This window comes from Juglans microcarpa x Juglans regia, chromosome 4D (assembly GCF_004785595.1).
Source record: "Juglans microcarpa x Juglans regia isolate MS1-56 chromosome 4D, Jm3101_v1.0, whole genome shotgun sequence".
Taxonomy (NCBI): Eukaryota; Viridiplantae; Streptophyta; class Magnoliopsida; order Fagales; family Juglandaceae; genus Juglans; species Juglans microcarpa x Juglans regia.
Window position 1 is genome coordinate 11,522,412 of NC_054600.1, and position 67,087 is coordinate 11,589,498.

Genomic DNA, 67,087 nt, shown 5'->3' on the forward strand with positions numbered 1-67,087 from the left:
CGTCACTCTCTTTATTTACATTTTATATGCTTTATTTATTATTTATTTTATAGATGAGTATTCGAGCACCGTGTCAACGCCAAACCATCACCATGAGTCATTCGACCATATTGTAGGGTCCTGCCATGCTAGAAAATTACATTAGCTGTTCTAGTAGCATCAACAGTTTTGACCTTCATCATCTTTTGCCATAGCTATGGTCTCGCCCAATAAATACAGATTCAGTTTTTCTCCTTAAACACACTGTACAATATTTGTCTATCAATCAATAACCGATTTTCTTATAGACTTTTAATAGAAATTAAGTTGAAATAGTTAATTCAAAATTATTGCATATTACCAGTGATACAATTAGAGAAAATTAGAATACTAAGGAGTAAGTGTATTGCCCCTTATTTAATTGATCATGAATCTCTGAATCACTAACCATGATTAATCATGTATATATTCTAGATCCCTTTTTTTTTTTTTGGAAAAGAACTTTGTATTAATTATGTAGAGACCAAATGGCCAATACAACTAGGAATGTCCTCTAGTTCTATGATTACATCATCAAGAACTTGAGCATGTTTAGCTAGTGCATGAGCAATCTCATTGGATATCTTCTTACATGTTGGATGGACCCAAATTCAAAACTATTCAGAAGGATCCTAGTATCCATGGAGATTAGACTTGCTGGAGACCAGTTGGTAGTGTTGTCTTTGAGTTCTTCCACCACCTACTTGCATGCACCTTCGAGAAGGATGTTTCTGAGGCCAATGTTTGTTGCTAATAGGACAGCCTACTGAGCAGCATAGGCTTCAACAAGGAGGGGCTTGGGGTATAAGGATTTCTTCATCCTCATAGTTGCTATGAAATTCCTTTCCCAGTCTCTGATAGCCACTCCTGTGCAACTGGTGCAAGTGAGTTTTTGGAGGCTTGCTGCCTAGTTCACCTTGTAGTAGCTTGAGGAGGACCTTCCCATTGTGACACTGGATTCCCTGTCTTCCCTGTCAATGGGACAGGATTTGGAGAATGATTGGCCAGAAGATGCAATTCTTCTATCTTTTGTTTTGCTTGGATGGATACAGTAGATGGGTTTGTGAAGTTCTGTTTGAATATTAGCTCGTTCCTTCTCTTCCAAATCTTCCATATGACTACTGCAAACTCGACTAAAAGTACTTCCTCCAATTCAGCTAGCATATCAAGCACCATTGCTTTGAATGAGGTATAGGAGGTTATCTTCTTCTGAAATTGCTTAGAGCAGTAGCTCCATACATCGTTGGCTGAGGGGCATTCCCAAAGAGCATGCTCAATTGTTTCCTCTACTTGGCTACAGATGGGGCAGTGTGGGTCATCTATTATTCTCCTTCTTCTCAGGTTGGCTTTTGTGGGTAGAACATTGTGACAGGCCTTCCAAAGGAAGAGCTTTTCTGCACTGGTGATGGGGAGCTTCCATATTCTTCCCAATTTTTCTGTAACTCGATTGGGGTGGGAGGATTGGCCTTGTGATAATTGGTGGAGAGATACTTGCAGATTGTATGCACTTCTAATTGTAAATACCCCATTTTTGGTCCCATACCAAATTAACTTATCTGAGTTGTTACAGATACTGATTGGGATCATCTGAATTGCTTTGGCTTCAGTTTCTGAGAACTGTGACTTCAAGGTTTCTGTTTTCCATGTCAGTGTTGTTTGATGAATCAGAGATGCTACCATGGCCTCAGGGTCTGAATCTTTGAGTTGGCTTTGGATCATAAATGATGTGGGGGCATGGAAGCCATTTGTTCTATATTCTGGTTCTTCTTCCATTTCCAATGTGCCACATTAAGCCTGTTTCCAGTAGAGCCTCTGCATAATGGATGCTTCTCCAAATGTAAGAGGCAATCCTTTTGATTGTTGCTTGAAGGAAGTTCCCATTGGGGTAGTATTTGGTAGAAATAATCTTGGCTGCTAGTGATCCAGAATTTTGGACCAATCTCCATCCCTGTTTTGCTAACATAGCCATGTTGAAGAATTCCAAGTCCCTAGATCCTAGGCCACCAATAATTTTTGAGCTTTTCATTTGGTTCCAAGGACACCAATTGATCCTGCCTTTGTTCTCTTGCTGAACCCACCAATATTGTCTGGTTAGTTTGTTCAGCTCCTCATCTATGGCTTTAGGTAGTTTAAAGACTCCCATGCTATAGGTTGGGATGGATTGGAGAACTGCTTTGATGAGGATCTCTTTGCTAGCTTGACTCTGATGTTTCATTCTCCAGTTACTGATTCTGCCTTTTACTCGATCTATGATGCTTTGGAAGCCTTTTAGTTTGTTTCTATTTAAATGAATTGGTAATCCTAGGTACTTGTCATAAGTTTGAGAGGATTGGATGCCTGCAACTGCTATGATCAACTCTTTTGCTTCCTTTCTTGTGTTTCTGCTGAAAAGGATAGAAGTTTTATTCTTGTTGAGCCTTGGGCTTGACCCTTGTTCATATTTCTCTAATAGGAAGATTAATCTGCACCATTCTAGAGGGTTTGCCTTGCAAAACAAGAGGCAATCATCCACGAAGAATAGGTGGCTTACATGCATACCAGATCTGCCAATGGGGACCCCTGTGATTGCTCCATTGATTTCAGCTTTTTAGATTATCTTGCTGAGAACTTCGGCACATAGGATGAACAGGTATGGGGAGAGTGGATCCCCTTGTCTAATGCCTCTAGATGGTGAGAAAGGGAGTTGAGGAATTCCATTGAGGAGGATAGAGTAGGAAACAGAAGTTACACATTTCATGATGGTATCAATCCATCTCGTGGCAAATCCCATTTTTGCCATTACAGCAGCTAAGAAAGGCCACTCAAGCCTGTCATAGGCTTTACTCATGTCTAGCTTGAGTGCCATGTGACCATCTTTGCCCTTCAGCAGGTTACTCATGGTGTGCAATGTTTCAAAGGCTATGATGGCATTATCTGTTATCAACCTGTCTGGGACAAAGGCACTCTGAGATGGAGATATGAGCTGGGACAGCAATGGTTTCAGCCTATTAGCGAGGACTTTTGCCAATATCTTGTAGATGACATTGCAAAGAGAGATGGGCCTATATTCTGAAACTTTTTATGGGGTTATTGTTCTTTGGAATTAATGCAATGTGAGTAGCATTGTATTCCCTAGGCCAACAACTAGAGTTGAAGGCTTCCTACACAGCTAAAAAAACTCCTTGACCTACTACATCCCAATGTTTTTGATAGAAGATGGCTGGAAAACCATCGGGACCTGGGGACGCTAGACCATTCATGCTGAATAGATCTTGTTTAACTTCTTTCATTGATATATGTTCGGTAGTGGGAGGCATTCATCTCATCTGTTACTAATTTCTCCATGTCTTCTATGCACTCCTCAATGAGTTTGGACTGAGCGGTGGTGAAGAGATCTTTAAAGAAAGTGTTAAACATGTCACTTACTTCCTTTGGCTTGGTGGCAGTAGAACCTGTTTCATTGGTGATTTTGGTTATGGTATTACGCTTCTTTCTTTGATTTGCACACATGTGGTAGAACTTAGTGTTCCTATCTCCATCCTTGAGCCAAGTTTCCTTGGCTCTTTGTTTCCATTTTGTATCTTTTTCTTCAAGTAGCTTGTCCACTTCAGTTTTGAATTTGTTAATCTCCTCATTGCAGTTTCCTTTGTTGGACACTCGGAGCTGTTTGATTTGAGTGAACTTAGAGTTGATGAGTTGTTTCAGGTTCTTGGATAGGTTCTTACTCCATTTCTACAGATATTCCTTGCATCTATGAAGGCTGTCTATGAATTCCAGCAGTTTTGAGTTCTAGGGAGGTAACTGATTCCAGGCCTTTTTTAATCAAGTCAGCACATTCAGCTCGAGAGTTCCAATTGGCTTTGAACTTGAATGGCATGTCATGTTTAACATCAAAACTCGAGCCTGGTTTAGAGGTTAATAAGATGGGGCTATGATCTGAACACTGTGCAGTTAAAGCTGTGACACTGCAGTTTGAAAAAAGGTTAAACCATGGCATGTTCCCTAAGGCCCTATCCAACTTTTCTTTGGTGAAGTTTGCTCCATCTCTTCTATTGCTCCAAGTGAAGTAATCCCCCTCAAAGGATACTTCATTCGGGCCACAGTCCTCAACTACCTCTCTGAATTTTTCCATCAACCTGTAGATCCTCTTTGCTCCATCCATTTTCTCATGTTGGGTTTGTGACTTGCTCGATCGAAGTGTTGAGCGGTACTCGAGCGAACTCTCGGACGGTATGTCGAGCGACGTCGAGCGAACTTGGCTTGAGACAACTTTCAGCAAACACCTTTTCAGCTCTAAAACCAGTCTCCAAAATCGATCTTGGCAACCTTAGCCAACTTTCCTAGACTTTCATGAGGAACGACAAAGCTGACTCCCTTTGGTTTCCTTACATGTTTCGCGCGATCAAGCCTGCCTTTTTGCACTTTTGTATTTCCCTACACATCACTAGACTCTGATGTTAAATACAAAGAGTTAGATCTCTTACCATGCACTAGGACCAACGCACCCTTAGTGATCTTCCAAGCTCTTCCAAAGAACGTTACTGAAAAATTGCTGTCATCAAGCTATCCATAGAGATCAGGTTTTTATTCAGATTTTGAATATGTCTGACTTGTTGTAAAGTCCACACTCTCCTATTTGGAAGTGTGATGTGTACATCACCCACTCCCACTACATCCAATGCCTCTCCATCAGCCGTATGCATTTTTCCAAAATCACCAGCAACATAATTCTGCATGATTTCTCGATGTGAGGTGCTATGGAACGAAGACCCTGAATCCAACACCCAATCATCAATCGGATTGTGCACTGCAAGAAGTAAGGTGTCATGAAATTCTTCTGCCACTACATTTACAGCATCATCATCATCAGAACTTTCTTGATTCCTGTAATTTCTCTTGATGTGGCCCGGCTTGCCACAACTCCAGTATGTGATCTGCTACCCAGATCTCATCTTGGTATTTCCCCTGCTCTTGGAGCTTGACCTGCCATGTCTTCTGCCCCTATTGTCAACATTCAGGGCAGATCCTGAACCCGATGACTCATCTGAGTCTCTCCTACGTACCACTTCAGTAAGCACCATATCACGTATGTCATCATAGTTCAGTTTTGCCTTGCTGGCTGAACTACTCACAGCCATCCTCTTGGCCTCCCAACTATTTGGCAACGATGCCAACAGAATCAATGCTCTGATCTCATCATCAAACTCAATCACTACAGAAGACAGTTGATTTGTGATCGTATTGAATTCATTCAAGTGTTGGGCTACAGACATACCTTTAGACATCTTCAGATTGAACAATGTCTTCATCAAGTGCGCCTTATTGTTTGCCGACGACTTTTCATACATACCTGAAAAAGTCGCCATGAGATCCATTGTGGTTCTCTCCTTACTGACATTGTGTGCCACCGTTCTAGACAAGGTCAGCCGAACAAGCCCTAGATACTATCGATCTAACAAGGTTCACTCAGCATCAGCCATGCTCTCCGGCTTCTTTCCCAACAGTGGAAGGTGGAGCCTCTTCCCATAGAGATAATCCTCAATTTGCATCTTCCAATACCCAAAATCAGTACCGTCGAACTTCTCGATCCCGGGTGCGTACACTTTATCTCTAGTCATCATTCTCCTTAGGATCCGACCTTGGCCCTTGATACCGGTTGTTGTGAAATGTTATGCAAAACACACACACAAATGATGACAAACAAATGATGACAAATAAAGTAAAAGTAACACAATCAAGAACACGACACACAATATACATGGTTCAGCAAATTGCCTATGTCCAAAGAGTTGCAAAACTCTTATTAACCAGAGGAGATTATAATCACTCAATCTCAACCCACTCTCTAGGGCTTTTTGCTCTCTCACACGATATGCACTCACAAGACAGCTGTTCTCTCTCAAAATATGTATGAGGCCGTCCAACACAAGTCTAATATGATATATTTATAGTGAGTGGCGCTGGAAACCTAATCTGGCAAAAACTGCGTACTTCGTTGAGCGGAGTGTTGAGCGCGACTCGAGCGAACAACCAAATGAACATTGGTTCGAGTGAAGTGTCAAGCGAACACTAGGGTTTATGTCTTGCTCGAGCGGAGTGTCAAGTGGGACTCGAGCAAACTTTCGTACTTGATATTAGCTCGAGCGGTATGTCGAGCGACATCGAGCCAACTTGGCTTGAGCCAACTTTCAGCAAACACTTTTTCAGCTCCAAAATCAGTCTCCACATATACCCCAACAAAAGCAGAATTCAAGGGGGTTGGGATCCATCTCATCCACCAAGATTGGAGTGTTTGACCTTAGCTTGGGGCCCCCTCCAGAGTAGACAATATTGGGGAGACAATATTGGACAGAGAATAGTTTGGGACAATTGGTAGTGCTGTCTTGTTTCCAGGAAAAGCAACTGATTTCTCATTAACCAATGTTCCTGGTTGGGTGTAAAGATTAGGCTGCTGGTCTTGTGAGGAGACAGAGGTTGGGATAGGAGAATAAATTTTGGAGTTTGAGTCCTTTTGTTGACTGAATGTTTCCTTCTCTGTTGATGGATTCTCGTTTTGAAAGGGACATGGATAGAGAGTTATGTGGATCGTTGTTGGTTGGTGTCTCTGGGAGGACGTCCTCCTTGCCTGAGAACTGTCTTGGACTATTGTGATCAACCTTCTCCGTCGTTGACTGGTGGCCTGATACTTCTCCTGGCCGTGCATTATCATATTGGACCTCGTATCTCTTTGATTCCTTGATACAGGATTTGGGTGCTACTGCCCTCAGCCAAGAGCCATACTATAATGGCTCATTATCATTGCGTGTGTATTGAGAACATCCCCTCCCTTTATGTTTAATCACCACGCCTTTGAAACAAAAATTATAGAGGTGTTCATACTTAAAGGCTATCCAAGATTTTTGGTCCGGGCCTTGGATCCATCTCCCAAGAGCTAGGGGTTTGGTGATATCCACAAGCACTCTTACCCTTAAGAAATGACCCTATCCCTGATCATTTTCGTCAACTTCCACTTCCAGTACCTTCCCTATGCCAGATGCTAATAATTTACCATAGTGCTTGTTCATCCTAGCCAGAGGAATGTTGTGTAATTGCACCCATAATGGTTCGAGAGTAAATGTTATGGCGTTAATGGGGATGCTGCCATCGACTTCTCGGATGGCTATAAGAAATCTGTCGAAAGTCCATGGTCTGAGACAAGTTGGAACTCCACGAGGAACCTATTCTCTCCTGCATTAGTGAAGTTGACACATCCCTCTGACTTCCAGACTTGGGGCATTGTTGAGCGAAAAGCTTCCTTATTGAAGTTCTTCTTAGTAGTGACTAAGACTAAGAGGCAGTTTTTGCCTTTCAAAGCTGCAGCCTACAATGATGTGTTGGATAATACGATAGTTGTGTCTTCATCTTCTGATAGTTTCAGACCTTTCCACAAGTTTGAGAGATCGATTTCGGCCATGCATGCAAAGGCTCCACCAATGCCATGGGAAGACAAAACTGTAACGCCCCGACCCTGAGGGCCCGAAGAGTTAACTCACATAATCTGAATATCAACTCTAACAATATCAATATATTTCCTAAACCAAGAATATTTCCTTCCAAATCTTCAAAATATCGTAAACACTTCAATTTAATAAACCATTCATATTCACATATCGAATCCTCAATATCACAACCCAAATAAAAATATCAATCTTTCTTCATGTCTCAAATAACCTACTAGAATAAAATAACAATTGACATAAGTTCCAATAAACTATCTAAAACCATTAAAAATCAACAATAAACAAATAATATCCAACATCTGCACTAATATTGCGAGATACCCAAGCTATTCACAACTAATCTTGCCCACAAACTCTAATACTGATCCCCAGCTAAACCATCAATGTCATATGAAAATATTATGAAAAGTAAGGGGTGAGTTATCAACAACTCAGCAAGCAGAGAGCATATACTAGCATGTAAACATGAGCATTTATAACGTTGATAAACTAAACCAAAACATTTTCTTTCAGATTGTAGAAATAACCGATTTTACTTTCAAAATGCATAAACCAAAACTAGGTGCAAAACATCAGAGCGAAATTTCTAGAAAGACAAACTTATTCCCCAAAAAGAAAATCCATTAGCATATCCAAACTAAAACATTATATTTATATCATCTCATAGCATCACATCGGGACTAATACCATGTTTAACCCCCGTGGTAGGGTTATAAACCACCATTATACCCGTGGCTGAGCCATATACCATGTTTCACCCTCGTGGTAGGGTTATAAACCACCATTATACCCGTGGCTGGTCCATATGCTATGTTTCACCCCCGTGGTAGGGTTATAAATCACCATTATACCCGTGGCGGGGCTGTATTCCATGTTTCACCCCCGTGGTAAGGTTATAAACCACCATTATACCCGTGGCTGGGCCTTAACAGAAACAGAACGGAATATCATCGGAACCAGATCACATTTAGATACAGAATTAGAACTTCATGCCAAGGTTTTCAGATGACACATCATATCAAAACAAAATATTGAATAGCTTCAGATCATTTCACATGTTCGAAATAAACAGAATCAAAACATCTTCATTTATTCATAGCAAAAACTTTTAGATTTTCATATTCGCTCTTTTTGCATAGTTCAGAAACAGAATGCACAAAATTAGCTCATGTCTACACCAGTCATGACAGAAAATACTTTCTCTTATATAGAATTCATGCATATGCAGAACTAACATCTGAGGTCGTTTTCAAAACAAACATACTTATTTTCAAAATCAACCTCATTTCATTTCTTTTATGCAAAACTAGTATATGAACCCCGCTTACCTGACTTCCGTGTATTATCTACACCTTGAGTCGGAACTCTAGTAGTAATACTACCTATACAAAACATATACCCAACATTTAATAAACCAATCCAGTCAGCTACTATTTATTGAGTAATAATCCAAAACAGTCCACTCTTAACTCAACAATTAACATAAATTTAACCCGAACAATGCCCTCCTCAAACCCTTAGCATTCAATCACCGTCACAGTCACTAAAAATTTCCATTTCCATGCAGTAGCCAAATATAACTCATAAAGATTACTTCTTACCAACAAGTATTTAAATTAAAGACAAACAACCCCAAAACACCATTCTACCTTTAATCACTGTTAATCCTCACCAACATGTAATTAGAATTCACACCACCACCATATCAACTTCACTTTATTTACATTCCAAATTCCAACCATGTAACACCCAGGAATATTACCAAAATCTTCGGAAGAGACTTACCTAAAAGAATCACAAAAGCTTTGCACCTTCCTGAATCGAAGCAACCCACTGTAAATTAAGCCCAAAGTTTACAGGAAAAACCCGAGTGTAAAAAGAATAAAAAGACGATGGTCTGCGCAAGAAGAGATGAAAGGTCTGAGTGTGTGTGCGCGGCAACCAAAACAGAGTGAGTGTATGTGTGAAAACAAAACAAATCAAAACCAAGTAAAAGGGAGGGTCTGTGCGAGTGAAACCTGAAGGAGAAGAGGAAGAATAAGAAAAGAAAAAAGAGAAAGAAATTGACTGGGAGATGCCGAAATGAGAGAAGGAAGTTACCGATGAGAAGGTTGAAAGTTGAAGCTCTCGCAATCCGGGGTTGAATGCATGGTGAAGGGAGAGAAAAGTTGAGAGAAACCGAGTGACAAAGTCTGCTCAAAGGTGGGGGGTTTAATTCTTGAACATGAGACGAGGGAGGAAAAAAAAGGAAAAAGAAAAAAAAAAACCTGCAGAGGTTAAGGGTTTGGTGCATACGGGTTGAGTAAACTACGGAATAGCAGTGCAGTGGGGAGATTTCGTGGGGAAGAAAAACAATGCAGCAGAAAGGGGAAAATAAAAACTCACCAAACCACACCGTTCGAGACTCCCTTCAAATGATCACCAAGGGCCGGGCTTCATGCAATCGGGCTGGCCTCAACAGAAATTGGGCTTAGAGCCCGAATGTTACAAAAACTCTCTGTAAGTAACAAAGAGAAAACCTTACTCTTAGAGAGAAGGACCTGATCAAAAGAGATATAGTTGATAATGTATATATTCTAGATGGTTGTTAACAAAAAATTCAGTTGCTTCATAAATGTAAGTTTCATATCGTAGAGAATATTACCAAAAGATCGAAAAAAAAAATGATATCAAAATGCATAGATTTTTACCATAAGTATGATCCCCAATATCACATAAATAAAACATAATTTTAGCCGTTCCCAGTCCTTGGAACAGGGGAAGATGACGTAACAAAGATAAATTTTTGAGTACTTTTTGCCGGACAAGGACAGTGTAGATCATATGGGATAATTATCAGGTGACAACAGTGATCAGTCTAGTATACAAGGAAATAACCAATGTATCCTGACAAAATAGTGATGCCGTAAGCATGGCCTACAAGGAAGAGACAAGCTATTCCAGTAGCCACAGAAGCAAGCATCGGGTATTCATGAGCCACGACTGCATATAAGCTTGAACCATAAGCTACCACCATTCCATAAATAGCGAATGGAATTAATATCTGGGAAAAATATATCATTCCTCCGAATACAACCGGAACTTTTTTCCTTCTAAAAGCCTCCAAGTGGATAATCATTGAGGTGGCTGAGAAAACAAATGCCAAGGAATTAGACGTTACAAATATGCGGAAAGCCAGCTTCTGAATTGATGTTGTGCCAGCTTTCTTGTAAGGTACGGTGAAAATAGCTGCAAAGGTGACAGTGGCAACGAAAGTGGCTACCACTAAGCCAACTCTAGCGTTATCCTTGGCATAAGAATAAAGTGACTTTAGTCTTGTTTCCCCGTTCGTAGATAAACCGTTTCCTTCTTGTTTTGCTATTTGATCATTACTCTGCGTTCGTGGTTCTCCAGTCCCAAGGGTCTGCACTTCCGTAGTTCTTCCAGCCACTACTCCTCGCAAACTTGGTAGAAAGCCTCTAGCCTCCAATTTCCGGATGACCGTCATCTGTGAGTAGTTGAAACAGTCAATACTGATTAGAAAGGCTGTGTTTCATGAAGACATGATTACGAGGAGATGATGAAGTGCATTGGTTTGGACCATATGATCAGGGAGTTTCGAACTAATCAACCATTCAGTACATACTTCTTTTAGGGTACTTCCATTTCCTATGAGACAAGAATGATTTCCTATCTCTAATTTGATTTTGGTTTTGAAGATGGAGAAAAAAATCAAAACCATTTTACCAAAAATAGAAAACTCAAAGATTCGTACACAAATGCCATCCAAAACATATATTTAAGTTTTCATCATGATTTAAATTGTAATTCATGTATATTATATATGTATGTATGCATAGAAAAATGAGTGTAATATACAGCGTAATTTTATGTAGGATTGAAAGGATACTGTTATTTTTATTCTTCTAAGTTCTGACGTACATATGGTTCTAATTTTATATTAAATGTTTGAATTTGTTAAATTTCTCATGATGTAATATATATGTACTCACTCGGAGCAAAAGTAAAGAAAGACAGAATAGGAAAAAAATTTAAATGGAATAGATCTAAATATATTAGAGAGTGGATATCTATGCGGTGTCTTTTAATAATTAAAGTGGGATGGACTAGCCTTGCTTATGGAATTGTGCGTATGCGGGATGGACTGGCCTTGCTTCAAAGGGCATCAGGGGGCATTATTGTGACGTGGGACAAGAGAGTTGTTGATTTGGTGGAGGAGTTTATTGGTGAGTTTGTGGTTGCATGTTCTTTCATTACTTTGGAGTATGGGTTTGGGTGGGGTTTTGCAGGCGTTTATGGACCTAATAGTGACAATATCAGGTAGCTTCTTTGGGATGAGATTGTTAGTTTGTGAGCTGGTGGGAGGACCCATGGTGCATTGGAGGTGATTTCAACATCACTCACTTCTCGAGTGAGAGGTCAGGGTTTCTATCTCAAGGTCAGCCATGTCTGAGTTTTCAACCTTATTTCTCGAGCTGGACTTGATTGACCTCCCACTAGCGGAGGGTGACACACTTGGTCTAATAGGAGGGCATGGTCTCGGTTGGACAGATTTATTGTCTCTCCTTCTTGGGAGGCACATTTCCCCACGCTGTTAGGAACGCCCCCTAGCCTTTGTTCTGATCACTTCCCACTTTTGCCGGACTGTGGGGGTATTCACGAGGGGTAGAGATATTTCAAATTTGAGAATATGTGGCTGAAGGTGGAGGGGTTCATGGACAAAATCAGATCATGGTGGTCCTCCTATCAGATCTCGGGCACTCCCAGTTTTGTCTTAGCCGGGAAACTTAAAGCCTTGAAAAATAACCTGAGGACATGGAACTTGGAAGTCTTTGGGAATTTAAATGACCAAAGCCATATATTCTTCCAGGAATTGCAGCGATTCAAGGAAAAAGAGGTGACTGGGGCCCTCATGGCCAATGAGAAGGGAAGGAAATTGGTTATTGTAGCTGAACTGGAGAAAATCACGCTTTTGGAGGAGATTATCTTGGAGACAAAAATCTCGGGCTCTTTGGTTGAATGAAGGGGATAAGAGCACTAAATTCTTCCATCGTGTTGCTAACTCTCATAAAAAAACCAACGCCATTGAGGTTCTACATTCCGAAAGGAGGATCATATCAGAAAGGGTAGCCATTAAGGAACACATAGTCCACTTCTATGACCAACTCCTCAAGGAGCAACATCCCTGGCGGCCCAAGGTAGATGGGCTGACTTTTGATTTTATCGATTCATCAAGTGCAGTGTGGTTGGAAAGGTCGTTTGAAGAGGAGGAGGTATTTCTTGTGTTAAAAGGGATGGATAAAGACAAGGCCCTAGGCCCGGATGGTTTCACAATGGCTTTATTTCAGGCTAGCTGGGACATTGTTAAGGAGGATATCATGAAGGTATTTCTAAAATTTCACTCCTTCTTGAAATTTTAGAGAAGTCTCAATGCTTCTTTTATCACCCTTATTCTAAAAAGGGCAAGGTTGATAGAGGTACAAGATTTTCACCCCATTAGCTTGGTGAGTGGGGTCTATAAAATCATCTCCAAAGTGCTAGCCAAGCGGATGAGCGCAGTGATGGGGACGATCATATCAAAGTCCCAAAACGCCTTTGTAAAAGGGAGGCAAATGCTTGACTCGGTCCTCATTGCTAATGAACGTTTGGAAAGTCGAATTAAAGCCAGCATCCAAGGTATCTTATGCAAATTGGATATGGAGAAAGCTTTTGATCATGTAAATTGGGATTTCTTGGTGTACATTTTTGGTAGGTAAGCTTTGGGGAAAGATGGTGCCAATGGATGAAGCTTTGTATCACTACAGTCAGTTTTTTTGTTTTGGTGAATGGCACTCCTGAAGGCTTCTTTAATAGTTCTTAGGGATTGAGGCAAGGGGACCCTTTATCACCTCTCCTCTTCATCTTAGTAATGGATGTCTTAAGTAGAATGTTGAATGGAATGGTGGAGGGGGGTTTCATCTCGGGCTTCTCAGTAGGTGGCTCCACTCATGGTAATCTCTCAATTTCTCATCCTCTCTTTGTAAACGACACACTAATTTTTTGTAAGCCAGATCCTGATCAAATTCGCTCCCTAAGAGCTCTCTTGCTCTATTTTGAAGCTGGTCTCTGGTCTCAAGGTCAATCTTGCAAAATCTGAAATTGTACAAGTCGGTGCGATTGAAAACCTAAGCATATTGGCTGATCTACTGGGCTGCAAGGCGTCATCCTAGCCCATGAAGTATCTTGGACTTCGTCTAGGAGCCCCTCATAAATCCAAGACAATGTGGGATGGGATTATCGAGAAAACTGAATGCAAACTAGCGGGTTGGAGGCGTCTTTATTTGTCCAAAGGTGGTAGAGTCACCCTCATTAAGAGCACACTATCGTATCTAGCCACATATTTTCTCTCCTTATTCCCCTTGCCCGCAGGTGTGGTGCATAGACTGGAGAAGATCTTCCGTGATTTCTTATGAGGCAATTCGGAGACATGAAAAATTCCATTTGATTAAATGGGATAAGGTATGTACACCTTTGCCTAATGGTGGCTTGGGGCTTTGTAATTTGATAACTTTCAACAAGGCTCTACTAGGTAAATGGCTATGGTGGTATCACAGGAAAAGAAATGCTCTTTGGAGGGAGATTATTAATGTTAAATATGGGTGCATGCGGGGAGGTTGGTGTTCCAATGAAGTAAGAGGGATCTATGACTAGCATCCCACGGGAGTATTCTGACTATAGATAAACTGAGAAGGTGTGACCTCTACCTAACAGACTGGTGTTTTATGTGTAAACACGATAGTGAGTCAGCGGATCATCTACTCTTTCATTGCGAAGTAGTTAAGGTTCTATGGGATGACATCTTCACAAGGCTAGGTATGGCATGGGTAATGACTAGAAGTGTGAAAGAGCTTTTGGCAAGCTGGAGAGGACTCTGGGGTACGGGACAGATCGTGGTCATTTGGAAAATGGTGCCTCTTTGTCTAATGTGGTGCACTTGGAACGAAAGGAATAGTCGCTGTTTTAAGGAGAAGGAGCGTGCACCATCAGGGTTTAGGGACATTTTTTTATCATACTTTATTACTTTGGTCATCTTCTATTGTACTAAATGGCACTTCTTTCCACGATCTTTATGCTGCTTTTCGTAGTCCTTAACTTGTACCTAGGCACTTCTATATACCCCTGTGTACTCGGGCCTTGCCCTTTTCCTGATCTAATATATTTATTCTTACTTATAAAAAAATAATAATTAAAGTGAATAACCTAAATAGAACAAGTGCATGGGGTAAGCTAAAATTTGGCAAAGATTTAGAAAAGTAGATGCTGAGGGCATATTTGGATAATGGAAGCTAGATGTTTATAAGAAAACTAGATGCTAATTAAATGTAGCATATTAAAGGGAATGTATAGCAATCAAACAAAGCATGTGGTGAGAAAAAAGAAATTCATTTTCATTTGATAAAAACAAGGAAACCAAGACTTTTTTTTTTCCAAAACAAAAACATAAGAACATCATGTTTCATTAATCATAAATGCTCAGCCGTTATAATTGACTAAATATAAATAGGTTGTTCCTAATATTACTTGCCTATACTATCATCAGAATTGCTCAAGGCATTCTTAGCAATATCATGATCAGTTAATCCATTAGCCCCTGGTGTGAATGAGTGTGAAGACTTGGAGGGAAGAAGGAACAAGAAGTAGTTAACATTTAGAAGTGGAGAAGATATGCTCTCTACTCTTGAGACCTATGGAAAAAAGCTCTTGCAATGGGATAGGTGTAGTTTTGGGAATGTACATAGAGTTCTAAAACTAAAACAAAAGGAATTTGCTCATTTACAGAATACTCATCAAACCAAAGACAGTTGTAAAAAGTCAAATCAGCTTAGGCATGAGATTAACAAGTTGTTGGAACAGGAAGAAATCATTTGGAGGCAGAAGTCAAGAGTTTCATGGTTAGTGATCAAGGGGTCCAGAACAACAGATTTTTTCAACATAAAGCTTCACAAAGAAAGCAAAGAAATTTCATTAATGGACTCAAGAACATAGATGGGAGGTGGTGTGAGGTAAACAACATGGCAACAGAGATCCATTCCTATTATCTTAAGCTGAGAGAGAGGTTCTGATCAAGGTAGTAATGCAAGCTATCCCGACTGCACAATGAGTTGCTTCAAACAACTAGATACTCTTTGTACATAATTTGAAAAGGGAGAGTAGGTGTAGGTGTTATACTTCGTGATGAAAAGGGAGAGGTGATGATGGCAATGAGCCAAAGGGAGGAAGTAGTGGAGCGTGCAGATATTGTTGAAGCCCTAAGATCACTTGAGGGTCACAAATTGGTGAGGAATATAGGCATTTGTGAGGTGATATTGGAAGGAAAGTCCTTAACTATTATTGAAGCTATAAAGGAAACCTTGCCTAACTTGTTGAGAATAAGGCCTATAATTGACCACATGTTTGGCAACACAAAATTTTTAAAATTAACAAAATTTCTAAAATTTCTCATAACTTCATTCTCAAACATTAATACTCAAACGTAAAAAACTTTTGCATAACTTTTCATCTAATCAATACCTAAACATTACTCAAACACAACAATCAATACAACTTTTACAAACTTCAAAATAAAAATTATTTTGAAAAGCTATATTTAAATAACTTTTTAATTTTATCTATTAACTTTCACAAACTCTAATACAACACTTAATTTAAAAATATTTTTATTCAACATTTTCTCTCTCCTTTCCCAAAACCTAATATCAAACATATTCTTACAATTCTCAAATATTTCAAACATTTTTGGCATCCAAACATCCAACATCATGAAGAGCATGCTTCATGTGGGTAGGAAAGCAATGCGACAATGTATCTACTTGCTCGTCAAGCTAGAGGTGTACATGGAAAACATTGTTGTTTGGTAGAGTACTAGTACTACTTCTGATTTTATTTTGCAAAGGGTTCTTATAGATTCTCATTTGTAACGGATTCTAATATTTGCTTAGTAATGAAATAAATGGATTTCACTAAATAAAAAATTCCCAGGTATGAAATAAAGACAGTTTTCTTGATATCTTTTGTTAGGTTCCCTGCTTTGCTCCATTGTTCAACTTTAATTCTTTGTCTATGGCCTCCAATGCTTGTAGTTCATCCATAGCTAGAATAACAGTGTCTACGGAATCGAAGCAATTAAAAGCAACTAATAAGGCTGCCAGTGTTTCAGCAGTAGTTGCATCTAGAACCAGATCGCTAACAGCTCTTTTTTTTCATGGAGATCAATCCCATAAAGCACACCCTATAGTTTCTAGCAGTGTTAAGTAGATGGAAAAAGTGGGACTATTATTGATTTTCATTTTAAACAGATTCACCTTTGTTGAGACAAGCTTGCAGGAGGAGTACTTTTGCTGTATTTGGCATTTTTAGTCCCTGTTTGGAACTTGGATTGATCTTAATTTAGTCTAATTTTAAGCTGAGTCTAACATTTAAACACCCAGCTCTCAAATCACTAAACTCATCTTAATTCAAAACCTCTTTACACGTGAGATTCATAACTTTTTTCAATTCAAAATCTCTTTAAATGCCAGACTCACAATCTTTTTCAACTTCCCATAAATACATCTAAACTTATCTTAACATCCAAACACATCTAAATTCATCTTAGGTAGGCTCCACAAAACTCACTCAATCATCTCAACTTACTACTATTCATAAAAAACTCAACTCAATTCAACATCCAAACGAGGCTATAATCTCTAGATATCAGACCAGACTTCTATTTTCATGCCACTGAGGATTCTCCTGAACTCGAGCATTTGACTCTGCAAATGATATGCACTCGCAACCAAGAAACTTCCATTCCCTATATATACACCTTAATATCAATTTATCTACGTACACTATCACATAGGCTTATTAGAGATATAAGAGCAAAGGCACCAGCTGTAGACAATAGACATAGCAAAGACATTTATTGGAAAGTTAAGCATCAAGTCCATGTTTTAGCCCAAGAGGTCTTTCCTAGTTGGAAACACAAGACAAGATCACTTCTAGCAAAGACATTTAGGATGAGAACAGAAACATCCAAGCAGTCAGCTTAAAAATGGGTGCAATAAGAATTTCGGTTGAAAATGGGGTAAATCTTGAAGCATTTCCAAAAAGGGCTCACAAAATTCTCCAAAAATCGGAAAATAGTCGAGAAGAACAAGCAAAATTGGCTCACAAAGTTTTATTAAAATAATCCAAAATCGTCTGATAAGAATGCATAATAATGATGATTGACAACCCCATCATTTAACTTGATGTGTTATTGTATAGTAATGCTTTCTTATATTGTCATGAGAATAAATTTTTCACATTGAAAGAATTTTGTACCTTTTTTAGCAAATCACTAGTAGGATGCACATGTATATAATTATATTTATAGAGATGTTCTTTATCTATAAATGGATCTCATAAAAGTAAAATCATAAACTGATATAACTTGATGTGATATATAATATTGTAAAGTTCTTTTAACAGTAAGATATATGTAACATATCACATCAAGTTAAGTTAGTTTATGAGTCTATTTTTGTGAGCTTCTTTATGGATCTAGCACTTCTTTTATACATGCATATACATATATACATATACATATACATATATACATATGTCATGGGAAGGTTAGGTCATGTGGATCCGTACGATATGAGGCATATGTCTCATAACAGGACATGTATGGGATAGGATACTTGTCTCCAATGCAACAGATCTAATTTATAAAAAGAATTTAATCTAAGCCAAATCCATCGATCATACCTTTTCAAACCATTTAAGCTTTATTCTTGATCTAATAATGTCGATGGGCGTTAGGCCTTCCTTGTTGATAGCCCCTCTGTCCACTCTTTTATCACGTGCCAGCTCTAGTGCCATTTGAGGTGATACATGGATGGTGGCCAGATGCATAGGTGTGTTGCCACTGCTGTCTCGCTTATTTATGAGATCTACAGGTAGTGAGCGAAGCATAAATTTCACAGCCTTGATGCTTTTTCCATTTTCCACAGCAAGATGAAGAGGGGTGCGGCCTTTATTGTCCAACAATTCGCATGTACTTGGCAATTCTGAAATTAGTTTTTTGGTTACATTGAAGTGGCCTTGCTCCGCCGAAATGTGTAGAGCAGACATCCCTTCCTTGTCCTTTTTGTATGCCGCGGAACGATCAGCTTTCAATAACAATTCAACGGCTCCCACATTGTCAATGTATGAAGCATAGTGAAGAGGAGTCCACCCAAGGTCATCAGCTTCAGAGGCCAAACATGGCCATTTTTCAATCGCCTTCTGCAGAAATTCTACGGGAGAGATATCGATAGAAATTAGCCATATATCACAACGGTTTGATTTAGCTTGACAAAATTCAAGATTAATGTAACAAAATATGCTTTAAGGATTTCTTCCTTTTAATTTATTCTTATTTTATGAGTTCAAATATATATATATATCATTGATTGAGGGATCCATTATAGTTATAAAACAATCAAAATGCGAGTCCTATTTTAGGTCGGATGCGTGCATGAATAAGTAGTGTATTAGGTTAGCTAAGAAGTGAGCATGTAAAAAATAAAAATTGTTCTATTTTTATTGTTTAGTTGTATCATTTCGAAATGAGCAATGATATCCACACAACGCATTTCATAACATATTTCACAACACATGTTTTAAAGATAGAATATTTTTGTAAAATGATGTTATTTTTATAAAATATTTTACTAAATTAACCTTCATTTTAAAACATGATTGTGTAATGTGTTGTAAAAAGTTATATGTGTTTATCATTTTTCTTTCGGAATTGTGTTACTATTTATTCTTACTTTCAATTTCATAAGAGCAGAATATTTCCCATAAATTACTTAGTTAATTTACTATATTATTTCCGGAGGGACAAAAAGATAAAAAAGGGATAATCGAACTAATAGTTAGAAATATATTCAATTCAGAAAGCAAATTCTAAATGTACTCAACTTATTACTATTTATTCCCATATATAGTCGGCCACGACGATATTATATATATTGGTAGCCTTAATCTTGGCCTTCAATTCTAAAAAAAATAATGAATAACTCAAAGAATATGCCAAAAATCAAGAAAATCTAATCTAAAATGGACTCATTTGTTATGCAATTTAACCTGATACAATCTATTTTTGACGATCGGAAAATAATGATAATAATAACAGTGACAAAATAATAATAATAAAATAACTGAAATAAGTAAATAAAAGTAAATCATATATATATCTGACGGTGGATTTGAGATGTTTAAAGAGTATTGAAAAGTTAGGTTTGATTATTAAGTTAAAAGAAAATAAAGCAAAGCTGTAGGAGCTCAAATAGAACGACATGGACGAATTTATTATGTTTCCAACGTAGCGATCAGTACCAAAGCTTTATTTTTTTGAATTTTTTGTGGACTGACTCAATGACGTGTAAGATTTTAGTAGTTTAAACGATGTACATGATGAAGGTATTGTAATGTGAACTCCCGTGATTTTCGGAATTATTACGATCGATAGGGCTAAAAATGTAAGGAAGTTAGGGTTTTGGTATTGCATGAGTGGGTATGTGACCAGTAAATGCGGCTGTTTAATTACAAGGACACCATAAACTGGATTAAATGGAAAATCTTTGGGGATATTACATGATGCTCAGATAAGCTGTTCAAATATTAGTTTTTAAAGCTAGCGTTATTAAAAAATATCGAATGTCTTGTTTTACTACTAACGACATGGGAGTTTGGAGCTGGTAGCCCAATTTTGATCGGTTTGAAGTCATTTTGGATTATAATGAGTTAGATACTATTTTTAGAAGTAATAAAGGTCAGAATGTGATTTCTACATGAAGAAGTACTTGACTTTTGTGTAGGTTGACCTATCATTAAACCTTATTAGTTTAAATTAGTGGCATGTACATTACTCTATTTGAAGTCAACTGAACTCCCAAAAAGAAATTATGAGATGAGTAAATAAAGTAGGGGGACACTTTTATCCCCATCACTTGGGCCTGCCATGGTTGGTTAAAGCCCACTAACATGGTCCATTGAAGATCCGTGACCTTGGGAGATCAATTAGTCTAGGTCACGATGAGATTTTATGAGTAATCTACTACATTAGTTAGATTATAGTACTCCTACCATTTGCCCTCTTGTTAAGTTACATGCTTCATTTTCTATATGAATGAATAATTGGTTGAGAAATCAAAAAGAGGAGACAGTTTGGCACCCATTATTTACAAGTGTGAGACGCTGGTAAATGGGTAGCTCATGACCCATATTGTGTCCATATGGGTTAAAGTCATAGGTGGATTTAGCATCAGTAAAATTCCCCACTGGATATTTAACTAAGGGTGAAAGCCGGCTGGTCTGGACCGGAAAATCAACCGGACCAGACCGAAGCTTGGATCGATCGGTCTCGATCCAAGTATTTCTCAACTTTCTGTCCTTGGTCCGATCTCGGGGTGGGGTTTTCTTGGACCGGACCAAACCAGACCAATCGAATTGGGAAAATATATATTTTTAATTTTTAAATATATTTTTAATATAATAATTATGTAATTAATTATATAATTTTCATCTAATTTAGTATTATTGAACATATAAAATATTTTTTAATGATTTAGTTATATAATCCACATTAATAATTCACTTAATTTTAATTTAGTAATTTAAATAATTTTTTATTAATTTATTTGAAAAACAATGAAGAAAAAAAAAATAAGGCCAGACAGAACGGATCGACCGTTGTACACCTCTATATTTAACTACACATCGGTTAATTAACTAATGGGTTAATTAACTCTCCACCTTGTGATGACTAAGCTGGTTGTGTTTGGATATTGAGTTGAGCTCAGCTGATCTCAGTTCTTTATAAATAATAGTGAGTTGAGTAGTGGAGGAAGTTATATGAGACACATCTAAACTGAGTTTAAAGTGTGTTTGGATATTAATATTAGTTTATTACTTTTTATGGAAAGCTGGAAAAGATTGTGGATCCTACGTATAAAGATGTGTTAAGTTGAAAAAAAAGTTGTGAGTCCCACGTAGAATGAGGTTTTGAGTTAAGATGAAATAATTTAAGAGTTGGGTATTTAGATGTTAAACTTAACTTAAAATTAGATTGAGCTCAACTGACTTTTGCAACCAAACGCAACCTAATTAAATTCTAGGAAAGTTACAAAAAATATCCATCACCAGGTGGGTCCTGCACACCACACGACTCAACAAATCATCACCTCACGAGGTGGGCCACCCCCAAATTCCTCTATAGCTAATTGTTTTTTTGAAAAAAATTTCCAAATTTTAAAACCAATTTATTTGTTTTAGTTTTTTGAAAAGAATTTGCTGATGCATGACATAGGGGACATGTATCAGCGTTTGAATTAGTGGAATTTAAAGCAGATGGACGGAAGTGGCTAGCTGCGAAATTCTAAAATCTCATGTATAAATGCCGTGAGTTGAAAAAACTGAGATACTTTTTGCAAACCCACTTATATCTTTGGCCTGGTTTGGATAGCAACAGCTTCTTATCTTATCTCATTTTATCTTATTTCATCCATCTTATTTAATATCTAAACACCACGTCTCTTATGCATGAGTTAATTAGTAGTGAATCAGTAAATTAACTTACTTGTCGCCATGCGAATGGTGGCTACATGCAACACATTCATGCCGTCCCTTCCTCCATAGGGGAATTCCGGAGCATTTTGCAGGATGTAGTCAGCAATATCGTAATGTTTTCTGTCTACAGCCAGATAAAGTGGGGATTCTCCGGCTTCATTCATCATCATAGCCAGCCCTGGTTTTTGGCTAAGCAGTAACTCCACAACCGACTGGTGACCATTTCTCACAGCATCATGCAATGTTGTATCCTTGTACATGTTCACCATCTCGAGAATACTAGATTTTGAATGATCTATTAGGAGTTTCGTGATGCCTGAACACCCTACCCTTGCTGCAATATGTAACGGAGTGTCCTCCTCCTTATTTTTGAGATCAACAAGCGATTTGTTCATGTCAATGAGCATTTCAGCAAATTTCTCTTGTTTGAATTTTGTTGCAACATGAAGAATGGAGTCGATCTCATCTGTTATCAGTTTGAGGATATCCCAAGGCTCCTCTAGGCTGGAGTCTTTAGTACTTATTTTCGGGTAAAAGACTGCCATGTCCCCTTTAGCTGCAGCTTTATAGAGTTCCGTTGGATATCACAATGAATCAAATCAAACTCTTTATTAGAAATATTCTGTGATATAGGGAAAGAAAACTTCTTTTATTTTGCTAGTGGACAGATTTCATAGACATTTGTACAATCGAATGCTATTGAATTTTCTATTCGTCTAAGAAAAGGTATTCTAGAATTCGAGACATGACCTAGTCTGTAGTGCCCAAGGCTTGACTAGTTTTGAGTAGCAGCTGATGCAAAGATTGGTGTCGAATTAAACTGATATTGCTGACAAGAATTAGCTTTTGAGGAAGCTTGAGATAGGTTATAAAGTCTTTGTTTCTCAAAGGCAATCCTAAATCTTCATCATTGATTGGTCTTGTAAAAGGCAATAAGAACCAAAGAATGATAGACAAAGATTAACTTTTTCGGTTAGTTTAGAAACAGATAATAGATTGAATGAAAAGCTAGGAACACATAAGACATTATTTAAATGTAATGTGCTAGAAAGTCTTACAGTTCTAGTATATAATGTTGGAACAGTTTGTCCATTAGGAAGATTAATGGAATTTGTAATTGGTTTAGGATTAGAAGAATATAATAAAGGTGAACAGATCATATGATCTATTGCACCAGTATCTAAGATCCAAGAAAATTCAGAATTTAACTTGGTAGAGGCAGAATTACATTGATTAAAAGGGTTACTAGAAAACTGAGGGGTAGTGGCTAGATTCACTGCTGTTGTGGATGCATTAATGTTCTGAGTAGATGAATTTGAATTGGCAAGTGCTAGGAGCTTATTAAGTTCTTCAGCAGTTAAACTAAACCTTTGGTTCTCATCACTATTTTGAATGTAGAACTCTTTAGTTGGAATGGCTGCATGTGCAAAGGGAGGATTTCTTTTTCCCTTAGGTCCAGTCTATCCAAGGGGATAACCATGCAATTGAAAACCCTTGTCAATTGTATGACCATTGTAGCCACAGTGAGTACAATGTAGTGAGGATTTCTTCAACTTGTCTTTGGAGAACTTGGACTGAGCAATCTGATTAGGCTGAGTATACTGCTTTGCTAACAAAGCATGTATTTCAGTACTTGTAAAATTAGTCAACTGTCTCTGACTTTCTTCTTGAAGCAGCAAAGAAAACACTTTAGCCATGCTAGGCAATGGAACAACAAGTAACAATTGACTTCTTACTGAAGCATAAGAATCATTCAGGCCTACAAGAAACTTTAACACGTAACTTGACTACTGTGGAAGTAGCAAGAAATTGAACAAATCACAGGTGCAAGAAGCCATCTTGCCACATGTATAGGTTGGGAAGGGTCTATAACTGACATAGTCATCCCAAAGAGTCTTAAAAGCACTGAAATACTCTATAATTGAAGATGAACCCTGGTTTATACAACTTAGAGATTTTTCAAGATGAAAAACCCTTGGACCATCACTTCTCAAATATCTTGCTTTTAGCTCATTCAGAGATCTACAATAGATGCGACATAAAGCACGCTATTTCTAATATCTTTAGAAATAGAATTCATGAGCTAAGAAAGTATCAAATTATTGGCACGAAGCCAAGCAGTATGATTAACACTCTGACTGGTAGGAGGAGCAGTAATTGAATCATCAGTGAAAGATACCTTATTCTTGACAATCAGAGCAATAGTGATCGATCAACTTCAAGCGATGTAGTTGTCTCCTACAAAGACTTCTGAGACCAAGAGAGAACCTGGATTATCACTAGGATGAAGATAATATGGGCTAGAAGAATCATCTGAATGATTAGAGGGACGAAAAGATTCTGAAGAATTGAGAGGGTTTGCTTCTGTCATTTTACCAAGAAAATGCAAGAATCGAAGGATTCTTGAGAAAATTCCCAAGCAGAATTTGCAATGTAGATTGCAAGATCAGGAAAAAGGAAATATGTAGAACCAAGTATGGTTTTCAATCTGATACCATGTTGACAACTCGTTGAATAAAGAGGAAAACTGGAAAATAGAGAAGGAAGTTGGAAGAACTTGAGAGTTTGTGTAATCTGAATTGAACAAAATGAAAATACTTCATAATGTAATACAGGAAGGTCTTTACTATTTATACTACATAGAAATAATAATTGTTATAACAGAAATAACAGTCTCTAAGTCTTCTCTGCCTTTAGCTTTTCTTCCTTAGACTTTAATACCATGCTGTCGATATGAGAGGCTATACTCCAACAGTTGCTATCTTGCTTCATCTTTCGAGTCGGATTTGTAGCACGAACCACCATGGCAATGCATCTCCCCTTCATGCCAGCTATGGTTGCTTGCCATAGAAGCTTTGCCCACCGTCGTTGCTTGCCACCACTTCTCTCCACTTTTTTATAGGTTGAGCCACTACCATCTTGACAAGCTGCGTGCACCACTACCTCTTGAATGGACCAATCCACTTCTAGCCATGCAGTGTACTCCAACTATCGATGTTGCCCAGATGACTAACCCAAAAGGGGGTTGAATTGAGTGTTTTTTTTTTAAATTAACAATTACAAATCAACTACAAAATGTAAGATGTGAATAAAATACTAAGCAATAATAAATAAAAAGAGTAAGGGTAAGAGAGATGCAAATTCAGTATTTTAATTAGGAAGTTCTGCCCCACTACCTATGTCCTCACCTCAAGTTACCCCTTGAGGATTTCCAAATTCACTATTTAACCTCCTTCAGGTGGAGATAGAAACCTATTACACTTTGAAGCAATACCACTTCAAAGAATCCATGTAGAGCACCTTATACACTTACAATCACATTACGAGTGGTGATTCAACTATTCTCCATCTAGAATACCTACTACACTCACAAGGATTACACACACATTTTTACTATTTATAGAAGAGCAGATAATGTGTAGGTTATCAGAGTACACTCCTTAATATGAAATAAAACAGTACACTACAAACTATATTTCTCTCAAAATGAACAAGTGTTAAGGCTCAATGCTTCGAAAAGAGAAATTGAAAGCTTTTGATGAACGAATGTTGTAAAACTTGTAGTTGAAGTGTATTTTTTTAAGATTTCAAATGACCTATTTATAGATATGATATTTTATTTTCAAGTTTAAAAAGGTTCAAATGTAAAAAAGAAGCATTACTCATTTTTCAAACATTTCAAATAAAAGTTTCTCCTTTTTGCACATGTCATAGAAAACATTATTCAGTTTTTAAATCTTCAAACTAAATCTTCTACCTTTTGCATATGTTAAAAACAACATAAATCATTATTCAAAATTTCAAACAAAAGCATCTACCTTTTGCATATGTAAAAAAAAACATCAATCACTTTTCAAAATTTCCAAACAAAATTTGTACTTTTTGCAAATATAAAAAAATAGCATTAATCATTTTTCAAAACCTTCAAACAAAAGTAGCTACCTTTTACTTAAGTCAAAAAAAGCATCAATCACTTTTTAAATTTTCAACAAATCATGCATATGTGAAAGATGACAATCAATCATCATTCAAATTTTTAAACTTTCATTTTTTAAATATATCATGTACATGTGAAAAATACAAATTAATGTTTTAAGAGAAAACGTTCTTTCTGAGCCTTAATCTTTTTTCGAGTTTTGAAAGCTTGTTGCCTGTAAGACCCAGGCAGATGCCCAGGCCCTGGCCTAGACCCAGTTCCCTCCTAAGGAGCCAAATGATGTCGTTTTGGCAGGTAAGGTCTTTTTTTTTTCTTCTTCTTCTTTCTTCCTTCTCGACTGGTCCCGTCGGTTTCTCTCTTATTATTTTGCATTTTGATTCTTTCTCACTTTCTACCTCACTCACAACCGTTCCCTCTCACGTCTTCTCTCAATCTCCTACGATTTTCAGAGTGTTTTGGTGCTGCATTTTTGGGTGCTGCATTCTCTCTCAATCTTCTCGTTACGGTAAGCATCTCAAGTCCGATCTCTACAAATTTTCAGATTCCTCTCTCACACTTATTATCTATTTTTCTTTTCTTTTTTTCCTTCTTCTTCAGTTGGGTTTATTGCGATTTTTGTGGGTGACGTAGCAAATTCATTTCAACAGCCACAACAACAATTTCTCTTTTCCTTCTGGGTGAGTTCTACCACACGGCTTGAGTTACCTTGTCATTCATCGAACCTAGTTGTAAATTTTTTGATTAACGCCACTACGTTGTATCACAAGGCATTGAGATAAAACTAGTTCTCTAGTCATCAATTTTCGTTGGTTTCCAATGCGCAAAAACTCATAAGGGTAATAAGAGCATTAGTAATAGTTTTATATTATTATTTACAGGATTTGTATATTGGTACCTTTGGAATATTTTTCTGATGTTGTAGAGCCAGGTAATTGCTGGATGACTTAGCAGTGGCTATTTGGGTTGTTAGTGACATGTAGGGAGGGATTGTTGTAGTACTATGTATTGGTTTTTTTTTTTTTTTGAGTAACTCATTTCCATTCAATCAAACCAAAGGGATACAAAGGAGGGAGATCCTCCAACGTTACAATGTGATCATAATTGGAAAGAGCATCTTTTGCTAACAAGTGAGCTATAGAGTTGCCATTTCTCCTTACATGAGAAACCTCCCACTTAGCAAAGTTTTCTAAGAGCTGTTTTGCTTCACATACAAACATAGTTGCACTATTACAGCCTTCTTTGTCCCTTCTAAGACTATTGATGACTTGTAGGGAATCCCCTTCAATAATTACTTTTGTTAGTCCAAGCTTCAGTCCAAACTGTACTATTTTAAGAGCTCCAAAAGACTCAGCTAGCAAAGGATCAGGGAAGAGATGTTTTTTAGTCCTCATGGTTGCAATGATTTTGCCTGTACTGTCCCTAACTACCACTCCCACTCCGATGATACCTCTAGCCTTATCAATTGCACTGTCCCAGTTCGTCTTGAGCCAATTTGATGGTGGAGCCTGCCAAACCTTAGCTGAAGTACAGACCTTACTGGAACTACAACCCAGTTCCTCGTTCAGCACATCCAAGATGCTTCTAGCCTTTTGCACAATTACCTTCGGGTGAGCAAAAACACATTTAAAAACTAAGTTGTTCCTTCTCCACCATATCTTACTGGCCACCATAGCAAACTCTTGAATGATCTTGCTTTCCATGGTCTAAAATAAGGCTTCAAGAAGTTGTAGCATAGACATGTATGGTAGATGGCATTTCTGTAACCTTTTAGAACATTGACTCCACACATCCTTGGCTGACTTACACCCTCAAATAGCATGAATTGAGTCTTCTTCCTCCAAATTGCATATAGGGCAGAGGGGGTGTTCTACTACTTTCTTCTTGAAGAGATTAGATTGGGTTGGAAGTGCCTCTTGACAGGATCTCCAGAGGAAAAATTTAACTCTAGGCTACACTTGTAACTGCCATAACTGCTGCCAAAAACCTTTGAGGGAAGAGCTACTTGATGCTTGACTAGAAACAGGAAGGCTTCTCTCGATTTCCTTATGATAGACACTTCTAACTGAAAATTCACCATCTTTTGTGTCTTGCCAAACAAGTCTATCTCTGCTATTGAGCAGCTTATGGGAGTTTTGATTATGGACTCAGCTTCTCTGTGATTGAATATCTGATGCACTAGTGCATATTTCCCCTGCTTAGTGATAAGATCAATTAGAGTTGAGACTGTTGCATTATTCTCCATCACACTAACAGTGCTTTGGACCTTGCTAGGATTAGGAGAGGATATCCATTTATCATTCCAAACCTGAACATGATGACCATTTCCTATCCTCCAATAGGATCCTACCTCTACTAATGGCCTAGCTGCTAAGAAGCTTCTCCAGATATAAGAGGGTTTCGAGCCTAATTTTGCCTCTTGAAAGGTGGAGCTTGGGTAATACTTGGCCTTAATCACTTGAGCATCAAGGGAATCAAAGTGTTGGATCAGTCTCTAACATTGTTTGGCCAACATTGCTTTATTGAAAGCTTCAAAGTCCCTCAAGCCCATACCCCTTCAGATTTAGCCTTTCCCTATTTTTCCATGAAATCCAATGGATCCTGTGTTCACTGCCTTGTTGTCCCCACCAGAAGTTGTTGATGACCCTGTTGATGTCTTTGAGCAAGGAATTAGGGAGTTTAAAAACATACATTGTGTAGGTAGGAAGAGCTTGGATAACAGCTTTGATAAAGATCTCCTTCCCTACTTGAGACAGCATTTTGACTCTATGATTACTGACTTTTGATCTAATGTTATCCAATATTCCTTTAAAATTCTTGGCTTTATTCTTTCCCACCACTAAGGGCAGACCCAAGTATTTCTCATATGACATGCCATTCCTTACCCCAGTAATAGATAGGATGTACTGTTGTGTGGCCCTTGCTGAATATGATAGAAGTTTTCTCCAAATTAAGCCTTTGACTTGAGGCTGATTCATAGGCTCTTAATAACCCAAAAAGTCTGCCCCATTCAATGGCATTAGCTTTGCAAAAAAACAGGCAATCGTAAGCAAAAAAGAGATGTGAAATTCTGAGCCTATCTTTTGCAATAGGGACCCCATGGATCAGTCCCTCCCCTTCAGCTTTACTGATTAGACTACTAAGTGCCTCAGCACATATGATGAAAATATAAGGTGAAAGGGGGTCTCCTTGTCTAATCCCTTTAGTTGGGTGGAAGGATTCTTGAGGGGTTCCATTAACAAGGATAGCATATGATACTGTCTCAATGCATTTCATCACCAACTCTATCCATTGATTGCAAAAACCCATTTTGATTAACACAGCTCTGATGAAGCTCCACCCTAGTCTATCATAAGCTTTGCTCATGTCTAATTTAAGAGCTGTGTAACCCTCCATTCCTATCATTTTAGCCTTCATAGTATGCAAAGCTTCAAAGGCCACTATCACATTACCATAAATGAGTCAATTAGGAACAAATGCAGACTGTGAGTTAGAAATGATAAGAGGCAATACATTCTTAAGTCTATTAGCCACTACTTTAGAAATGAGCTTATACTTGACATTGCACAGAGATATGGGTCTGAATTCTGTGACTTTAGTGGGGTTCTTTTCTTGGGGATTAAGGAAATGGAAGTGTCATTAACAGCAGTGAGACTGCCATTAGAATTTAGTACCTGTAATATGGCTTCACTGACTTGTTTACCAATGAGGGACCAATGATTCTGGTAAAAGGCTGTTGGGAAGCCATCCGGGCCAGGAGAGCTGAGGCCCTCCATTTGAAAAAAGAGCCTCTTCAATCTCTTGTTGGGTGTAAGGTTTTGTGAGAGTAGCATTCTGTGCTTTTGTTACTCGAGACTCCATTGCAGCCAAGCATCCAGAGATGTTATCTGGAGATGAGGTGGTGAAGAGTTCTTTGTAGTAGCTTTGAAAGAGGGGGATAATACCCTCTTTGGACTGTATCTCCTGCCCATCTTCATCCACCAACATCTTTATCAAATTATTTTTCCTTCTGAGAGAAGCACATTGGTGGAAAAATTTAGTGTTTGTCACCCTCTCTCAGCCACCTCTACTTAGCTCTCTGCTGCCATCTACGGTTATCTTCCTCTAGTATTCTGTTGATAGCCTTCTGAACGTGCTTGATTTGTTCATTCAGGTGACCTTTGTTGTCTTTTTGCAATTCATTCAAGAGGGCAAGTTGCTCAGCCACCTATTGTTTAGAGTTGCCTCTTACTCCTTTATTTCACTGCATGAGTTTCTGTTTGCACAGCTTAAGGCCCTCATTAATAGCATGCAGTTTGTTCTCAGATTCCATGGGATTAAGCCAGGCTTCCTCCACCAATTTAAGATAGTCCTCCCTTAGAGACCAGCTTGTTTCCAGTCTAAAAGGTTTGTTCTTCCTGATTCCATAAGGCTGTCTCTCCTCCATAGTAACCAACAAGGGGCAGTGGTCTGAGCTCAAAGTAGGAAGAGTGTAAACCCTCAAATTTGGAAAGGACTCAGCCCAACATGAGGTGCATAAGGCTCTGTCAAGCCTTTCTTTGGTAAAGGCACCTCCATGTCTCCCATTAGTCCAAGTGAATTTATTACCTATGGAACCCATGTCACAAAGTTCACATGCCTCCATAGCAGTTCTAAATGCCTCAATCTGAGCACTTGATCTCAAAGCTCCCCCCCATTTCTCTCCATAATTAAGTATCTCATTAAAATTCCCAACACACATCCATTCTTTTGAACTCTCTGGTTTAATAGCTTGAAGTAGTTGCCAACTTTCATTCCTCTTAGTGGTGATGGGGTGTCCATAGAATCCAGTCAACAACCACTCCTTCCCCTCCTCAACCCCCTTCACCAACAGAGAAATATGGTGTTTAGTAAATGTGTGCACTATTGCCTCATTGTCCTCTTTCCAAAGAAAAGCAAGTCCTCCACTCATTCCTTTACAGTCAATGACAAAGCTGTCATCAAAACCCAAGCATTTTTTGAAGGATGAGAGCTTTTTAAGCACCATTTGGTGCAGATCATGAACTGTCTGGGGGTTCTCAAGCCCCCGACAGTTCCAACTGAGACAACTCATTGGTTTTGGTGGAGCTGTTCAACAGCCACCACCATATCAGATTGAGAAGAACCAGTGTTTCCATCTTCCTCAGTTTTGATTTTCTTACTAGTGATCAGCCCCTCATTAGCCAAAGTATGGTTTCTTTCTCTCTTGTTACTAGTAGGTATGCCTGAACTACCTCCTAGTCCCAAAGAAAAATTCTCAAAACAGATGTCTCGAGCCCTCCTCTTCCAGCTGGCAGTTCTCTTGGCTTGTTCAAGAACTTTAACTTGGTTGGAGATAAACTGGTCAAAGGAATGGATCTGGTTATGTAGATCAGTTGAGGTCTCAGTCCCCTTTGGAAGTTTGTTGTTTAGTCTAGGGTCAAAACTGTCCTCTATAGCAACAGTGTTTCCATTACTTAGTACTGAGCCCCCCACTCCATGCATGTCACATGTCTCCTCAACAGGAACTAAAAGTGCAATAGCTGTCTTATTCAGGTTTTCCATGCCTACCGTTTCTAACTTTGGTTTTGACTTTGTCACATCCCCTAGTACCTGCCCCTTTCCCATTCCAGCAGCTTTTTCTTAGAAATGTCAATATCCTTGGCAGGCATCTGACACCCCTCCCTGAAATCTGCTTTGCCAACAAAAGTATCTTTACTGTCCCCTCCTCTCTTCCTCCATGGACGAGGTTCAGTCTGAGCATCTTGGTTATAACCTTCACCACATCTTTTATGCTACAATTCACTCTCCCTTACGATAAGAGCTCTTAACCAGGATCCATATTGGTCCAGCCCCTCCCCACTCCTACCATTAGAACACAAGGAATAAGAGTGTTTGATGATCCCACACTTAAAGCAAAGGTAGGGCAACCTCTCATACTTAAAATACACCCATGATTTCTTCCCCTCCACTGTGATGAACATGCCACTTGGAAGGGCTTTAGTAATGTCAAGCTCAACCCTTATTCTAAGAAACATTCCCCACCCAAAACCTATATCATCTACGTGGACTTTAATAAATCTTTCCAGACTACTTCCAATCTGATAACCCACTTCTTTGATCATGTAGTCAAAAGGCAGGTTGTAAGCTTGAATCCAAAATTCCTCTTTGGTGAACTACACTTCATTAATGGACATAGAACCACTAAAGGTCTGAAAACATAGTAGCCATCTATCAAAAGACCACGGCCTACCATTGATCACCCTCTCCAGATCCTTCTTGCTATGAAACTCAATGAGGAATATATTAGTTCAACTTCTGAGAATTGTAGCCAGCTCTCGCATTTCTAGAATTTTGGCAGGGTACTCTTGAATGCTTCCCTGTTAACCGTTTTTTCCGCCACAATCATAACAAGTAAACAAAGGTGTTTCGGTTTCACAGAGGACCCTGGTGTTTGATGTTGTAGATCCAAACCCTCCTTCTCCCTTTCTGTAAGACTTAGTCTCTCCCATTGCTTTGACAACTCCTCTTCCATGATCACCTCTCTCAGACCAGCACAAGCTAACCTGAAAGACTCACTCTACTCTAGAGAGAAAAACTCACTTGCAAGCAAGCGAGACCCGTACGATGTATTGGTTTTGAAGTGCTTGATAAGTCAATTTTGTGATATGTTAAATGAACTGATACGTTAGGAGTAAGGGTGAACTATGTTGAATGTTGGATATGATAAGTGTTGGACTGAACGAGTATAAGTGTCAAAAGTTGTGTAAAAGTTTTGGAGTTGAATTAAGTGGTTGTACAGTCGCTTTATGACTGATTTGGGGCTGGCTTTGTTGGGCAGGTTATAAACTTAACTGTTGAGAGGCTTATCTTCTTTTATTTCTTAAAGATTATGAGTTTCGGTTAATTAAGTTTATGTAGGAGCTTAGTAGTTAACTTGTGCAAAAATATTATAATTTAGGTTATCATGAAAAGGATAGAGTACAGTTCCATAATTTAGAGAATACAGTGCAAGAGTCAGGTAAGCGGGGTTCCTATTTTAGATTTGCATAAAAAGAAAATGAACTGAGGTTGGTTTGTAAAATTGTGCATGTTATGTTTTGAAAAGAAAATGTGAAAACAACCTCAGTTATGTATTCTGCATTCACTCATGAAATCTATATGAAAGAGAAAAATTACTTTTTGATATGAATAGTGTAGACATGAGCAATATTTGACATGTTTCTAAAATGTTCAAAAGAGCGAATATGAGATTTTTATACATGTGATATGAAATGTTTTGGATCTGTTATTGATCATCTGAAAATGATATGAATGTGTTCTGCACGTGGTTTGATATGATATGGATATGAAAAACCTTTGGCATACTTATATGTTTTGATTTTTATTCTGAATATGGTTCTAATATGATGATACTGGTTCACGTGATATGGTTGGTACCAACATAATATGATATGATATGAGTGCACCCACTTTGGAAACAAAGTGATCTTTTATGTGTTCTTTCATGTGTGCACACTATGAGCTCCGAGATTGAAAAATAGAAAGTTTCACAATATGATACAGTCTGGTTTGGCCAGTAGGGATGGCACAACCCTACTATGGGGATTAAACATAGTATATGATACAATATGATACGATACGATATGATATGATATGATAAGATGAAGATGTTCAGTTATGTTATGCCAAAGTGTTTTCTTAATATGAACAATTTATTCTTTTTTAAATATGAAAAAGATTGAAATGTTGCTCTGATATGTTGTTTATATGTTTTCAGATATGCATATGAAAATGAAATGCTTTTATGTTCAGCATTTTGAACTCTCTGAAAAGGCTCATGTTTTACACACTAGTATATGTGCTTTGCTTACTGAGTTGTTGATAACTCACCCTCTTATCTTCAAAATATTTTTCAGATGATGTGGACGGTCCATCTAAGAACCAGGAATAGGAAATATGATCATGGCTAAACTGCAGAGAAGGTGTCGAGTACCTTAGGGTACTACTATTAAAATAATGAATTCTGATGTGATTTAGATATTTATGTATTTGGTTTAGTAGGATTTGGAGATTTATCAGGTTTTTTATGATGAGACTACTGGGAGATTGTGGATCCCCATTGGTTTATGTTATTTTGTAATGATGACTTTATGGAGTTTATATTGTGTCTATTTGAAAAATATGAGAATGTGTACTGAATATGAAAATCTTTGGAGATTTTAGATGCTTTGGGAGATAGGTTTATAAGTGACATGTAATAATTTTCTGACCCATCTGGGTACGGGGCGTTACAGGATGCCACCTCGTCGTCAGCAACAAAGTATGTTGGATTTGAATGCTACTGATAATGAAATGGAAGCAACTCTGAGTGCTTCCGAAGTACTTCAAGCTCCAGTGCATCAATTAATAGATCATCTCGCGCAAAATCCCCAGGGTTGCCAACACAACAATAATGAATAAGGTTGTATCGTGGAACAATTCAACCGGATGCACCCCCCTCATTTGATGGGAGAGGTGAGCCGACCCTGGCAGAGGATTGGGTTTAGGATATTGAGGAGATACTGCGGGTCCTAACCTGCACAGTAGAATAGAAGGTGGCGTACGCCACATTCAAGCTGATCGGGGAGGCAAAATAGTTAGTTGGCTGCATTTCAAGCAAATTTTTCTGGAGCACTTCTTCCCAAGCTCAATCAAAGACGACATGGCAATAGAATTCTCCACTTTGGTGCAGGAAGCTATGACAGAATACCAGTATGCAACCAGATTTACCAAGTTGTCACGTTTTGCTACGTACCCAATCCCTGATGAGGAGAAGAAGGCGGGTAAGTTCGAACAGGGACTAAATGAAAAACTTTATGAACGAGTGGTGGGCTTCCAGATTCAGAACTTTTCAGAGATGGTGAATAAGGCCACAGTTTTTAAACGAAGCCTTCAAAGAACCATTGCACTGCATGATCAGAGAAATATGACTACTCCATTTGGGTATCATTCTGGCATGGAACAGGGATCGTGGAAAAAGAGGAATGAAGGTAGTAGCTCGGGTAAGAGGCTGGTCACTATCTCAGAGACTGCCTGTTGCAGTTGGACAACAACAAGGCCGCCATGCTGCTACCACCCAGGATAGAAGGGACATCACGAGGAAGCAACCAACGTCCTACTGTGCCTGCATAGGTTTTTGCATTGACACCTGGAGAGGCTGAGAATAGGAATGATGTGATCACTGGTATGACTTCTTTTTTTTTGCTTTAAGATATTAGTTTGTTGGTTGTTGTTAAGACTTTCGATATTTTAGTTCATGGATAATGCTGAACGTGATCACAAGTACCCTTTCTTTGTTTTCTAATAACGCTATCGTGTTATTTGACTCGGGAGCGACACATTCATTTGTTTCCATGGCTTATTCTAGATTTTTGCACTCTAAAAATTGAAAAGTTGAAGCACAAGTTAGTGGTCTTGACCCCAACAGGAAATTCGGTAGTCTGTGATGAGATTATACTAGGGTGTCCTTTATCTATTGAGGGAAGACTAATGCCAGCTGATTTAATAGTGTTTCACGTGATCGGGTTTGATGTGATTTTGGGTATGGACTGGTTGGCTTCCTCCCATGTCAGTATTGATTATTTTAAGAAAGAAGTGGTATTTAGACCCCTAAAAGAAAGTGAATTTCAGTTTGCGGGGTCGAAAGTGAGGTTGCATCCTCCCATCATATCTGCCATTCAGGTTGGAAAACTGTTACATGATGGTTGTCAAGGGTTCTTAGCCTGCATGGTAGGAGCACCAAAAAAGGAGTTGAAGTTGGAGCAAATACCTGTTGTGAGTGATTATCCAGAAGTTTTCCCAGAAGATTTATCTGGACTACTGCCTAAGTCGGAGGTAGAGTTTGCTATTGAATTAGTCTCAGGCACGACACCCCTTTCGAAAGCACCTTACCAGATGGCGCCGTCTGAATTAGTGGAACTCAAGGAGCAGTTGCAAGATTTGTTGGACAAGGGTTTTATCGGGCCTAGTGTATCACCTTGGGGAGCTCCAGTTCTTTTTGTGAAAAGAATGATGGATGGATGAGAATGTGTATTGATTACAGGGAACTTAATCAGGTGACCATGAAGAATAAGGACATGTTACCCCGTATAGAAGATTTGTTTGATCAGCTCCAGGGTGTTCAGGTATTTTCTAAGATTAATCTTCGATCTAGGTACCATCAATTGAAGATCAGGACAGAAGACGTGAATAAGACGACTTTCAGGACTCATTATGGCTATTATGAGTTTTTGGTCATGCCTTTTCGCCTGACAAACGCCCCATTAGTATTCATAGATTTGATGAACAGGGTGTTCCATGAATTTTTTGATAAGTTTGTGGTTGTTTTTATTAATGACATATTGATATACTCCGAAAGTAAGATTGAGCATGAAGAACATTTGAAACTGATACTTGGGACACTTAGAGATAAAAAGTTGTTTGCTAAATTGAAGAAGTGTGAATTTTGGCTAGATTCAATCACTTTTTTGGGGCATGTAGTTTCAAAGTTTGGCATTTCAGTGGACCCGAAGAGAGTGGAAGCAGTAGTTAATTGGTCAACATCAAAGAATATTCATGAGGTTAAAGTCTTTTAGGATTGGCAGGTTACTACCGCCAATTCATTGATGGTTTATCCAGGATAACAGTTCCTCTCACTGCACCCACCAAAAAGAATAATAAGTTTGAATTGATAACAAAGTGTGAAGAGAGTTTCTAAGAGTTGAAATACAGATTAGTGACAGCTCCGGTGTTAACAGTTCCCAATGCTAAAGGAGGATTTGTAGTTTACAGCAATGCATCAAGACTTAGTTTGGGGTGCATATTGATGCAACATGGGAAGAATATAGCATATGCCTCATGCCAACTGAAAGTATATAAGCAAAATTATCCCACGCATGATCTGAAACTCGCGGGAGTCATTTTTGTACTTAAGATTTGTAGACACTATTTGTATGGAGAAAAGTGCAAAATTTACATGGATCACAAAAGTTTAGAATATTTCTCAATATTTTGAATACCGTACAAATAGTGTCTCCAAAATACAGTACAAATAGTTTAGACATTGGAACGAAATATTTAGGTATCGGTATCATTTCGTATACCGTTTCAAGATAATCGATATATGAATAAACTATATATATAAATTATATTCCAAAATAATAGTCTATATATGAATAAATTATATATAAATACATATATATAAATTATAAATAGCCTAGTCTGAACTGAGGGTAAAAAAATAAGCTCGTAGTTTGAAAAAATGAAAAAAAAATTAAAGGCCGAAATATAGGCCGGTACGACCGGTATTTGGACTGGTACGAAATATATATGATACCTATACCGGCCCAATGGCCAGTACGGCAAATAGCAGCCGGTACGGTACGAGATTAAAAAAATTGATATTTCTTCACCCAGAAGGAATTAAATATGAGGCAGAGGAGATGGCTTGAGTTGATCAAAAATTATGATTGCACCATCAATTATCACCGAGACAAAGCTAATGTTGTCGCCGGCGCCTTAAGTAGGAAGTTAATGGGACCAGCAGTTGCAACCCTTACTACTCAACACAGGTTGTTAATGGACTTAGAAAGAGCTGGTATTGAGGTCATCACTAGTGATACAAGTACTTTCATGGCCAGTGTGATAGTTCAACCAGCCTTTGATAGATAGAATCAAAGCTACTCAGAAAGTGGATTCAGGGTTGGTGAAACTAGTAGAAGAAGTTGGGAACATGGACAAATCCGACTTTAACGTTTTCTAGGATGGAGTTTTGAGGTTTAGAGGTAGATTGTGCGTGCCAGCTAATGACGAACTGAAAAGGGTAATTCTTGAAGAAGCACATCATTCTTTGTACACAGTTCACTCGAGGATTACTAAGATGTATCGGGACTTGAGATAGTCTTTTTGGTGGAATGGTATGAAAAGAGAAATTGCTAAATTTGTGAAACAGTGCCTAACTTGCCAACAAGTGAAGGTGGAGCATAAGAGACCAGCAGGATTGTTACAGTAACTTTAGATTCTAGAGTGGAAGTGGGAGCATATTTCCATGGACTTTGTGACAGGCCTACCAAGGACATTGAGTGGACAAGATGCAATATGGATGATTGTGGATCGCTTGACGAAGATAGCTCACTTTGTACCCATTAAAATTTCTTATAGGCTGGAGAAATTAGCTGAACTGTACGTGCAAGAAATGGTAAGATTGCATGGGATATCGGTATCCATTGTGTCGGATAGAGATCCTCATTTCATTTCAAAGTTTTGGCGAAGCTTACAGGAGGTCATGGGTACTAAGTTAAATTTAGTACTGCTTTTCACCCTCAGACAGACGGACAGTCAGAAATGACTAGTCAGAAATGACTATTCAGATCTTAGAAGACATGCTAAGGGCATGTGTGATGGACTTTAAGGGGTCTTGGATGCGACATCTACCGTTAGTCGAGTTTGCTTATAATAATAGTTGTCAGGCTAGTATTGGAATGGCACCCTACGAAGCATTGTACGACAAAAGGTGCAGATCTTCATTGTATTGGGATGAAGTGGGTGAAAGGAAACTTTTGGGACTAGAGATTATTCAGAAGACCACAGAGAAGGTAGATACCATTCGGGTTAGAATGAAAGCAGCTCAAAGCCGACAAAAGAGTTATGCTGATAATCGTCGCCGCCAATTAGAGTTTGAGGTTGGAAATAAAGTATTTTTGAGAATTGCACAAATGAAATGAGTTATGAGATTTGGAAAGAAGGGCAAACTGAGCCCTAGATATATCGGGCCCTTTGAGGTTCTTGACCGGATTGGACCATTTGCATATAGAGTAGCACTTCCACTGGCACTTGCGGGAGTACATAACGTATTTCATGTTTCCATGGTGAGGAAGTACATACCCGACCTCACTCATATTGTTGACTATGAGCCACTTCAGATTTAGGAAGATATGACTTATGCGGAAGAACTAGTACGAATTTTAGAATGGAAAGAACAGGTGTTACGGACTCAAACTATTCCTCTGGTCAAAGTGTTGTGGACGAATCACGCTACTAATGAAGCTTCTTGGGAATTGGAAGAAGAGATGTGAGAAAAGCACCCATGACTTTTCGAAGGGAGTTTTGACAACTTACAACAAATTCTGAGGATGGAATTTTTGTAAGGATTAAGACCCAGTCCGATGCCCAGGCCCTGGCCCAAACCTAGTTCCCTCCTAAGGAGCCAAACGATGTCGTTTTGGCAGGTAAGGTCTATTTTTTTTCTTCTTTCTTCCATCCCGACGGTTTCTTCTTCATTCCTTTTCTTCAATTTTTTTCAATTTTCCCCCATCTGAATACCCAGTTGTGTAAAAGTTTTGGAGTTGAATTAAGTGGTTTTATGAGCCGCTTTATGACTGATTTGGGGTTGGTTTTGTTGTGCTGGTTATAAACTTAACTATTGAGAGGCTTATCTTATTTTATTTCTTAATGATTATGAGTTTTGGTTAATTAAGTTTATGTACGAGCTTGGTCGTTAACTTGTGCACAAATATTATAATTTAGGTTATTGCAACACAGATAGAGTACACTTCCAGAATTTAGAGAATACACTGCAAGAATCAGGTAACTAAGGTTCCTATGCTAGATTTGCATAAAAAGAAAATAAACTGAAGTTGGTTTGTAAAAATGTGCATGTTATGTTTTGAAAAGAAAATATGAAAACAACCTCAGTTATGTATGCTGCATTCACTCATGAAATCTATATGAAACTGAAAAATTACTTTTTGACATGAATAGTGTAGACATGAACAATATTTGACATGTTTCTGAAATGTGCAAAAGAGTGAATATGAAAATTGAGATTTTTATACATGTGCTATGAAATGTTTTGGATCTATTATTGATCATCTGAAAATGATATGAATGTGTTCTGTACGTGGTTTGATATGATATGGATATGAAAAGCCTTTGGCATACTTATTTGTTTTTATTCTGATTTTGAATATGGTACTGATATGATTATACTGGTTCACATGATATGGTTGATACCAACATGATATGATATGATATGAGTGCACCCACTTTGAAAACAAAGTGGTCTCTTATGTGTTCTTTCCTGTATGCACACTTGACGCTCCGAGATTGAAAGAGGGGAAGTTTCACAATATGATACTGCTTGATTTGGCTACCAGGGATAGCACAACCCTATCACGGGGGTTAAACATGATATATGATACATTATAATACGATACGATACGATATGATATGATGAAGATGTTCAATTATGTTATGCCAAAACGTTTTCTTAATATGAACAGTTGTTTTTATTTTTATTTTTTTGAAATATGAAAAAGATTGAAATGTCGCTCTAATATGTTGTTTATATTTTTTGAGATCTACATATGTAAATAAAATGTTTTTGTGTTCTGCATTCTGAACTCTCTGAAAAGGTTCATGTTTTACACACTAGTATATGTGGTTTGCTTACTGAGTTGTTGATAACTCACCCCTTATCTTTAAATATTTTTCAGATGATGTGGAGGGTCCAGCTGAGCATGGCTAAACTGCGAAAATGGTGTCGAGTACCTTAGGCTACTATTGTTAAAAGTAGGAATTCTAATGTCATTTAGATATTTATGTATTTGGTTTAGTAGGACTTGGAGATTTATCAGTTTATTTATGTTGAGACTATTGGGAGATTGTGGACCCCCTTGGTTTATGTTATTTTGTAATGATTACATTATGGAGTTTATATTGTGTCTAAATGGAAAATGTGATTTTGTTACTGAATATGAGATTTTTGGAGATTTTAGATGCTTTGGGAGATAAGTTTATAAGTGGCATGTAGTAATTCTTTGACTCATCTGGGTACGGGGCGTTACATTGTCTTTCCCCTTAACACTCGCACCTTAGCAATGAGGTCGAGCACACCTCCTGCCACATCAACACAGTTGAGCAATGGTCCCACCCACTTACAAAGCCAAGTGTTAGCAAAGCGCATGCGCTCGAGGCTAACACTCGCACCTCAGCAATGCGGTCAAGCCCACCTCCTGCTAAAATGGCACGGTTGAGCCATGCTCCGTTCCACTTTCAAATTTGAGTGTTAACAATGTGCATGTGATCAGAAATAATACTTGTACCTCAGCAACGCGGCTGAGCATGCCTCTCACCACAATAGTGCAGTTGAGCTATTCTCCCATTCACATACAAAGTCGAGGGCTAGCAACGCATCTCTCACCACAACAAAGGGGTTGGGCAATCCTCCTACCTAAGAAAGAGATGTTAGAAATGTGCATGCGATCAAGGCTAACACTTACCATAACCAGCACCAGTGGGTTACCACCAGGAACTAGCGTCTGAGCTCCATAACCGCCTTAACACCAAAAGAGCAGCACCAATGCAAAATCGTCTCAAAAGGGCAGAAAGTCCACTAACGCCAACAAAAATGAAAAACATCTCAAATATGAAAATACATGCCTTCAACGATGTTCACTAACAATAAGCAATCTCACACGACCATCAATACACTCAATTGTCATCTATACAATCACACAAACAAGTGTCTTAAAGGCTCATCCTCAGAGGCCCTTACCGGGATTTACATGCCTCCTCAAGGTCTACCCTCATAAATCTTTATTTCATCACGCAACAACGAAAAGCAAGGGATGAGTTCCCAGAATTTATCTTTCTATAGCTTTTATAGACCATCTCTATTATGATTAACTTGAAGATTCTCAATGCCTTCTTGTTAGGTAAGTCAACCTTAAGAATCACGGGCATCTATTGGGTACGAAATGAACCAGGCCTAGCCCATTGAGAAATAGTGAAGAAAGTGATAAAGCAAAATGAAGTTGACTCGGATAGGAAAAAATGTGAAAGCGACATAAAACTGGAAGGATTCAACCACTCCAAAGAAGAAAAGAAACATTAATAAAAGGGAGGATCTTGATAGATTTTGGAGAGAGTTTCTCTTGGTATAGAGGCTCCACAAAGTTTCTCTCTCTAGAATGAATGCATCTTCTTCAACCTCCATATAACTCTTATTTCCTCCATTGTGTTGAGAGATATATGAGGCCAGGAAAGACTGTACAATAATTAAGGTGGATTTCTCCCCCAAACAACCTATGGCCATAGGCTTTTATGCCAAACTGCATAAATCTCTCTCTTGATTCATATCTTATATGCTTTATTTACTGTTTATTTCATTGATGAGCATTCGAATGCATATAAATCCTTAAGCCATCATCGTGGACCATTCATCCATATTGTTTGACTTTGACCTTACCGGAAGAATTCCTCAACACTATCCATCCTAAGTTCATCATATATATATATATATATATATATATATAACAAATATATAATGTATATATTTTTTAAAATACTTGCATATAATCAAATTATATGGGTTTACCATGAAACTGTCGGGTTAACTCAAATTTGACTCGATTAATATCATGTCATATTCGACTTGACCCGAACTTACCCAAATCCTATTATACACAATCATAACCCTATTATTTTGAGTTATGTTCACGATTTATACTGAATATTCCCGCCCTAATCTTAATATGCTATTTGGCTCAACCTTATTTTTTTTTTAAGTTTTCTAACAACTTAATGATTGACCTTTCTCTTTCTTTGATAATGACTTTTTAAAACTTTAGGATTAGGACCGTTATCGAAGACAATCTAAACCTAATAGTGCATGTTCAAGCGCATCTTGAGCTCACAGCTTTTTTTAATTTGTTCAAAATATTAATACTAGTCTAACCCAATTTGATATATTAATGGACTATATAAAGAGAAATATACAGAAAAGCATCCTAGGGATGCCTAAATGTGATTTATTTAATGTGTCCAATATTGTAAGAAGTTGTAGAAATTGGATTCTATCAATGAAAAAAAATTGGCATGGTGCTTTTTTTTAACTAAAATATAGAGGTTGGGACTAGCTTTTACAGCGTTCTCCTGGAGGCTGTTGGCTGTGGACTGGGTAGTGCATGGTTGCAGCGTTGGGTTGATGTAATACCCTAATACAACATTTTAAGGAATGGAATATGGATAATACAATATATTGGATAAGTCCACAAGATATAATTTATTGAGGTTAGCTATGAATTTTAATTAGGCTTAGTGGATGATTTTGGATGGTATTAACAATTGTGAAATGCTTAGGAGCGGTCGGGCTGGTCCTTTGGCTTTAACAGCCCTTAATCACAATTTGCCACATCTGCAATTTTACCTAAAGCACAATGAACCTTATTACACCAGATCTTTCAGAACCCTTATCACACCTGATAGAAATCAATTCATCATTCTATTGTTCAAGTCTTCAGCACAGCCGCAAGAGTGTACTTCAGTAGCGTCGTCCGTCACTTTCATCCTGTAGCCCGTCCGTCACCGTCTACTACTATAAAAATCCATCGTAGCTGCCATTTATGCCTTAAAAACACTCTACTTAAAAATTAAAATTTTTTCGAACCAAAGGAGGAGAAATAAGAACCTGTTTCTTAACAAAACTAAAGAACATGTTTTGGTTCTAAAGACAAGCAAAAAACAACAAAATTAGGGAAAACAAAATATCATCAAAGAAAGATCAAAGAGGTTTAAAAAAGACAACTTATTCTAATCCAAAAGTCTAAAAAACCAACCTTGAGAGATAAAAAATAACCCTCCAAGCCGATCCAAAGAAAAATGAAAAGAAAATGACTAAAATCTACCAGAAATAAAAGGAAAAAAAGGTTTTTCTTTTCAAAAAACTAAAAAAAAAAACTAGATCTCAATTATGAAAACACCTATCTTCTGGCAAATTCATCTAAGTTTTCTTCTTGCACATTTTAAAAAAAAAACCCAAAAATCAGAACCAAAAGCTCAAGAGATCATCAAGTCCATTGTGGCCAAGGTTGTGGCCAAAAACAAGCTCGCATGGCAGCTTCGTTGCTTAGGCTTGATTTCCATGATTGCTTTGTCCAGGTAATATCTTGCAATATTAACTAGCAAAATCTCTCTTTTTTAATATGTTCTTATGAATAGAAAACATGGGTGGTCCATGCATGAATGTGAGATTTGGATGGAGGGGTTGCAGGTGTTTGAAAGAAGAATAGATCTGCATAGGAGATGGGAGATCTGAGTGTTGAGAGGGAGCTTGTCGACGAAGAGATCTACGCAGGAGAGGTGGTGATCTGTTGTGAGATTTGGACGGCTGCTTGTTAGTCGTAGAAGAGAACTGAGTGTGAGAGTCAAATTTTTTCTTGGATGCGGTCTCATTGTAGTGTAAACGGAACGCCTATGTGGAATTAAATTAGATAGCTATTTTTATGTAGAGTTTAGCCCGACCGGTTATAAGATTTGGTTACATATCCCTGTTCATGAAAGTTAATATGCAATACATCCTAGTATGCAATACATACTAATATGCAATAATCGCAACGAAATAAGGGTGACTTATAAAAATTTATGCCAGAATGAACTAAACATCTCAAATGATTAATTAAACATAAATAGATATTGCCTTACATAAGAAGTCCACATAGTAAGGCATAAGCTCAAAAATAAAGTAGGAGATAAAATGTCCTTAATACAGATATGACATCCAAGTTCCATAGTCAAATCAATTCTCTCATCTGCTCTATGGTGTATGGAGTCATCGCTATAAACACTAAAATAAAATCCAGCCTCCACTCAAGATTGGCTCATCCTCAACTATCTGAAGCTAACGGTTCATCATGTTTGTCTTATGCCAGTCTTGATACAACTTCTACCATTATGAAGGGATGGTAGTGAGCCTATCACAATGAGATTCCTTAAAATCTCATTAAGTTAAACAATCAACTTGCACAGAGATGAGATATGAATGATTAATGATAAACATGAGATGCATGCATAAAAAACAAAATCCATATTTTCTCCCATCCAGATTCCTCAACATCTTTCACAAAACTTTAATGTACATTTTCTTACAGAGAACATTCTTCACTTTATCTTTTAAAAAACATAACGTTTCATCATTATTAAAGCCACTATTAACATAACATAACTTATGGTATCGTCAAAACTCTGCACTGTGAGTACCTGTTGGTGACCATAGTATAGCTCACATTGAAATCACGTTGTCTGCAGACTTGTAACCTAATGTATTGGTATCATAACAATTCATCATAACATATCATTATAACGTATGCACCCACCAACATTAGGTGCCATAAATGACTTCGCTCCGACATTTTTTAAAAAGAAACTATTCGAAACCCGTTGATGATTCTTTGTCAACCTAGGGCTTACCAATCTATTTTTACTCACTTCAGAGTGGATAGAGGAGTTGTACTAGGATAATTCTTCATTCTAGCCTTTAGGGTTGTGAAAAAAATTTATTTTCATGCAATACTTAAAAAATGTATATCATGACAAGTACATATATATTAAGCTTCAAGAAAAATGACATTTATATAAGCAATATGTTAAAAGGGTGAGAATTTCACATGTCATGTAAGAAAGTAATCAAATGCTCAATCATATATCCTATGATGTTTCATGCTTAAAATGAAATTTATAATATGAATATGCCGTTTATACAAGAATCATAAATAAATTATCTAAGAGTAAGTTAGAAGCTAAATTATAAACTTTCTGAGTACATAAGAATTTGATGCGACTGTGTGACAACCTAAACTTAGCCAAGTCTTCGTCTATTTTTCGTCACTAGTTTAGGTTTAATTTTGGGCCATGCAATTGGTGTAGAGTACTTAGAGACCTTAGATCCTATTTGTTTCTAATGCACTAGGCATCTGAGCCCATAGGATAGGTGATAAGTGTGATTTTTATGTGATTTTTATTACTCTTTTATTTATGAAAAGTGTCATTTTTTCTTCAATACTATTGATTTTATTTTATTTCTATCAATTTTCTTTATTTTCTTAAATTTGAAGGAATGAGAAGATTTAGTACAAAATGAAAGTATTTTGGTACAAAAGAAGAGACTATGGATCCAGACCGGTGAGAGACAACGAGATCTGAAGAGAGCCAAGGAGATTTAGGCAAAGAAACTCACGACCAAAATTGGCGACAAGAGTTAGGCGATAAGCGAGAGATTTTACCTTCTAGCCGAGAAGACTTGGTGCAAAGCTTTGGGGGGTTAGATTGGGCGACTAGTTAAAACGATCAACTTAAAAGACCAACCTAAAATACATCTTGGGCAACAACTAGTAAAGGCGAGCAGTTTTACCGCTCGGTAGGTTAGCAAGAGAAGTTGTTCATCTTGGTCAAGAGCCTTACATCTTGGCCATTGGGCAAAGAGACCAGTTATATTCAGCGCACACGACATCTATCTGGTGGAACCCTTTCGAGTTCTGCAATCAATCTGCTGACTACAAAATCCTCCCGAACTCCATAAATCAAGCTGCTTATTATTGAATCTTCCATTTTAGATAATTCCATTATTCTTAGGATAACTTCTTTTATGTTAACATTTATCTTTAGAAACTATTTTCCATATCTTTAAGCTAGATTGTAGCCACATTTATCTTGTTTCCGAATTTGAGTTTTGACATCTATTTAATCTTGTCTTGTGGGATGAATAGAAGGGAGAGAGTCTGAGTTTTAGATTTCAAAAGTTCAGAGTTTATCATTTAAGTTTCTTTCAAGGAGACGGATCTGGAGGGCAGAGGCGAGAGTCACATGATTCATCAACCGACTCTAACGAAGAAAACTAGTTTTATTATTTTTCTTTTCAATTTCATTGTGAACTAATTCTATTTTCTAGAGCTTTGATGTAGTCTAGCATTGAACACACAATTTATATTTGAAATTATTTTATTTTCAATATTTCCATGATTTAGTGTTTATTCATTTTTCTTAATGATTGCAATTTTCTAGCTAATTATTGTTCGATCTATTGAATCACAATGAGACCGAGAGGTGATTTGTGATTAAAGCTCTAGGATAAAATACCATTAGTTGAGCAAAAGTATACATACTTTACCGCGATTAGTGTATTTTCTAGAAAACTCCAAAGAACTTAATGAGTTTTCAAGTAGTTAAATTGACATCGAGATATGGAGTTATTAGTTAGAGATATTTTTGGTATTGTTCAAGAGAAAATATTGAATAGTTAAGGAATTTTTATCATCAACTTGTGATAATTGGAATTCTATAACAATGAAGAATAAATTATGTAAGATTTGTTAGGTGAAATCAAATGCTCTAGATCTCTTCTTATTATCTTTAAAATCTTAATTTTAATTTTTTTTCTTTAGTTTAATTTAGATCATCTATTCTTCAAAATTTCAATTTTTCAAATAGTAATTAATTTAGTAAATTTCAGTACTCAATAGCATAATTATCCCCTATTGGTTCAATATCTGTTTTCTTTAAAATAATTTACTACTTGTTACGATTATGTGCACTTGCAGATATTTTTAGCACAAAAAGTTTTTGGCGCCGTTGCCGGGGATTAGTTATTTGTTATTGATATTGATACTAGCTAGATTTTTACTACTTTGGATTTTATTTTAAAAAAAAAAATTGGTTTAAATTAGATCTCAGTTTGATTTTTTTTTTTCAGAAATTAGAAGTGCATGCCCCGATCTAAGTCATTAGATCATACACTTTTGGATCCCCAGATTGAAAGATCCTTACATCGGATTAATAATGTGAAAAAGAAAGAGGTCGCCACATCTAAATTTAATATGGTCGACCAAGAGCACAAGGCGTTAAGAGACTACGTTATGTCCTTTGTCAATCGGGCGACATCTAGTATAAGGCGGCCAGCTATACAAGCCAATAACTTCAAGATCAAGCTAGCCTTCATTCAAATGTTTCAACAAATCGTCCAGTTTGGGGGTCTGTCACAAGAGGATCCTAATGTCCATATTACAATTTCCTAGAAATTTGTGATACTTTTAAACACAACGTAGTGATGATGCGATTGGATTGAGACTTTTTCCTTTCTCGCTCAGGGGAAAAGCAAAAGCTCGGTTGAACTCTTTACCGCCTAGCATCATCACCACCTGGGAGGAGTTGGCACAAAAATTCTTAGCATAATATTTCCCTCCGGCCAAGATAGCGAAGTTAAGGAATGATATCACTATCTTCACCCAATTTGAGGGTGAATCATTATATGAGGCATGGGAGAGATACAAGGACTTATTGCGCAAGTGTCCACATCACGACCTCCCAGCATGGCTTTAAGTACAAACATTTTACAACGGTTTGGGACCCACAAATCGATCTATTGTTGATGCGGCCGCGTGAGGAGCATTAATGAGTAAGACTCATGAAGTTGCATATAAACTTCTAGAAGAATTGGCATCCAATAACTATAAATGGTTTGCAGAGAAAGCAATGCCAAGAAAGATGGCTGGAGTTTTTGAACTTGATTCTATTACAACAATGGCGGCGCAGATGGCAAATCTATTACAACAACTAGGTAAGATGAACATTAATGCAATTCAAACTAATGTTATTTGTGATCATTGCACAGGAAGTCATTCAAGTGTAGATTGCTAAGTGGGGAATCCTTTTGGCCAACCGAGTTATGAACAAGCCCATTACGTGTCCAATTTTCAACGTCACAACAATCCTTATTCAAGCACGTTCAATCCTGGATGGAGAAATCACCCTAACTTTTGATGGAGCAATAACCAAGTGCTGGTTAGACCACCTCAACAATTTCCACAGCAAGAGAAGAAGCCGATACTTGAAGATATGATTATGCGGTACGTGCAAAAGACTGATATGGTGATCCAAAACAACTCTTCTTCAATCCGCAATCTTGAGGCACAAATCGGTCAGCTCTCAAACATGCTTACCGAGAGGACTGCATGGACTTTACTGAGCAACATTGTGACCAATCTGAAAGAACATGTCAAAGCCATAACATTGAAAAGTGGGCAGACATATGACCAGCCATAGACAATAAGTACCGAGTGAGATGTAAAACCTGCTGAAAATGTAGAGTCCAAGAAGAAGGAAATCGAGTACGAGGTGAAAGAAGCAGAGCGGGATGTGACCGACTAGCAAGCTGAAATGACTAAGGAGAGTAAATGAGCTGCAAAACCCAAGAAATCCAAGAAGTTTATATATGAAACTTATTCTCCTTCAATTTATTGTCCACCAATTCATTTTCCGCAGATATTAAGAAAAAATAAGATTGATAATCAGTTCTCTAAATTTCTGAGTATATTTAAGTAACTGCATATTAATATTCCTCTCATTGAAGCTTTATAGCAAATGCCTAAATATGCAAAATTTTTGAAGGATATATTATCAAATAAGTAGAAATTGGAGCAGCATGAGACTGTAATGTTGACCGAGGAGAGCAGTGCAATTTTACAAAAGAAGCTACCGCCTAAGTTGAAAGATTTGGGGAGTTTCACGATCCCTTACACTATAAGAAATTCCTATTTTGATAAAGCTTTATGCTAGTTAGGGCCAAGTGTTAATCTAATGACTCTCTCTGTTTTTAGGAAACTAGGTTTTGGAGAAGTAAAGCCAACCAGCATCTCTCTACAGTTGGCAGACAGATCTATTAAATACCTGAGAGGACTCATTGAGGACGTACTGGTGAAAGTTGATAATTTCATTTTCCCGACCAACTTCATTGTGCTTGATATGGAGGAGGAAGAGAAGAACCGTTTGATACTAGGTCGACCTTTCCTTGGGATGGGGAGAACCTTAATTGATATCTAGTAAGGAAAACACATTTTGAGGGTCAGCAAGGAGTAAGTCACTTTTGACGTATTTAAATCTATGGAATTCCCTTTCGAGATATATTCTTGTTTTCAAATAAGCGATCGAGACATGGTCATGGCTGACGAGACTTATGGAGCTAAATTTCCAAAGCTACCACTTGAGGTATGTCTTACTCACTCTACATCTATTGAATCCGAAGCTGAAGAGGTTAGGGAGTGTGAGAGATATTTGGAAACTACATTATCCCTTTCTCCTTCAATAAAACCAAAAGTGGAAGAGCTAAACTCATCTCAGCCGACATCTCCAAGTAGGGAACCACCCAAGCTTGAACTCAAACCGCTTCCATCAAATTTAAGGTACGCTTTCTTAGGCTAGGATTCTACTTTTCTAGTTATTATTAACAGTTCCTTGAGTGATGTAGAAGAAGAGAAGTTGCTAAGAGTCTTTCGGGAACACAAGATGGCCTTGGGTTGGACCATCTCAGACATCAAAGGAATTAGTCCTTCAATTTGCATGCACAAAATTTTAATGGAGGATAATTTTAAACCGATCGTCCAACCCCGAAGGAGATTGAACCCATCAATGCAAGAAGTGGTGCATAAAGAGGTATTGACGCTTTTAGATGCTGGGATCATTTATCCAATCTCAGATAGTGTATGGGTAAGTCTAGTGCAAGTTGTCCCAAAGAATGAAGGATAACCATGATCAAGAATGACAACAATGAACTCATACTGACAAGAACGGTCACGGGATGGCGAGTATGCATAGATTATCGATGATTGAATGATGCAACTCGGAAAGACCATTTTTCCTTACCTTTTATTGATCAAATGTTAGAAAGACTTGCCGGTCACGCTTACTTCTGTTTTCTAGATGGATATTTCGGTTACAATCAAATAGCTATTACACCCGAGGATCAAGAGAATACCATTTTCACCTGTCCTTATGGCACTTTTGCATATAGGCGCATGCCTTTTGGTCATTGCAATGTGCTAGCCACTTTCCAAATATGCATGATGTCCATTTTCTTAGACATGGTGGAAAAATTTTTAGAAGTCTTTATGTATGACTTCTCGGGTTTTTGTCACTCTTTTGATAATTGTTTATCTAATTTATCTTTAGTTTTGCAGAGATGTAAGGAGATAAATCTTGTTTTAAATTGGGATAAATGTCACTTCATGGTCGAGGAAGGAATAGTGCTTGGTCACCGCATTTCATTCAACGGAATTGAGGTCGATCGAGCAAAGATAGAAGTTATTAACAAACTCCCACCACAGACCAATGTGAAAGGCGTGAGAAGTTTCTTGGGTTAAGATGGGTTTTGCTATTACAAGAGTTCGATTTGGAAATAAAAGATAAGAAAGGTACCGAGAATGTAGTGGCCAACCACTTCTCTTCTCTTGAGCTTAAAGAGGCGGCAGGCGAGGAGAAATTCCCAATTAATGAGACCTTCACGGATGAGCAATTAATTGCTATACAAGTCGTTCCATGGTCTGCCGACCTGGTAAATTATTTGGTGTCTAGAATTCTACCGGCCGAGATGACATATCAACAAAAGAAGAAGTTCTTCGCCAACTTGAAATATTATTTTTCAGAGGAACCTTTTATATACCGATATTGTGCAGACCAGATAATCAGGAGATGTGTGCCCGACAAGGAGATGGAGAGCATACTCAGACATTGCCACTCATTGGAAGCAGGCGGCCACTTTGGTGGAGCAAAAACAGCAGCAAAAGTTTTACAATGCGACTTTTATTGGTTGATTATTTTTAAAGACTCTTTTAATTTTGTTAATTTATGTGATAATTGTCAAAGGGTTGGCAACATTTCTAGGAAACATGAGATGCTTTAAAACAATATTTTAGTGATTGAACTATTTGATGTTTGGGGTATGGATTTCATGAGTCCTATTCCATCCTCATATTCTAAAAAATTTATTTTGGTTGCTGTAGATTATGTCTCGAAATGGGTGGAAGTGGTCGCCTTGCCAACCAATGATGCGAGGGTTGTAGTGAATTTTCTGCGGAAGAATATTTTCTCCCAATTCGGCACTCCAAGGGCCATAATCAGTGATGGCGGCAAGCATTTTTGCAATCGCCAATTTGAAGCGCTACTAACTAAGTATGGAGTTTCCCATCACGTGGCGACACCATACCATCCTCAAACGAGCAGTCAGGTCGAGGTATCTAATCGGGAGCTGAAGCGCATACTGGAGAAGACTGTGAGTATCTCTCAGATAGACTGGGCGAGAAGGTTAGATGACGCGCTATAGGACTATCAGACAACATTCAAAACATCGATCGGGATCTCGCCTTATCGGCTCGTTTATGGAAAAGCCTACCATCTACCCATGGAGCTAGAACACAGAGAGTATTGGGTGAAGAGAACACTTAAATTTGATTTACAAGTGGCTGGCGAGAAGAGAATACTGCAAATCAACGAGATGGATGACTTCCGCAATGATGCTTATGAGAATGCTCGGATTTACAAAGATAAAACTAAAATATGGCATGATAAGCATATTCTGATAATGGAATTTGAAGTCGGGCAGAAGGTTCTATTATTTAACTCAAGACTTCGACTCTTCCCAAGAAAGTTGCGCTCATGGTGGTCGAGACCGTTTGTGGTGACCTATGTCTTTCCTTATGGGGCAGTTGAAGTCCATCACGAGACAAAAGAGACATTTAAAGTAAATAGATAGAGATTAAAACCCTATGTGGATGGAGACTTTAACTCAAAAAGGTGTTCCATTGATCTCACCAGTGATAAATGATGAAAAGATAATGTCTAGTTATAGACTTTAAATAAAGTACTTTTGGGAGGCAATCCAAGTTTTTTTGTTTTATTTTATTAATCTTTTAGTTTTATTGTTGTTTAATATTAGTCTTTTATTTTCATCTTGCAGGAATGAAGAGGCTAGGGAGATCTCCAAGGGGTACACGGCTGTACCATCAAGGGAAGCATTTCTTACCTTATCTTATTCTTTGCTTTAGTTTTTCTTCTTTTTTCCCATTGAGGACAATGTGATATTTAAGTTTGAGGGGAAATGATATTATTTTATTATTTTAAAATAATAATAATAATAATAATAATGATAAAAACAATATGGTTTGATGAATAAAAAACCTATGATAAGAATCTGATTGAAATTGATTGTAAGTTTTAAGAAAAATTCTCATTGCTTAAGTCTAGTTGTTAATTCCTTACTTGATCTTGTTTAATTTGATATTTTCTATGTTCAATGAATGCTTATAATGATCATTAATCATTTTACATACCTAGAGAAATTTTATGTGAATTTGTATGGTCTCAACTTACTCTAAAATTTGTTTGATTACACTCAAGGCGAAATCCTAGATAGAATATTACTGGAGAGATGATAAGGTATTTTTTTGGACCGATTGAGTCTTCCAAGCTTACCTGTTTATTATCGTTATCCCTAACCACACCTTTGAGCTTTAATTAATTATATTTTGGCATTATATTTTTCGTTCTTGTAAATATCATATTCCCTACCCTATTTGAGCTTAAACACTGATTTCATTACCTTTCAAGAGAACTAAGTTTACACAAAGTCATAGACTCACAAGAGCATGAAAGACAAAAGACGTAGAACGTCTACAAGTAAAGTTAATTATAGCCATATTATCAAAATCATAAGTTTGGGGGTGTGAAAAGTCAACTCGTCTACTGTGTGGCCAATAAGAAAAGGCCGACACGAGTCATCCACAAAGGCAGTCAAAAAGGTATGGAATACTTCCATGAAAAAAAAAGAAAAAAAAATGTCCGACCTGCCGAATAGAGGGGTAAAGAGAGGGATACTTGAAAGTACGATAAAGAAAGGTATGTTGAGAGATTCACAAGGATTGAGAAGAGATGTTTGCGTTAGAATGGAGAATGCTCTATTTGTCTGTTGGTGTTCAAACTTAAGTTATCTTCCTTTGTTTGAATCCTACATTTTCTTTGTAGCCCTCACCCTTGCCTTATATTACAAGCTTAATAAAGACCTATTGATCCCTGGTGATAGTTTCTATTCTACATTAGTGAAGAGTGATTTGAAAAGCAAGCCTATAGAGTGTTTAGAAATCTATTATTTATTTACTTGTTTGAATAAAACTATCTGGGGAGCTAATGATGAAGTGAGAATAATTGGTATGCATGAATGTGGGGATGAATAATATAGTGTAATTGAGTTTTGAATTAACTTTTTGAGTTGATTGATCTTGAATGAATGATTTATTTGAATTATAGACTTTAGGCAATCTTTGAGACAATAAATTTTATGAATCAAAGCAATGCTTATTTTAATTGTCTTTCTTTTCTTGTTTGCTCGAGGGCGAGTAAAACTTAAGTTTTGGGGTATTTGATAAGTGTGATTTTTATGTAATTTTTATTACTATTTTATTTATGAAAAATGTCAGTTTTCCTTCAATACTATTGGTTTTATTTTATTTCTATATATTTTTATTTATTTTCTTGGATTTGGAGGAATAAGAAGATTTAATGCGAAAGGAAAGCATGTTTGTACAAAAAGAAGAGACTACAGATCCAGACCGATGAGAGGCAGCGAGATTTGAAAAGAGCCGAGAAGATTTAGGTAAGGAAACTCGCAACCAAAAGGCGCGACCAGAATTCGCGACCAAAATTGGCGACAAGTGTTCGGCGATAAGCAAGATATTTTACCTTCTGGGCGAGAAGACTTGGCGCAAGGCTTTGGGCGATTAGATTGGGCGACTAGTCTAAACAACCAACTTAAAAGACCAACCTAAATAACATCTTGGTCAACAACTAGTAAAGGCGAGCAGCTTTACCACTCGGTAGGTTCGTGAGTGAAGTCGTTCATCTCAGTCAGGAGCCTTACATCTTAGCCATTGGGCGAGAAAACCAATTATATTCAGTACACATGACATCTACCCAGTGGGACCCTTCCTACCAAATCCTCTCGAACTTCGTAAATCAAACTGCTTATTACTGAATCTTCTATTTTAGATAATTCTGTTATTCTTATGATAATTTCTTTTATGTTAACATTTATTTTTGGAAACTATTTTCCAGATCTTTAGGATAGATTGTAGCCGCATTTATCTTGTTTCCGGATTTGAGTTTTGACATCTATTTAATCTCGTCTTGTGGGATGAATAGAAGGGAGAGAGTCTGAATTTTCAATTTCAAAAGTCCAAAGTTTATCATTTAAGTTTCTTTTAAGGACGTGGATCTGGAGGGCAAAGGCGAAAGCCGCATGCTTCATCAACCAACTCCAACAAAGAACACTAGTTTTATTGTTTTTCTTTTCAATTTGATTATGAACTAATTCTATTTTCTAGAACTTTGATATAGTCTAGTATTGAACATACAATTTATATTCTAAGTTATTTTATTTTCAATATTTCCATGATTGAGTATTTATTCCTTGTTCTTAAAGCTTGCAATTTTCTAGCTAATTATTGTTCGGTCTATTGAATCACAATGAGACTAAGATGTGATTTGTGATTAAAGCTCTAGGATTAAGCACCATTAGTTTAATGAAAGTTGAGATACTTTACCGCGATTAGTGTGATTTTCAAGAAAAATCTAAAAAACTTAATGAGTCTCCAAGTAGTTAAATTCACATAGAGATATAAAGTTATTAGTTTGAGACATTTTTGGTATTTTTTTAAAGAAAATATTGAATAGTTAAGAGATTTTTATCAACTTGGGATAATTGGAATTCTATAACAAGGAAGAATAAATTTTGTAGGATTTGTTAGGTGAAATCAAACGCTCTAGATCTCTTCTTATTATCTTTAAAATTTTAATTTTAATGTTGTTTTCTTCAGTTTAATTTAAATAATCTATTCTTTAAATTTCAGTTTTCTAAATAGTAATTAATTTAGTAAATCTCAGTACTCAATAGCATAATTATTCCCTGCGGGTTCGACATCCTTTTTCTTTAAAACACTTTACTACTTGTTACGATTCTGTGTACTTGCAGATATTTTTAGCACAACAATAGACCCAACTAAGCCTTAGAACTTCAGCCAACCCATTGGGCTAAAGCCAAAAGCCCAAAGGGAACAAGGGGCACGCACAACACATCCAACCTTCGAGCCGTTTGTCACGCATGCAAGGCCCAATGAATCTGGATGTGATTGTGGGAAGAAGGGTTGCGAGACTTTGGGTTTCGGTAACCCAAAAGCACTAACACGCCTACCATGGCAAAGGCCGCTTGTCTTGACACTTCTCACACATGTAGAAGGTTTCTATAAGGAGGAAATCATGGGGACACCTAGGGAAGACCATGGATCACTTGACTAATGCACCCACTCACCAACCACCCACATTTTCATGCCACTTGTCAAAACTATGTGAGTTCCAATGAGATTGCATGGGAAAGTGGTGCATGGGGGAGCTCAAGGGGCTAAGGCACGTCTCATTAAGAAGATGAGGATTTGGTTTCAAGAAAGGTGTCACGCCTACCCAAGAGTTCCAACTACTTTTTGCCAAGTGTCACTCATGCATGGAATTTTCTAGAAGATGAAAATGATTGGAAATGGAAGGGACGCATGGGATGTAGCAAAACCCTAGTCCTTAGGTTTCGGCCACCACACCACTCACCCTCACACAGGCCACTTGTCATTCACTTAGAAATCCTAGAAGAAGATTCATGGGGAAGAGGAAAAGATTGCTTAGGAAACATGCACCCTAACACACACGCCACCCAGGTCTAGAGGAGAGGAAATGTTGCCTAGGGAACCAACACACATGCCACCCAAGGTTCTAGAAGAATCCTTGTGGGGAAGAACAAGGGATGGGTGGCAAAAAGACACTAGCACACACATCCCTACACGCCACTTGCCACTTGGCAAGCATGCACATGCCAAAAAATCCCTAGGTCTAAGATTAAGGTTTATTCAAAATGACAAACGCCCTAGGGGTTCAATGAACCTAGATTACCTTGTGTCACACGCCCAAGGGCACATAGGAATTCGATTTTTTTCAGCAAATGAGCCACTTGTAACTCACACAATAGAAGTCACTTGGACTTCCCAAGAGAGGAAGAGGAAGGGTTTCAGCCAAGCCATATGGCACATGGCATACAACCTTTGAGATTCCCTATGTCTTTGGAATGTGAGAACTTGAAAGTCTATATAAGGGGAAGACCAAGAGCTGGCGCCCAAGAGAGACACACACCTAGGTGATACTCTGCCCATTTGATTTTTAGATATTCTCTCTCTCTCTCTCTCTCTCTCTCTCCCATCTTGGGAAGAAGATCATATTTTCACTTTCTCACCATTTCTCTCCAACCAAATACCGAGTACGTATCCTCCACCTTCATCCAACCAATCTCACGAGTGAAGAAGGAAGTTGTGAATCCATCCAAGAGAAAGGAATGTGCACGGTTAATTCCCTTTTTCTTGTGGACTAAAAATCAAATCTCTACTCTCATTTTCAAGATGAGAATGAGTATTTTTTTTTAATAGTTGGATTGAGAATTTACAAGTATTATTGAGTTTTATAAATATATATTTGAACTTTTTAAGACTTGTATTGATGTTATTTTGAAATATAATTTATACATATGTAATTTATTTATTTATATATAAACTATCCTGAAACGCTATTCGAAACGGTATCGGTACCGAAACATTTCGTTCCAATATCTTAACCGAAACGATCACTGAAACGGTATTAAAAACTTTGGTCTTAAAACTAGAGTTGGGCCATTTAATGAACCTAACAAAACCTCAGATTTGCCTATAAAGTTCATGAGCCATATATTTAAAAAGTCTAAATGGGCCAGGGTTTGAGTAGGGGTGTTCTTCCGGGAACCTGGGTATACCCAGACAAGAACTCGAGTTTCAAACCTAGACCAGATTGATCTGGGTCAGACCTAGGTCAGAACCTGGATGGATCCAAGTTTTTGAAACCCAGAAATCCGGGTTGTACCAGAAATTTTTTTTTAAGTAAAAGCCTTTATTTAATTAAAAACAAAATTCTAAGAAGTCAAGTTGATGAAACGCAAAATATTTGTGTTCTAAAAGCTCAATTAGCAAAACACAAAAAATTTCAAACCATAATTATTTTTTATACAAAAGCCTTTATTTTTTTTATTTTTTTTTTAAAGAAGTCAAGTTGGAACGCATAATGTGTTCTAAATACTAAATGCATAAATTCATCCATGCATGCATCACAATGCAATCTATGAATTGCAAAATCAGTAACATGTCCGTCAATGATTTAATCTCCACACCAAATAGCAACTTCAAATAATTTGACCGAGAGATCCTGCAAAAAACACAAAGTTTTGAACAATGATTATATACAAGGATTAAGACAAATTCCACTAAATAGAGTTTTCATTTAAATAGATATCTCTAGACAACCACTTCTCTTAGCAAAATTAATAAACAAGAACATAAAACAGAGTAGTACTCGACTATCAAAAAGCTACACATTCTCTCTGTCCTCACTCACTTAACAATATGAATATCAAAATGCTTAATACAATAGTGCTTGTGCTAGTACGTACTCAACTTTGTTTCATTGAAGCATGCAACAAAACCTGACTGATGCACATCCTCTTTGTTTCATTGAAACATGAAGCTTTAAAAAATGTAAGCCAATGTAGATCTTCCCACCTAAACAGAGCTACCAGGTCAATGAACCAGAACATGCAATGGGAATGGACCACAAGCGGAAGGCTACAACTTCTAAAGTCTGAAACTAGATTGAACCTGGCTTAACTCTCTAAAGTCTTTACTTTTCCTAAAAATAATTTGGAACCCAAAGGCCCCATTTTTTTTTCCAAACTCCACCCAGAAACACAACTAATTTAAAAAAAAAAATTTTCTAGAAAAATCAAAGATACAACATCCTAAAAACCATTTCTTCCAAATCATAACAAATCTTCATTTTATATAAACATATATATGTTTTCAGATATAACAGATCTAAACAAATCTAAACAGATATAAACAAATCTTCCAAATAATAATAACCCACAGCTCTAGCATTTTGCAGCTAAACAAATCTAAACAGATACTCCTCAAACATTCAAACATCCAAACATATATAACCTATAAAAATACTACTCAAACATTCTCATAAAAAAAAAAAAACTCAAAATTAACAAAGAGAGAACAAAGCAGAGGGAAGAAAGAAAAACATACCTAATCTCTTGGATCCCTAGCTCAAGCACTTCCACCGTTCGGCATCGCAGATAGCAGCGAGAGAGATAGAGCAAATGAGATAGAACAACACTTCCACCAAACGGAAATACGTTCTAATCTCTAGGCCATTTTACTAGCAAAATAACAAAAAAAAAACCCAGATCTATCAAACTAGCAGCATATACTTTATACCCATGTTTAACAAAATAACAAAAAAAACCCAGATCTAGCACAGAAAGTCGTAGCCATAACAGAAGAAGAAGGAAGCTAGCACAAAATGTCGTAGCCATAGCAAAAGAAGAAGGAAGCTAGCACAAAATGTCGTAGCACAGATCTTACTTGAACAAAAGCTACACAAGCTGTACCATTTCATCGTCGCCATTCCAAGGTATCTAATGACCTAAGATAGACAGGGTGAGAAACGAGAGAGATCGAGGTGAGAATAAACATCAGCAGATAGCATCTTCTTATCGTAATAAAACAAACCCAAATAAGAATAAAACAGACCCAAATTGCAGAGAACAAATCTTGTGTCATGAGGATGAGGCGAGTCGGCAACGACGACGATGGGGTCACAAGGATGACGGGGTTTCTTCGTCAGCACTAAGGGAGGTAGGCTAGTATTTCTTCGTCGGCACTAAGGAAGGGAGGCTAGTGTTTCTTCGTCGACATAGAGGGAAGGAGGCTAGGGCTTCTTTGGATTGAGTGAGAGAGAGAGAGAGAGGGGGTACGAGGAATGGGGAGGAGGCAATCTGGGGTTGATTTTACGGTAGGTTGATAAATTAAAAAAGAAACCCAGGTACCAGGTTTTAAATCTGAGTTTCGGGTTTTAAACCTGGTACCTAGCCCGGCTATATCCAGGTTTAGTCATCCGGGTACCGGCCCGGATTAAATCAGGGCCAAAACCCGTAATCGGTTTCCGGATCGGGCCGGGAAAAAACCCGACCCGGATGAACAGTCTTAGATTTGAGTTCAAAGTAAGCCCGAGTTGACCAATATATACTTTTGGTTTTAAAATAATTCTTGGACCTATTATCCAATAAATATGGGTTTATTTGCTCCAGGGATATTAAAAAGATTTTAACATAGTTACCAAGCTTAATAAGACCATTAATCCAACATAATAAATTATTGGGTTGATGTCTTATTCAAAATTATACAATAAATTTCAATTGAAATTTTAAGAATATGGGCCCATTAACACCATCCAAAGAAACTCAAGGGCCTATGGACCTAATTAAAAATTTCTAGTCAACCTTAATAAATAATAGTTTCATATGCTTATTCAATACCGCCCATTAAACTTAATTTAGACACAATAAAATAATTCTCATTTTCAGTTTAAAAATATTGGGCCCGGTCGTCACACGGAAAGTATAAACTGAGAATTGATTAGTAAAGGAAGAAAATTAATGACAAGAAGGTGGAGTTTGAATCTGCAATATATACAAAAGTCTGTATATACAGTAAGTTATTTTGTTTTCTCAGCATCTTACACATGAGATCCATTAGCATTTTTTTCTCCTTAGTTTTCTCGGCATGTTGCCTGATTTAGCCAATTGATCAGCTTCAAGTGTTGGTTATTGTATAATCAATCTACAAAATATATTTAACATTTTTAATATCTCAGTACACGTACCTGTACGCTACTTTGGTTTTAGGACGAAAAACTTTAACGAAGTCACTATGTTGTAGGTTTAATTTGATGACTGGACAAAGATTTTTATTTTATTTTTTCTTTATAGACAAGGCTACATGTGTTTTATTGGGAGTGAAAATAACAGAAGTGGCAAGCAGCAAAAGATAGATAGGTCAATTTGAAATCCCAAGGATATATATACAGAGCCTTCAGGATCTGAGTCTTAACTTCAAAACCAAAGTCTTGCTCATGCCACAAAGATATTTAGCCTCTTGAGGTTACAGTATTTATTTTGGTTTACATCTTTATTCATGCCAATTACATATGCTACTACTTACTAGCTAGCTACAAAAATACTATTTATTTGTTACCGTTTATTTTATGTCAAAATGACTATTTTTTATTAAAATGAGTCTATTCTCGTCACAAATAATCATTTTCATTACAAATAACTCGTCACGAATACTACTTGTTCTCCTCTACACAAAATATATATCATAAAGGAAAATACTAAACCCAATTTTTTTAAATGTTTAACAATATAAAAAAAAATGTATGAAAAAAAAAAATAGAAGCCAAATGACCTTCTCGACCTCGATGGGTGTAGCAAGATCCGTGTCATAAATACTGTGCTATGAAATACTGTTATTGCTGAGCACTTTCTGATCTGACCAAATTTGAACTACAGGATGTGATTTTATCTGAGCCGGCGTCTTTGACCAAATTTTTACTTGTATTGTTGCATAATTTGCATTTAGGTTTGGATTGAATAATCATTTGATTTCATCTCATTTTATCTAATCATTATAAATTTTTTAAATTTTTATATAAAATATAATAAACAAATCAATTTTTTTAAATCCAAAAATAATATTTAGTTTTATTGACAGGTTGATATTCACAGCTTTAATGGTCGGTTTTGGTTCCATTTTTTATATCGAATATGGGGAATCAAGTACGTAGCATATGTGGACGTGTCATCCTCACTACAATAAGTTTCCATAAATGGCATCACAGGGATAAAGGATGAAGTGGAAAGCTAATTTATGAATCAAATACAAGTGATTAATGCCAAAGTTTGTAAGCTATTTAATGGAATTAGAGAAATTAAGATTTCGTTTGGTTACACATATGAGAGTAATCAAACGAGATAAGATAAGGTGAAAAATCTATAAATAATAGTGAGATAATTTATGAATAATAATGAAATAGTTTGAGTTAAGATATTTTTATGAAATTTTGAGAAATAACAAAAAAAGTTGAATAAAAAATTATAAAATTAAAAAAAAAAGTTAGAATATAATTTTTCTTTAAAATTTAAAAAAGTTGAATTATTTTTTATATTTTACTTGGGAATGTTGTAATGATTAAATAAAAATATTAAAAATTAAAAATTGAAAAATATTTATATTTAAATGGTATTTGAATATTGAGATGAAATTATATGAGATGATTTTAAAAGGGTTTGTAAAACCAAATCAAGCCTAAGTACATGGAGATAGAAATCATGTTTTTAAACTAATAATAAATTGGGTGAATTCTACAAGCTAGTACTATTAAGAAAGAAAAAAAAAATATTTTCTCTTTAAAATTAGGGGTACTACCCACCCCCTATAGGGCGGGGCCACCCCTTCTCTGCACCCCGCCCTGCATGGAGCGGGTGGTGGGGTTTTCATCCCCATCTCCCACCCCGGCATCCAGGGGGAGGGGTGTGGGGCAGATTCTCAATCCCTCTGCCTCATGTCTACTTAAAAAATATACTACATTTCACTAGATTTAAAAATTATTCATAAGTCTAAAAGCGATTAAAAATACGATTTTAGACTCAAATTATAAATTTAAATTTTGTAAATATGACTATAATTTAAAAACTATGAATTTTCTAGAGCATATTTTGTATAAGTTGTAGTATATTAGTTTTTAAACTATATAGTTTTTAAATTTGTTAGTATATACTTTGTGAACAAATCTAACAAATCGTAATATATATTTATATATATAATTTGTAAAATATAAATATATATTTATATTTTATATATATATATATAAACATGTAAGTCCTGTTGTCCACCCCTAGTTAAATTCAAAAGCTAATTTGATATTACGGAATATTTGTGTAAGGAAATTCAATCCAATGATTGATAAATATGAACTTAATTGTGGCACTTACCTAAAACAGTCATTCAGTTTATTAAAATCACACTTCATTCTAAAGAGATCCGAATCAAAACCTAAAATTTAGTATCAAATTCGTGGATTTCTGGGCATATCAAATGAGTTAATATGACACGTCCCGACAATGTTACCCAACCTATCATTTGACCACTTTAGTACCTTACTTCTCAAATTTCTTTTGGATAAAAATTTCATGAGCAACTTAAAATATATATATATATATATATATATATATATATATATATATATTTGAAAGAATTGCAGCCCACATGAAAAGTACAAAAGATATTAACTTTCCTAGACAAGGCAAAATCCTGACAGAATCAATTAAGTCTTTACATATTTACTATTTTGTAGGAAAAAAACTTACGAAAAATAACTCTTTACCAATTCATAATATATAAAGAGGAATAATACATATAGTCGTAACGTGTATAAATATTATATAATTATTTTAAAAAATAATAAGGTTTATTATTAAAAAATTTATTTATTTTTTTATGTAAATTTCATATTTACTTATTTTTTTTTAAAAAAGATTACACGATACTTACCTATTCCATAATTGTAAATATAATTTTTTAAATATAAAAGAAGTTAATAACATGACTTTGAGATGTCATCGGGGAGATTTTCGTCAATAAAGTTGCTTTAGTTTTCGTTGCTAATTTGCTTTTGGTTTTCTTTTCTTTCATTTATTTATTCAGAAATGCAGTCCCGTTTAGAGTATCTCATAATTCTGTTAATAGTAGTTAAATAATTTGAATTAAGATCTTTTATTAGGTTTTATAAAATAAGAAAAAAATATTAAATAAAAATATTATAAAGTTAAAAATAATATTTTTGTTTTGAAGTTTATAAAAATTATATTATTTTTGCTTTTTATTTTTTGAATTTATAAAAGTTGTATTAATTTTTGTATTTGAATAATGATTAAGTAATGATTAGATAAAAAATTTAAAATTTAAAATCGAAAAATATTTTATATTTGAGAGATGTATGGAAATAAAATTATAATAAATTTTGAGAATTTCATATCCCATCTCTATGCCCAAACGTCCCTGAGTCTATTAACCATAATTAACATGGCTAATTTACCCATGATCTTTTTACTATAGTTGTAAGGTTTATAATTTATTTCAATGTGTTTGTCTCTTTTTATTGTTATTTGAAAAAAAAGAATATAATTACCCAACAAAGGTCTTAACTAACGGTTTAAAAAGGAAAAAACCAAAAGAGGCTCTTATTCTTAAAATTAATTTACAGGAGCGGAATCATGATATTAACTTGAAAAATTCTATTCATCATCTTTACACACCACACACCACATATTTTTTTATTATTTTTATTTTTTCTCTTATCAAATGTGTGGTATATGGATGATGAGTAGAAGAATTCAATAAGTTTAAGAAGAATAAAATCAAAAACAAATTTTAAAAAATAAAAAATAAAAAAAGTATGGTGTGTGAGAATGATGAGTAGCAAAGCTCTATTAACTTTGGAGGAGGGGTGAAAGAGATGAAACTTGCAGATGGTACTACTCTTTCCTCACCAGAACAAATCCATGACGGGGCTATTTCTTATTTCTCACAATTCCTGGAGGTTGGTTCCTGCTGTGAAGAGCCGAATCTGGGGGGTTTGGTCATACCTATTATTTCTCGGGGTGAAAATGAATTTCTTTCTCATATTCCTTCATCCCAGGAAGTTTATGAAGCTCTTTGCTCCATTCCGGAAAATAGTAGTCCAGGTCCTGATGGGTTTGGATCGGGATTCTATCGATCATGTTGGCATATAGTGGGTAATGAGGTTGTTGATGCGGTGTCAGAGTTTTTTCGAGGTAAGAATCTTCCGAGGTTCTTTAATGCTACTTTCTTGGTTTTAATTCCTAAAGTGGATAATCCGACAAGTTTTGATAAGTTTAGGCCAATTAGCCTGTGTAACGTGTTTTACAAAATATGCACTAAAATTATGGTTAATCGTCTTTCCTCCATATTGGCAAAAATTATCTCTCCTGAACAAAGAGCTTTTCTTCCGGGTCGAAGCATATTTGAGAATATTAGTATTACACAAGAATTGATTCATTCTATTAATAAGCCGGCTCATGGTGGAAATGTTGTTTTGAAGATTGACATAGCTAAAGCATATGATAGTGTGGACTGGTCTTTTCTTTTGCATGTTCTTAAAGCATTTGGGTTTTCAGAATTTTTTTGCATGTTAATTCAAAAATGCATCACTAATCCTTGGTTCTCTGTGATCATGAATGGGGTCCCCAAAGGTTTTTTCAAAGGAGGTCGTGGGTTGAGACAAGGAGATCCTATATCTCCTTATTTATTTATTATTGTCGAGGAAATTTTTACAAGGATGATAAAAAAAACAGGTGGAAATGGGTAAGATTACTCCTTTTTACCATCCAAGAGGTACCCCCATTATTTCTCATTTACTCTATGCGGATGATATGGTGCTTTTTTGTAATGGGGGCAAAAATTCCTTAAGAACTATTTCTGATGTGTTGAAGACGTACGAACAATGGTCGGGGCAAGTAGTTAGCAAAAACAAGTCCTCTATATTTTTCTCTTCGCAGATTCCTATTTCTAGATGTCGGGCACTTCTTCGTTTCACAGGTTTTACGGAAGGGACTTTTCCCTTTAAATATCTGGGAGTTCCTATTATTTCAGGAAGATTGAAAATAGCTTATTTTGATGACTTGATTGCTAAAGTTCAATGTAGATTGGAGGGATGGCAAGCCAGAATGTTATCCAGTGGGGCGCGTCTGATTCTCATTAAACATGTGCTTCAAAGTATTCCCGTTCACAGTTTTTCTATCTTAAGGACGCCTAAAGCTGTTATTGAGAAACTTCAAAAAATCATCAGCACCTTTTTCTGGGGTGTAAAAGATGGGAAAACTAAGAAAAAATGGCATTCTTAGGTAGATATTTGTAAGCCTGTCTCGGGAAGGTGGGATGGGTATTCGGAGTCTTCACGATGTGCAAACATCTCTACATATGAGGTTAGCTTGGAATCTTTTGCAAGGTACATCTCTTTGGTCTAATTTTTTTCATGCTAAATATATTGGTGATAGGCATATTTCTATGGTGGATCCAAAGAAAGGGTCTAATTTTTGGAAGATGATTTTGAAAAGTATTCCTTTAGTGCAAGAAAATTCTAAATGGAGAGGTCGAGAGGGTAAGCTTCTTTTTTGGCATGATAAGTGGGTTGATGATGCCCCTCTTAGTCATAATATTCAGATTTCGGGTATGCCAAATCTTAAGTTGGAAGATTGTAAAACTGGGTTGGGTTGGAATATAGAGATTTTTGCTGGGTTGGTTGGACATCAAAAAGCTGAAGATATTATTATGCAATTGGGTAGGGTTAAACATGGGAAAGATATATTGATATGGCTCCCTAATGATGACGGTAATTTTTCTTCGAAGAGTGCTTGGAATTGTATTCGTTTGAGGGGACCAGATTTCCCTTGGGCAAAATGGGTTTGGCATTCTGCTCTTCCAAAAAAAATTTCAATCACGATGTGGAAGGCCATACATGATTGTCTTCCTGTGGATGATAGAATTTGCAGAATTGGTATTCCTATTGTTTCCCGTTGTGATTGTTGTTCCAGTTATTCTTATGAAGATCTTAATCATATTCTTGCGGGAGGAGATTTTGCTAAAAAAATTTGGCGTATATGTTCGGTGGTTCTTGGAATTCCTTGGGTGGAAGGTTGCTCATGGAGACAGAGGGTGGAGTGTTGGTATAGGAGGGCTAAGAATTCTAATCGTCCTGGTCAACTGTTGGGAATTCTTCCAGCAATCATCACTTGGCAGTTATGGGGCCGTCATTGTAAAGCTCGGATGGAATGAGTAATGGAATCGGTACAACAAGTTTGGTGTTCCATCAAATATTGGGTTTCTTGGATTGCAGTTAAACTTAATAATGTTAATTTGCTCAATCGGCGTGATGAAGGTATTTTAAAATGTTTTAATATGCCGTTAAATGTCATGAGGAAAGAGATTGTCATTCCGGTCAGGTGGAAACAACCTAAGCAAGGTTGGGTAAAGCTGAATGTTGATGGTTGTTCTCTAGGTAATCCGGGCCCTTCAGGTGCGGGAGGAATTATTCGAGATGAGAAAGGTAATCTGGTTTGTGGGTTTGCAATAGCAATGGGGCATCATTCGAACAATTATTCTGAGCTGATGGGTTTACTTCATGGGCTTCGATATATTGGATTGATGGGCTTTTTATTTGTGGAGATTGAACTAGATTCCTTGTTAGTACTAAATTGGTTGAAGAATCAAAGATGTGGCTTATGGTATATGGAAGACTATTGGGATGAAATTCAGAGTCGTCTAGCTGGGATTAATGTTTCATTTGTTCACTGTTATAGAGAATGTAATTCGGTTGCGGATGGGTTAGCTAAAATGGGTGCTAA

General features: G+C 36.9%; 4 protein-coding genes and 1 non-coding gene across 5 annotated transcripts; 1 reads left to right on the forward strand and 4 right to left on the reverse strand.

Moving 5' to 3' along the window:
- Positions 1-1,768: 1,768 nt before the first annotated feature.
- On the reverse strand, positions 1,769-2,233 carry LOC121260134 (uncharacterized mitochondrial protein AtMg00310-like). The gene has a single exon (XM_041161980.1). The coding sequence runs from the start codon at positions 2,231-2,233 to the stop codon at positions 1,769-1,771; it is 465 nt and encodes a 154-aa protein (XP_041017914.1).
- An 8,115-nt stretch (positions 2,234-10,348) lies between these two features.
- LOC121259081 (ankyrin repeat-containing protein At5g02620-like) lies at positions 10,349-22,697 on the reverse strand. The gene is made up of 3 exons (XM_041160571.1): positions 22,126-22,697; positions 18,267-18,796; positions 10,349-10,983 (listed from the first exon to the last, which is right to left on the reverse strand). The coding sequence occupies exons 1-3, from the start codon at positions 22,658-22,660 to the stop codon at positions 10,354-10,356; spliced, it is 1,695 nt and encodes a 564-aa protein (XP_041016505.1). The 5' UTR covers positions 22,661-22,697; the 3' UTR covers positions 10,349-10,353.
- A 4,386-nt stretch (positions 22,698-27,083) lies between these two features.
- LOC121260135 lies at positions 27,084-27,752 on the reverse strand. Its single transcript, XM_041161981.1, has one exon. It carries the CDS (start codon positions 27,750-27,752, stop codon positions 27,084-27,086), a length of 669 nt encoding a protein of 222 aa, XP_041017915.1.
- Positions 27,753-36,092: 8,340 nt separating this feature from the next.
- Positions 36,093-48,918, forward strand: LOC121260136. Its single transcript, XM_041161982.1, has 2 exons — positions 36,093-36,191; positions 48,685-48,918. The coding sequence occupies exons 1-2, from the start codon at positions 36,093-36,095 to the stop codon at positions 48,916-48,918; spliced, it is 333 nt and encodes a 110-aa protein (XP_041017916.1).
- LOC121261758 lies at positions 48,073-48,179 on the reverse strand. Its single transcript, XR_005939980.1, has one exon. It is a non-coding gene; the product is annotated as a small nucleolar RNA R71 (small nucleolar RNA).
- Positions 48,919-67,087: the final 18,169 nt, after the last annotated feature.

What these genes read in the sequence shown, in the direction of transcription:
- LOC121260136 (XM_041161982.1), top strand. Translation starts at nt 36,093, where the DNA reads ATGTGTATTGATTACAGGGAACTTAATCAGGTGACCATGAAGAATAAG. An exon ending in ATCAGCTCCAGGGTGTTCAG is followed by an intron (nt 36,192 to 48,684) that starts GTATTTTCTAAG and finishes CAATTTCCACAG; the next exon opens with CAAGAGAAGAAGCCGATACT.
- LOC121260135 (XM_041161981.1), bottom strand. Translation starts at nt 27,752, where the DNA reads ATGGAAAGCAAGATCATTCAAGAGTTTGCTATGGTGGCCAGTAAGATA.
- LOC121259081 (XM_041160571.1), bottom strand. Translation starts at nt 22,660, where the DNA reads ATGGCAGTCTTTTACCCGAAAATAAGTACTAAAGACTCCAGCCTAGAG. An exon ending in CACCATTCGCATGGCGACAA is followed by an intron (nt 18,797 to 22,125) that starts GTAAGTTAATTT and finishes TCTCTCCCGTAG; the next exon opens with AATTTCTGCAGAAGGCGATT. An exon ending in AGCTTAAATGGTTTGAAAAG is followed by an intron (nt 10,984 to 18,266) that starts GTATGATCGATG and finishes AACTACTCACAG; the next exon opens with ATGACGGTCATCCGGAAATT.
- LOC121260134 (XM_041161980.1), bottom strand. Translation starts at nt 2,233, where the DNA reads ATGAAACATCAGAGTCAAGCTAGCAAAGAGATCCTCATCAAAGCAGTT.